The following is a 72,089-nucleotide window of genomic DNA, read 5'->3' as shown; positions in this document are numbered from 1 at the left end:
GTTCTGGTTTCTGTTTTCTTGCGGAAACTGCATCATTAAGTGATGAACGGTAGTTACCTGAGCCGCACACTGCAGGCTGGAAGGGGGAACACACTGATCAGTAGCCGTCTTGAAGATGCTGCAGTTGACATGTCAGTCTGTTGATGATGATTTTCAGCTGTCTGTACAGAGCTCCTTGTGTAGAGTGCTGTGTGATTCGTTTACTCTGATTATTATCCAGTGTCTGTGTTCCAGATGATTCCTATTCCTTACCTGAACCCAGATGACCACAGAGGATAATATATACACATGCGCAATAATATTGCACTTCTGCTGAGTGCAATCACACTACTACTGATCCTTATCACGGAAGTCACGGGCACGGATTTCACGGAAAAATTGGATTGTTACACGATTTTTCCAGATTTTATTGATTATATGTCATAAATTCAGTAATTATACACTGAAGTCACGATGGTTTTATAAGTCGCTATTTATTACGTCAACTCATTACGGTACACTTGATTTATATTGTTATCACTTTAGCGCAATGTAGAGCTCACACTTGATGCATCAGTCACTTTATGAATTTTCAGAGCTGCATTATTTATTTATCAAGCTGTTTTGAGGATATAGAGGTTATTATTTATTATTTATTATTATTATTATTATTATTATACAGTATTTATAAAGCGCCAATAGTTCGCTCAGCGCTGTACATTACAAAGGGGGACAGAACATGTGACAGAACAATAACAATACAATGCAGAACATGAGGGGATTGAGGGCCCTGCTCTTTGGAGCTTACAATCTAGGAGGGAGGGGATAGTGGTACAGGAGGAGATAGCTGTGGGGCATGGAGTGGTAGGAAGAGTGGAGGAGATTGGCAGTTAGCAGGGGGTGGGGTAGGCTTCCCTGAAGAGATGGGTTTTCAGGGTGCGCCTAAAGGAGAGGAGAGTAGGTGATAATCTGATGGGTTGGGGAAGGGTGTTCCAGAGGATGGGTGACACCCTGGAGAAGTCCTGGAGGCGGGCATGGCAGAAGGAGACCAGGGAACTAGAGAGAAGGAGGTCTTGTGAGGAGCGGAGTGTGAGTGCTGGGTGGTACTTGGATATTAGGTCAGTGATGTAGTTCGGGGCAGTATGGTGGACGGCTTTGTACGTCAGTGTTAGGATTTTGAATTTGATCCGTTGCGCAATCGGAAGCCAGTGGAGGGATTGGCAGAGGGGGGTGGCGGAGATGGAGCGGTTGCAAAGGTGAATGAGTCTGGCAGCCGTATTCAGGATGGACTGAAGCGGGGATAGCCAGCGGCGAGGCAGGCCAGTGAGGAGGGAGTTGCAGTAGTCGAGTCGTGATATGATGAGGGAGTGGATGAGCTGTTTAGTGGTTTCTGGGGTTAGGAACGTGCGTATTTTGGCGATGTTGCGGAGGTGGAGTCTGCACGAGTTTGTTAAAGATTGGACTTGGGGCTGGAAGGATAGGTTGGAGTCCAGAATGACACCAAGTACTCTGGCCTGCAGGGCGGGTTTGATATTGGCGTTGTTGGATGTGATGAAGAAGTCAATGGGGGGTGGGGTCCGGGCTGGGGGGAAGCTAGCTGCTATTGTGACCCTGAGGAAGTCAGGTGATTATCGTGACGCAACGCGTCGGTACGCAGTGACAGGACTTCCGGTGCGAGGTGACATCAGTTCCGGCGTTGGGGCCATCTTGGATCACCCAGAACCATGCACATACACCCATGATATGGGTAAAAGCTGGATTATGCTATTTTACATGTGAGTGGGAAATTTTTCTTTGTTACTTGAGTATTAAATTACTGATTTACACTATGGAGGATCTCTGTTTGTTTCTGCTATGATCCTCTGTGAGAGAACGACCAGTTGAGTTGGAGTACTAAAAGAGGATTGCGGATCTGTGGGGATTTCCAGGAGGGTCCACCTGGTGGTGATGAGGATATCCCTGTGAAAGTGTGGCTTAACCTTAAAAAGTGAGCTGGCCCTTGTGGTCACTGTAAGGAGGTGAGGGGGCATTTTGGCTAATTCTGGATTCATGGTTTGGCACTGGATTTACTGCACGTTGGATTGAGTTTACACATCATTTGTGGAGCACTATTTAATATTATAAGTGCAGCGGATAGATTTGGAGTGGACATTTATTTTCACTGAGTGTGTTTTTGTACACTTGCACTGTGTTTTATGCTCACATATATTTTTTGATTCCCTAAATTGAGGGAATCATCTAAAATGTATTTTTTGTAGTGTTTTGTACTTTATTATATTCACTTATTTATTTATTATTATTATTATACACGGTTTAATGAGTGATATTTATAATTGTGATGCACATGTTAGTATTTATTTAGCGCTACACCAATTTATTTATTTATTGTTTAACCAGGTGCTCGCTTATTACCAGTTTCTAAGGCGCAACCTGGTGACGTCGGCTGGACTGAAACATGATATCGCAGAGGAGATCTATTTAATTTAGGTCAAGCGAGCGTGGGGGCCATTCAATGGTATCAATTCCTTCATCCTCCAGGAACTGCCTGCATACTCTCGCCACAAGAGGCTGGGCATTGTCGTGCACCAGCAGGAACCCAGGACTCACTGCACCAGTGTAGTGTCTGACAATGGGTCCAACGATTTCATTCCTATACCTAATGGCAGTCAAGGTGTCATTGTCTATCCTGTAGAGGTATGTGTGTCCCTCCATGGATATGCCTCCCCAGACCATCACTGACCCACCACCAAAACGGTCATGCTGAATAATGCTACAGGCAGCATAATGTTCTCCACGGCTTCTCCAGGCCCTTTCACGTCTGTCACATGTGCTCAGGGTGAACCTGCTCTCATCTGTGAAAAGCACAATGTGCCAGTGGTGGACCTGCCAATTCTGCTGTTCAATGGCAAATGCCAATCAAGCTCTATGGTGCCAGGCAGTGAGCACAGGGCCCACTAGAGGATGTCAGGCCCTCAGGCCACCCTCATGAAGTCTGTTTCTGATTGTTTGGTCAGAGACATTCACACCAGTGGCCTGCTGTAGGCCATTTTGTAGGGCTCTGGCATTCCTCATCCTGTTCCTCCTTGCACAAAGGAGCAGATACCGGTCCTGCTGATGGGTTGAGGGCCTTCTTCGGCCCTGTCCAGCTCTTCTAGAGTAACTGCCTGTCTCCTGGAATCACCTCCATGCTCTTGAGACTGTACTAGGAGACACAGCAAACCTTCTGGCAATGACATGTATTGATGTCAAAAAAATTAAATAAATAAATATTATATACAGTTAGGTCCAGGTGTGGGCTACTCCTTTGTTATTTCTTCATCAATTAAGCAGGTAAAAGGTCTGGAGTTGATTCTAAGTGTGGTATTTGCATTTAGAATCTATTGCTACGAACCTACATCATGCGTTCAAAGGATCTGTCCATGCAAGTGAAACAGGCCATTGTAAGGCTTCAAAAATTTAAAAAAAAAACATCAGAGAGATAGCAGTAACATTAGGAGTGGCCATATCAACAGTCTGGTACATTCTGAAGAAAGAAGAATGCACTGGTGAGCTCAGCAACATGAAAAGGCATGGACGTCCATGGAAGACAACAGTGGTGATGAGTTCAGGATCCTCTCTATGGTAAAGAAAAACCCATTTGGAACATCCAGACAAGTGAAGGACACTCTCCAGGAGGTGGGCGTATCATTGTCAAAGTCTATAATCAAGTGAAGACTTCACAAGAGCAAATACAGAGGGTTCACCACAAGGTGCAAACCATTCATAAACCTGAAGAATAGAAAAGCCAGATTAGACTTTGCCAAAAACATCTAAAAAGCCAGACCAGTTCTGGAAAAGCATTCTTTGGATGGAGAAAACTAAGATGAATCTGTACCAGAATGATGGGAAGAAAAAAGTGTGGAGAAGGCTTGGAACAACTCATGATCCAAAGCACACGTCATCTGTAAAACATGGTGGAGGCAGTGTGATGGCATGGGCATGCGTGGCTTCCAGTGGCACTGGGTCATTGGTGTTTATTGATGATGTGACAGAAGACAGAAGCAGCCAGATGAATTCTGCAGTGTTTACAGATTTACTGCCAGCCCAGATTCAGCCAAATGCAGCAAAGGTGATTGGATGGCGCTTCACAGTACAGATGGACAACGATCCAAAACACACTGCAAAAGCAACCCAGGAGCTTTTGAAGAAAAGAAGTGGAATATTCTGCAATGGCCGAGTCAATCACCTGATTTCAACCCAACTGAGCATGCATTTCACTTGCTGAAGGCAAAACTAAAGGCAGAAAGACCCACAAAGAGCAACTAAAGACAGCTGCAGTTAGAGCCTGGCAAAGCATCAGAAAGGAGGAAACCCAGTCTTTGGTAATGTCCATGGGTTCCAGACTTCTGGCAGTCATTGCCAGTAAAGGATTCTCAACAAAAGGACCAACTACCTTTGGTCCTTTGAAAAAGGGGGGGTGGCTACTCTTAAGAGCTATAATTCCTAAACCCTTCTTCCAATTTGGATGTACATACCCTTAAATTAAACCTGACAGTGTGCACTTTCAGCCCATATCCATTTTATAACTATAGCTTGAATATATTTTGGCAAATACATGAAAAAGATGTGCCTGTGTCCAAATATATATGGATTTGACTGTACTGTATATGTAGTTTAAGGGTGCATTTATAATAAATTAAATACATAAATAAAAAATTAAATGCAGTGCGATTCCTGTCTGAATCACATGCAGTTTCCTGCACCATTCTTATATGAACCCAGGTTAAAGTCACTGTGACAGGAATCACAATTATATAAATGTGTAGTTTAAGGGGTGTATTTATGAAAAATGTAATTAAATTCATGAAAATAAAAAGGGACCCGTCGTTAGTCTTTTAATTAAAAAATAATATATATTCTGTTTGCATAAAAATATAATATGTATAAAAATTTGTAGTTTAACCACCTCAGTTCCAGTAGATTTTAACCCTGTCATGACCAGGATATTTTTTTGCTATTTAGCACTGCGCTCCTTTAACTGGTAATTGTGTGGTCATACAACACTGTACCCAAAGGAAAATTTATATCATTTTTTCACACAAATAGAGCATTCTTTGGTGGTATTTGATCATCACTAGGTTTTTTACTTTTTATTATGTAAACGAAAAAAGGACCACAAATTTGAAAAAGGAACCATATTTTTTACTTTTGGATATAAAACATATCCAATAAAAAAAAATGTAAAAAGTTAAAAATCAAATTTCTTGTGTTACATGCTATTCTGCTACATGTCTCTGGTTAAAAAAAATCCCAATAAGTGTATATTGATTGGTTTGTGTGAAAGTTATAGCGTCTACAAACTATGGAACTAAGGTATATATACTGGAATTTTGTTTTCTTTTTTTATACTACTAATGGTGGTGATCAGTGACTTATAACATGACTGCAATTAAGCAGCGGGCAATCTGACACTAATACTGGGGAGTCCTGACTAAATGACACTGACATCACACTAACTGACACTGACATCACCAGTGACACTAATTCAGTGATAAAATACTATACACTGTGACTGTACTAATGACACTGGCTGGGAAGGGGTTAACATCTCGGGCGATCAAGGGGTTAAATATGTGCCTAACATGTGTTAATTTGTGTAACTTGTGCTGCATTTTACTAAATAGCTCTTTGTTTCTTATCCCTGCTTTGCAAGGATAAGAAACAGAGATTGTTCCCTCTGTGCAGAGCCCTGTGTTAACTGTCAACACAGAGCTCTGGGCTGTGATTGGACACAGCTGATCCACAGGTCCCGGCCATGAATCAATGGCAGGCAGCGATGTACCAGTACATCGCTTTGCCTGTATGGGCAGCCTGTTGCAGGAGGGTGGTCCGCAAGTGGTTAAAGGGTGTATTTACAGTATAAAAATAAAAATTGCAGTACACTTCAACATGTATAAATACAATGATGATCAACAGGCATAAATACATCAGTGGTTCATATAGTGAACTCGGTGTAGAGCTATTCATCCTGAGGTCATCACAGAGGACAAGGGGGTGCTCTTTACCTCTGGAGGAAAAGAAATGTAATCTCCAGATAAGGAAAGGTTTCTTCACAGTGAAAGCTGTGAGAATGTGGAATACACTCCCTCAAGAGTTGGTATACCCCGTCCACCGGCAATCCTCTGTCCAAGTATACCACATCCACTGCCACCCATCTGTCCACGTATACCACTTCCACTGACACCTCTCTGTCCAAGTATACCACGTCCACCGCCACCCCTCTGTCCAAGTATACCCTCTCCACCGCCACCCCTCTGTCCAAATATACCGCGTCCACAGCCACCCCTCTGTCCAAGTATACCATGTCCACCGCCACCCCTCTGTCCAAATATACCGCGTCCACAGCCACCCCTCTGTCCAAGTATAGCACATCCACAGCCACTCCTCTGTCCAATTATACCACGTCCACAGCCACCCCTCTGTCCAAGTACACCACGTCCACAGCCACCCCTCTGTCCAAGTACACCACGTCCACCGCCACCCCTCTGTCCAAGTATACCACATCCACCGCCACCCTTCTGTCCAAGGTTTTTCTCACCTCCTCATAAAAAGAAATCAGATTTGTTTGACAACTTCTGTCTTTCATGAATCCATGCTGTCTGTTGCTTAAAATATTTCTTGCCAGCAAGAACTCATCTATGTGGTCTTTTATTAACTGCTTCCCAACCGCGCTATAGCTGAAAGACGGCTACAGCGCGGTGGTCTAGTTCTGGGAGAACGTCCATGGATGTCCTCCCAGAACACGTCCCCAGAGGCACGCTCCCGGCACTGTCGGTGATGAGGTAAAAGGCCAATCACAGCAGCCTTTTTCCACGTGATCAGCTGTGTCCAATGACTCAGCAGATCACAATGTAAATACAGTTGCCGGTTATCGGCTGCACTTAGTACCGGCATATGTGACAGGGGAGATCTGCACTAATAATCAGGGCACTGATTACTAGTGCTGCCCAGCAGCGCCGCCCATCAGTGCCTAGTAGTTGCGCCCAGCAGTGCTGCCAGTCAAAGCCTTCGTTTGGTGTCATTAGTCAGTGCTGCCAATCAGTGTCGCCTATCAGTGCCGCTTATCAGTGTCCATCATTGCTGCATATCAGTGCATCATCAGTGCCTCCTCATCAATGCCCATCACTGCCACCTCATCAGTACAGCCTATCAGTGCTACCTATCAGTGTTGCCTCATCAGTGCCCATCAGTGCCCATCAGTGCTGCCTCATCAGTGCTGCCTATCAGTGCAGCCTCATCAATGCACATCAGTGAAGGAGAAAAATTACCTGTTTGCAAAATTTTATAATAGAAACAAAGAAAACAGTTTTGTTTTTTTAAAATGTTTTTCTCTTTTTTCATTCATAGTGCAAAAAATAAAACCCCAGTGGTGATTAAATACCAACAAAAAGAAATCTCTATGTGTGTGAAAAAAATTTCATATGGGTATAGTGTTGCATGACCGCGCAATTGTCATTCAAAGTGCGACCGCGCTGAAAGCTGAAAATTGGCCTGGGCAGGAAGGGGGTATAAGTGCCCTGTAGGCAAGGGGTTAAATCTCCAGTATCTTCCCAACTATAGAAGCTAAACTAACAGATCTATAATTACTTGGTAAAGATTTTGATCCCTTTTTAAATATAGGAACCACATTGGCCTTACTCCAATCCATTGGTACTACGATCCAGGGAATATCGGATTGCCTCTCGGGGGATCAGGAAGGAATTTTTCTCCTGCAGGAGCAAATTGGATCATGCTTTGCTGGGTTTTTTGCCTTTCTCTGGATCAATGGTGGGTATAGGAATATAAGTTTTTTTTGTTTTTTTTGGTTGAACTGGATGGACTTTTGTCTTTTTTCAGCCAGACTAACTATGTAACTATGTAACTACAATTCATTCTGTAAAACTGCCTGTACATTTGATGATGGGTGAGAAAGTGAATATTATTAGGCTATGTCTCTAGGCTGAATATTATTCATTCATAAAGGATAGAATGAATCAGGCAATTACCACTTTTTCACAAGTGTAATAAAAGCGCCACACCCTTAATACTTTAAAGCAGCAATTCCACCTCAAAGAAACCAAATAAATTTCTTAGTGCTATAACTTAAATAAAGGAATGCGCTAAAACCACAAACTATTCCTAATTTAGTGTAGAAACATTAGTGCAAAAGATATATATGATCAATAGCTACACAATCATCCATAAGGTAGGTATCCACCACTCAATATAATGGTTCCAGGAGCATTATATCACTCTCTCTTTTTATATCTCTCCACCGAGGTCATGTTTGGGAATGAAAGAAAAAAATCATGGTGCAGCCAGTTTTTTTATAAAAGTATCCAACAATTTAATAAAGATTTACACTCACAAAAAGGGTGTCTTCACCGACACCAGTATAACAGCATAAAACAGCAAATGGTATAACAGTCTCCTGTTCCCCGCACACTCACTACAGCGCTCGTGACTCAATCCTCTCCACAGACGTCAGCATCCAGCAAGCCAAGCCCTACTAGTTTCGTCATAAATGAGACCGCCCCTTGAAGACGTCATTTATGACGAAACTAGTAGGGCTTGGCTTGCTGGATGCTGACGTCTGTGGAGAGGATTGAGTCACGAGCGCTGTAGTGAGTGTGCGGGGAACAGGAGACTGTTATACCATTTGCTGTTTTATGCTGTTATACTGGTGTCGGTGAAGACACCCTTTTTGTGAGTGTAAATCTTTATTAAATTGTTGGATACTTTTATAAAAAAACTGGCTGCACCATGATTTTTTTCTTTCATTCCCAAACATGACCTCAGTGGAGAGATATAAAAAGAGAGAGTGATATAATGCTCCTGGAACCATTATATTGAGTGGTGGATACCTACCTTATGGATGATTGTGTAGCTATTGATCATCACACCTGAGAAGTTGATTTATTGCATCTGCTCCCAGAGCAAAAAGCGTTTTTTGCTGATCTAGAGATTGATCAGCATGGAGCTCTGGTGAGTTACCCAACTTTACTTTGGTGGTGGATTTTGGCACAATTTCTTTGAGAGCACCTGAATTTGAAAAGGATTTGTTTGGACATTTGAAGATATTCAGAATTGGACAATTTTTATATTCATAAATGTAATTATTTAAATTACTTATGCACTAAAAAAAATTTTTGTACATAATTTTGACATTTTTTGATATTAATTGAGAATAGATATATATATATCTTTTGCACTAATGTTTCTACACTAAATTAGGAATAGTTTGTGGTTTTAGCGCATTCCTTTATTTAAATTACCACTTTTTGGCCAATAGATGGCACTGACAATTCTAGTGAATAAGTATTTATGTCCTTTGATCACTAGCTCCAACTAGGGGCCACAATGTGGAATTTTACTGATTCACTCGATGTTTTATGAATTAACCACATGCCACCCTGCCACTGTATAAATACGGCGGCAGGGCGGCACGGGCAGGCAAAACAACGTTTTAAAACGTGTGTTTTGTAAACAGGTAGGGGGCACACGCAAGGCGCTCCGCCGCCCTACCTGTCCCGCCAATCACAGCCGCGGATGTTACCGGCTACATCCTGGCGATCGTTGGCAATAGCTGACAGAGAGCACAGCTGCAGTAGCTGTGCTTTCTGTCAGTTCCCTGACAGCTCCAGGACAAGCTGATCGGGACAGAAGAGTTTCTCTCTCCCGATCAGCCGTGTTCCCTGCAGTACACACCCCCGCCCCCTAGTAAAACACTCCCCCTCACACAGCTAACACTTTCCCTGAAAAATAAACTTAACCCCTTCCTCCCCAGTGTCATTAGTACAGTGTCAGTGTTTTTTTTTTGCACTGATCACTGTATTGGTGTCACTGGGGATATCAGTGACCCCAAGTCAGTACACCCCAATGTCAGAATGTCCGCCGCAGTCCCGCAGTCCCGCCATAATTCGCTGATCGCCGCCATTATTAGTATAAAAAAAAACCTAAAAATCCCATTATCTTTCCCGCCATTTGTAAACGCTATAACTTTCACGTAAACCAATTAATTTACACGTATTGGTTTTTTTTTTAGCAAAGACATGTCGCAGAATGCATTTTGGCAGAAATTTATGACTAAATTTGGTTTTTAAATTTTTTTTTTACTGGACATGTTTTATAGCAAAAAGTCCAAAATATTGTTTTTTGTCCTCAAAATTGTCAGCCTTTTTTTTATAGCGCAAAAAATAAAAATCGCACAGGCAATCAAATACCACCAAATCAAAGCTCAATTTGTGGGGGAAAAAAAGGATGTAAATTTCATTTATGTACCGTATTGCATGACCGCGCAATTGTCCGTTAAACTAGCGCAGCGCTGTCTAGCAAACAAATGGCGTAAATTGCAGTATCTATACCATAGTTTGTAGACGCTATAACTTTCACACAAAGCAATCAATATACACTTATTGGGATTTTTTTTACCAAAAACATGGAGCAGAATACATTTTGTCCTAAATTTATAACCAACTTTGAGTTTACTATAGCTGAAAGTAAAAAATATTGTTTTTCTTCAAAATTTTTGGCCCTTTTTTGTTTATAGCGTGAAAAATAAAAAGTGCACAGGTGATCAAATACCACCGAAAGAAAGCTCTATTTATGCGAAAAAAAGGACGTAAATTTTGTTTGGGTGCAGCATTGCATGATTGCGCAATTATCAGTTGAATTAGTGCAGCGCCGAGTAGCAAAAAGAGGCCTGGTCATTACCTCCCTGGCGGTATGATTATTTCAGATTTTTGGTGCTGAAAGCGGTACATTATTTTACATGGAAATATGTATTTTTTTATTGTAGGCTGTAATATTTAGGAATAACTCACTGAAATCTGTCCGAACAAGAGTCTAGTAAACATCCCGGGTAGGATAAAATTTGAAACACAAAATCATAAATTATAATATAATTAATAATCATAAAAAATAATAATATAATAATAATAATAAATTTAATTCAATAATATAATCAAACCAAAAACACTGAAATTTGAAATATAGCACCAAGTTCGCACATCACTGAGCAAAGTCGCAAAATCGTTTTCAGTGGCTGATGAGGAATTTCCCCCACGAATCATTATCACTCAATTCTGCAAGTGGTTCTGATTTACTATCGCTGTTCTCTAGCCGGTCTAACACCGCTTTTGACCTAAAGGGACGCTTTTTGGACGCCATGGACGTTTCTCAGTTTCCAGGCAGAAAGAACAGACAAAATGCAGACAGGGCGCCGGACAAAGCACTCGTCACAAAATGTATGTGAAATGGTTTGATAAAGGAATGTTTTACTATGTAAAATCGTTTTGACAAAAATGAAATTTTTTTGAAATTTTCCCGACGTCACAGGGACCGGAGCACGTAAGCCGGATGCTGGCATCGGCCGGAGGAGATGGCCGGGGACGCTGCAGGGGACACATCGTGGGAGCGAAGGACAAGGTAAGTGCTGCAGGGACTCCCTATGCAGCGCCGCATGGTAAGCCCGAGTGTAGCTCGGGGTTACCGCTTTTGGTACTGACATTTTACCCCGAGCTACACTCGGGAATACCGCTAGGGAGGTTAAGGGGGGTAAATCCTCAGGAGGTCAAGTGGTTAATAACATTCAATCTGGAGAGAAATAAGCCTTGTAATATCTGACTTTGCTCCCAGTTCACACATAACGAATGTACATGGGGTGTTGAAGGACAAATAGCTCTGCAATTTTTTTTTGTTTTATATAAATACACCTTAGTTTCAATGATGGTTTTGTTTGTGACCACTGATTGACCACAATATATAAGTTCCAGGAACAGCATTATGTACACAGGAAGTGCGACTCTGTTAATAGCTGTAACGGTGGCATGGCCGTAGCACAAACCTTACAGACCTCAGAGTCTCCTCTGCAGACATCATGTATCTTCTGGCTCTCCTGCTGCTCCTATACCGGGATGTATCATCCACAGGTGAGAGCTTTATACTGGGGTTCAGGAGAGGAGGGTGGGGGCAGGGAGGTTACCGCTATTAAAATGGAGTTTGTATTTAGGGACTTTTCATCAGTTCAGGGCGTTTTCATCAGTTCAGTCACTTTTTTTTTTAAAAAAAAGGGATCAGTTCACATCAGTTTTCCATCAGTTTCCATCTGTTTTTCATCAGTTTAAGTCAGTTTTTCATCAGTTTACATCCATTTTTCATCCGTTTACATCCGTTTGCATCTGTTTTTCGTCCATTCTGTTTTGGGGTTTTTTACAGAAGAAAAATAGGATTTTTTCCCTAGAAAAAATGGATCAGTTCACATCAGTTTTTTTGATCAGTTCACATCAGTTTCCATCCATTTTCCATCAGTTTAAGTCAGTTTTTCACCAGTTTACATCCATTTTTACATCCGTTTACATCTGTTTTTCATCCATTCCATTTGGTTTTTTTTTTATGGAAGAAAAATGTTTTTTTTTCCAAGAAAAAACGGATCAGTTCATATAATTTTTTTATCAGTTCGCATCAATTTTCCATCAGTTTCCATCCGTTTTTCATTAGTTTACGTCAGTTTTTCACCATTTTACATCAATTTTTCATCCGTTTACATCCGTTCGCATGTTTTTCGTCCATTCCATTTTTGTTTTTTTTACGGAAGAAAAATGGTTTTTTTTCCCAAGAAAAAACGGATCAGTTCACATCAGTTTTTTTTATCAGTTCACATCAGTTTCCATCCATTTTACATCAATTTACGTCAGTTTTTCACCAGTTTACATCAATTTTTCGTCCGTTTACATCCGTTCACATCTGTTTTTCGTCCATTCCTTTTTTGTTTTCTTTTTCCGGCAAAAAAATTTTTTTTTCCAAGAAAAAATGGATTAGTTCACATCAGTTTCCATCCATTTTTCATCAGTTTACGTCAGTTTTTTATCAGTTTACATCCATTTTTTGTCCGTTTACATCCGTTCGCATCTGTTTTTCGTCCGGTCCGTTTTTTTTTTTTACGGAAGAAAAATAGAGGTTTTTCCATGATACATGACTAAATATCAATGATCCTGGTGATAATACATGACACACGACTAAATATCAATGATCCAGGTGATAGTACAAGACACATGACTAAATATCAGTGAATCTGGTGAAAATACATGACACACGACTAAATATCAATGATCCGGTGATAATACACAAAACATGACTAAATATCAATGATCCTGGTGATAATACACGATACATGACTAAATGTCAGTGATCCAGGTGATAATACATGACACATGACTAAATATCAGTGATCCTGGTGATAATACACGACACATGACTAAATATCAATGATCCAGGTGATAATACATGATACATGACTAAATATCAGTGATCCTGGTGATAATACACGATACATGACTAAATATCAATGATCCAGGTGATAATACATGATACATGACTAAATATCAATGATCCAGGTGATAATACATGATACATGACTAAATATCAGTGATCCAGGTGATAATACATGATACATGACTAAATATCAATGATCCAGGTGATAATACATGATACATGACTAAATATCAATGATCCTGGTGATAATACATGATACATGACTAAATATCAATGATCCTGGTGATAATACATGATACATGACTAAATATCAGTGATCCTGGTGATAATACACGACACACGACTAAATATCAATGATCCTGGTGATAATACATGACACACGACTAAATATCAGTGATCCTGGTGATAATACATGACACACGACTAAATATCAATGATCCTGGTGATAATACACGATACAAGACTAATATCAGAGATTCTAGTGACAATACATGATACTCCTAGACAGGGGCGGACTGACCATTAGAGCACTCGGGCACTGCCCGAGGGCCCGGGGTCAGTAGGGGGCCCCATGAAATGCCCCCGGTACCTTTTTTATAGTCTTGTTTGAGTGTGGGCAAGGACACAGGGGCCCCATGATACCCTATTGCCCGGGGGCCCTTTGAGTTGTCAGTCCGTCCCTGCTCCTAGATTGTAAGCTCCAAGGATCAGGGCCCTCCTATCCCTCTTGTATTGAACTGTATTGTTGCTGTATTGTCTCCTGTTATATTGTAAAGTGCTGAGCAACTGTTATATAAATCCTGTATAATAATAATAATATATAAATCCTGTATAATAATAATAATATATAAATCCTGTATAGTAATAATAATAATAATAATAATAATAATAATATTACATGACTTTGGAGGTCAATAAACCGTTCGCTAAAAAAATCTGATCTCCTGATTTTAGATATTTCTGCTGTGGTGGGGAGAAGAGGCAATTCTACAGTTCTACAATGTGGAGGGGATTCTGGAGACCAAATATCGGGAGTTATATGGAAGATCCATCACATCAGTAATTCTCGGTGTTTATTCTCATATGTCCCACACACCAAAGGAGGATCACAGATATACAACAACTGCAGTACAAGAATGACACTGACCAATATAACACTGACCATCCAGGACACCCAGATATCTGATGGAGGAAATTATACCTGTGAACTGTCATCTCCTAGAGGGACCTTCATCTATACAACTATTTTACAAGTATTAGGTGAGTAGGATCTGATTTCGCCATCACAAGAAATTCAAACCGATCTATCAAAATGTTTTGTCTTCAAAACGCATTGAATTCGTTTTCTTTTTTAGACTCCATTAACACTTGTGCAACTTCAAAATTGTGCGATTTTCACTGCGACTTTACAGTGCGGCTTTCACACGACTTTGGATAAGTGAGACTTTGGCTTTGACCAAGGATAATTGTTTGTGCTGTACAAAGTCGCACACGAGTTGCATGTACCACATTCAGGTGTGAGCTTTGGAAGGTTTACATTGAAGTCTATGGCCCTCAAGTCACATGAAAGTCGGACCAAAGTAGTGCAGGAACTACTTTGAAGTCACTGCGACTTGAGGTCGCACAGATGAATGGTACCCATTGGGAAACATGGAGGGCGACATGTCATGTGACTTTGGACCCCAAAATTGCATGACAAGTTGCATAAGTGCGAATGGAGCCTTATGCAGGCCATAGACGGGTCGAAAACCGGACGTTTTTTAATAAAAAGAAAAGAAAAATTGGTTGTTCGATCCGCCAATGTTACCAACAACGGTAAAAAAAATCGGCCAGCATTTAATTACTTCTGTCCCTGCAGAGAGCTCCGCTATTATATTTGACATGAAAAAGTATTGCGGTTGCAACAATGTATCCATTTGTATCCATGTTGGGTACAGATGTTTTTATTCGGATACAAATAGATACATTGTTCCAACCGCAAGACTTTTTCATGTCAAATATAATAGCAGACTGGAATTCTTCTTCTTATTACTATTTTTCTTCTTCTTTTTCTTCTTTTTCTTTTTTTCTTCTTCTTGCAAGTCACGGCTCATGCGCAGATTTTTTATCAGTAAAACGATCGTCCGATTTGCCCATCATCAAAATGGGCCACGAATTTTCCAACTTTACCGATGAAAAAAATGTGCCAAAACCCCGAAAAATGGCTGATAAATTAACCCACTAACGGTGCAAAAATCGGCTCTTTATTTTTTCAGTCAAAAAATCGGCCGATTATTGACCCATCTATGGCCTGCATTAGGGCTTTTCCTCCTCTCTGTTTTCACCTGGTGATCCTGTCAGTAAGTCTGTTATTTCTCAACTCCATTTACCAGACCAAGCTGTCCAGCAAAAAAAAAGGCAGTTATTTATTTTATTATTTATTTCAGGTACTTGTATAGCGCCGTCAATTTGCGCAGCACTTTACATATATATTGTACATTCACATCAGTCCCTAACCCTCAAGGGGTGTACAATCTAAGGTTCCTAACTCACATTCATACATACACATACTAGGGACAATTTAGACAGGATCCAATTCACCTACCAGCATGTCGTTGGAGTTACCCCCGGTTCACATCTGTGCGGGTGGTGCCACTGCAGATCCACACAAAAATCCGTGCACCCGCACAGAGGAATGTGGGCCCGCGGGCCGGTGCCATTAATTCTAATGGTATGCCGCCCGCACTGGAAATCACAGCCATACTAGGACCGAGGTTCCCATGCAGGCTGCGTTTTCAGAAGAAGTGCAGGGACTTCTTCCCTGCGTGTCACGGGGCATGAGAGTCCATTCAAATGAATGGGCTCTCGTGCCTGTGCAAAACGCGGCCTGCAGAGATGTGAACCTAGCCTTAGAGGTTTGAGACAAACCATTTTCAGGGTATTGATAATGATCAGCTTTTGTTTTGCAAAACTTTTATCCCAAAAGGCAAAAACAAAAAGCCTATTCCTGTAACTGCTTATAAAGTGCTTGCTGGAGTTCAGCTTTCAGGGCCGGGTGACAATTCATGCGTTTCAGTTGCTTTTTTTCTGCATCCAAAATGCACAGAAAGTAGGTGATATGGTTGTCAGTGTCATAGTTCACATCAGTGCTTGCAAGTGCCAGTGCGTTCCGGTTGCAGAAAAAAAAGTACAACAGGCTGCATTTTTTTTTACATGGAACTGTAGTGGAACACATCAAAAACGCACCGGAAGTCACCAAAAACTCACATGTCCCTATTTAAATGGAAGAAAAAGAAGCGGGAAAAATGAACCGGAATGCATCAAAAATGCACTGGAACGCGTCAAAAATGCATCGAAAAAGCACCGGAATGTGCCAAAGATGCTTCAAAAACGCATGTGCAGAAACACATCCGGAACGCATCTGGACTGCATTTCTATAGTGTGAACTGACCCTCAGAGCTGATTCACATGTGCGGTGCGGATTGAAGCTCAGGTTTCACAGCTAATTGTTACAGGATTGTTCACCTGCTCATGTCAGGTTTACATCAGGTTCAGGACAGGATTAGTTTAAGATTTTATCTGTTCACAGATATGCAGTTTAGAAACACTTCCCATAGAAGTCAATAGCCTGTAATCTGCACCTGAACCGGACCGCACTGCTCAGAAATCGGACAGGACTCTTTTTCAATCTGCACTGAATTTGCACCGCCAGGGCACCAGAGATATGTGAACAGGCACCATAGGAAGCAATGATTTTTCACATGTCATGTGGATTGGATGGGATTTAAACCGCATCCAATCTGCATATATGTGAACCTCCACTAATTGACACAGTAGTTGTTCACCGGTCAGGTTTACATCAGGTTCAGAACAGGATTAGCTCTCAGGATTATCCTGTTCACAAATATGCAGTTTAGAAACAGTTCCCATAGAAGTCAATAGCCTGTAATCCGCACCTGAACCGGATCGCACTGCTCAGAAATCGGACAGGACTCTTTTTCAATCTGCACTGAATTCGCACATGCAGTGCACCGGACATATGTGAACAGGAAGCAATGGTGCATAGGAAGCAATGTTTTTCACATGTCATGCGGATTGGATGGGGTTTAAACCGCATCCAATCTGCATATATGTAAACTGGCACTAACTGACACAGTAGTTGTTCAGCTAATTGATACAGGATTGTTCACCTGCTCATGTCAGGTTTACATCAGGTTCAGGACAGGATTAGCTCAGGATGTTATCCTGTTCACACATATAAGGTTAAGGAACGGTTCCCATAGAAGTCAATAGCCTGTAATCCGCCCCTGAACAGGACTGCACTGCTCACAAATCATACAGGACTCTTTTTCAATCTGCACCGAATCCACACCGCCAGTGCACCAGACATACAGTATGTGAACAGGCACCATAGGAAGCAATGTTATTTCACATGTCAAGCGGATCAGATGCATGCAGAAACCACATCCAATCTGCATATATGTGAAACGTCACATAAGATAAGTTCATCTTTTTACAAAAAATAATAAATGTACATTTGTTTGCAGGTAAAAAAATGTATTTATTATTTTTGGTTGCAGGAGGCTGTAAAGAATTGCGTAAGCGATCAGCAGATTGCTGGAACCATGCAGGTCTCCTTCGCATAACTCCCAACTTTTTGAGATGGAAACAAGGGACATCTATTAGCAGACATACTGTATGTAGGCATAGGACATACCCCCCGTCATGCCCCCCTAAAGGAGAATTATACAAAAATATAATGATTGGTTAAACCCACAAGTGCTTGTTTTTAGCACTACTATTCCTTTATATTGGCTTTTGAATTTTACAAATGCATCAATTTAGAAACTGGATGAAAGGTTTAGCACTGGGAAACACTTAATAAATAGATAAATAGTGCATTTAATATACAACTATATAGATCAGAATAAAATGACGGACAAATGAAGAGGACAGAGGGCTTTGTTCCTAATCAGGAATCAGTTCCTTGAAATTGGGAGCTATGTCTTCAGACCTGTAAGTATATCTGCTTGCCCATACGGAATGTACAGGGTGTACAGGGTATACGGGATGTACAGGGTGTACAGAATGTATGGGATGTACAGGGTGTATGGGATGTACGGGATGTACAGGGTGTACAGAATGTATGGGCTGTATAGGGTGTACGGGATATACGGGATGTACGGGATGCATGGGATGTACAGGGTGTACGGAATGTACGGGATGTACAGGATGTACGGAATGTATGGGATGTACAGGGTGTACGTAATGTACAGGATGTACGGAATGTACGGGATGTACGGGATGTGCGGAATGTATGGGATGTACAGAATGTACAGAATGTATGGAATGTACAGGATGTATGGGATGTATGGGATGTACAGGGAGTACGGGCAAGCAGGTATACTGACAGGAAGAATCAGTGAATTACCATAGCTCTCCACAGTGCCGTGACAGTTTAATGATGACTACAAGCTGACAGCTATGAGCCCTTAGGGTGTCTCCACTCAGGATGGAGGAGCAACTGAGACACCCTTGGACAGCAGCACTGTCAGTCTGGGAAGAGGGTAGTGTTAGGGCTCGTTCACATGTGTGTTGATTAAAAAGAACAAAGCAATGCACTCTGTTAGGATAATTCAATTTCGTGCCGGCAGCCTCCGTTCAATCATGCCAGGTACAAAGTACTTTGGGAATAATACAATTCAGACACTGAGGTGTGAAATGCGGAAATCAAAACTCTTTTATTATTGTTTGAGTTTAAATACTGAGATAACACCGAATACTTTGGGCGGTATCCATAAAGCACCAATCAGAATACATTATACTGTAGATGTTACAATAACTCACCATATGGTGCGTAGTAGAAATATAGCAAACAAGATCATAAGTTCTACAAACCTTCATGGCCGAGGACCAGGGGCTGACTGACAACTCATGGGGCCCCCGGGCAATAGGGGATCATGGGGCCCCTGTGTCCTTGCCCAAACTCAAAAAAGCCTATGTAAAAGGTACCAGGGGCATCTCATGGGACCCCCTACTGTCCCGGGCCCTCGGGCAGTGCCTGAGTTTCCAAATGGTCAGTCCACCCCTGCCGAGGACACTTATATAGATAACAATATTCTGGTCCCCAGAGAACATTCTGTTTATGAAAATAAAAGTTGGTTAGTAAGCACAAAGCAAAAGTTAGTTAACTGACAAAAGATTTCCCAGCAACACCTACCAGCCAGCCTGCGAAACAACCAACTTGGCTCTAACAGTTTGCGTTAATAACAGAGGTTTTCTTTGCACACATTTGCAAATACATGCGTAAGCCACAGTCCCGCGTCAAGGGTCCTTTGTATACTGTGGACCTAACTAAAATTTCCAAAGCCTCCATAGTAGGAGCACATGTATAAATTGATAGGTTAAGGGCAGGTGTGCCTGGAGGAGCCGTTCCTCCTTAACCAATTCAATACCGGGCAATTTTACACCTTCCTGCCCAGGCCAGTTTCCAGGTTTCAGCACTCTCACACTTTGAATGACAATTGCGCGGTCATACAACACTGTACCCAAACTAAAATTTTATCATTTTCTTCACACAACTAGAGCTTTCTTTTGGTGGTATTTAATCATTGCTGGGGTTTTTATTTTTTGCTAAATTAACAAAAAAGACAGAAAATTTTGAAAAAAAAACACGTTTTTCTTTGTTTCTGTTATAAAAGTTTGCAAATAAATAATTTTTCTTCATGAATTTAGGCCAAGATGTATTCTGCTACATGTCTTTGGTGAAAATAACCCAAATTAGGACGTATTTTTTAGTTTGTAGGAAAGTTATAGAGTTCACAAACTATGGTATAGATCTGAATATTGATCAATCCTGAAGTACTGACAGCCAATCTAATTTCTTGAGGTCCAAGAATGTCAGAATAGTACAGATATCCCCCAAATGACCCCTTTTTGCAGAGTAGACAGTCCGACGTACTTCATAAGAGGCATGGCGAGTTTTTTGAAGTCGTATTTTTTTTTCATAATTTTTCGGAAAATGAAAAGATAAAAAAAATTATTTTCACTATTTGTTTTTTACATACTGTCACCAGTGCAGTACAGCGTCATCATATAACTGGCATGGCGGTGATCAGGGACACTGACTGGTGACAGTATGAAAAAAAAATATATATATTTTTTTTTTTTTTTAATTTTTTATTAATTTTTTTTTCTTTTTTTTAAGATTTCTTTTTCATATTTCACTATGTTCAAAGTAGTACAATGTTACCATAATAACATTGTACTACTTTGGGGAAGTGATCAGTATTTTTTTTTTTACACAAAGTATTACTTTGCTATAAGCAAGCATTTACCTGAATGAAATCGATTCATTCAGGGTTTTTGTTTTTTTTGTGCTTAGCTGTGATTTGGCCACAGCTAATCACATGTCATGTGCATGTGATTAGCTGTGACCATTCACAGCTAGGCAGTAGTATACAATGAATGAAGCCATCCATTGTATACAACTGTCATGTGACCTGCTGTGATTGGTCACAGCAGGTCACATGGTATCGGCAACGGGGACCGGTACTCAGATCTGTCATCGGCCGTGTCCGAGGTACATGGCCGGTGACAGATCGCGCCACTGCGCGGCTCTGCAAGCGCGCAAACTGCGCATGTACGGGAGGACACCATATGGCGGCCTCCCGGAAAGGTAATGCACTTTTGCGGACGCCATTTGGGTGTCAAATGGTTATAGGTACATTCCAGTTTACCGAGAACATTCTGTTCATGAAATTAAAAGTTGTTTAGTAAGCACAAAGCCAAGGTTAGTTAACTGCTTCCCGTCCGCCCTATAGCAGAAGTATAGGCAGTGATTTTGCATCTTCAGGTAGGGGGTGCGTGCGTGCCCTGCCCGTGCCAACATTCGTGACTGCGGCTGTCAATCACCGGCTGCCGGTGATTGTCGAGCATCTCTGACGAGGAGGAGAACTGTTTGTAAACAAAACAGTTCTCTCTCCTGTCAGCTCCTGCACACTGCTTTTGCCTAGCAGAGCCATGCAAAGCAGTTGGCTTACAGTGAAGCACAAACTCAGCCAGTATGTAAAACAGCACACAGTTAACCCTTTGATCGCCCCACATGTTAACCCCTTCCTGCCCAGTGCCTTTTTATTAGCACTGATCACTGTATTGGTGTCACTGGAGAAGTCAGTTCCCCCCCAGTCTCAGAATGTCCGCCGCAGTGCCGTTAAAAGTCACCATTACTAGTAAAAATAAAAATTAAAAATCCAAGTATATATACCGCCATTTGTAGATGCTATAAATTTCATGTAAACCAATTAATTTACACATTTTGGGATTTTTTAGTAGCAAAGACATGGAGCAGAATATACGTTGGCCTAAATTTATGACGAAATTTGATTTTTTAATTTTTTTTTACTGGACATGTTTAATAGCAAAAAGTCAATAATACAGTTTTTTTCTCAAAATTGTCGCCTTTTTTTATAGCGCAAAAAATAAAAACCGCACAGGTGATCAAATACCACTGAAAGAAAGCTCTATTTGTGGGAGAACAAGGACTTAAATGTAATTTGAGTGCAGCGTTGCATGACGGCGCAATTGTCAGTTAAAGTAACGCAGTGCCGTAACTTTGAAATACCGCGAAAGGGCTGCAAGGGCTGGGACAGTGATAATAATGGAGGATTTTAACTACCCAGAAATTGACTGGAGTAATACTGCAGGAACAGTTAAAGGGCAAACATTTTTAAACCTACTACAGGACAATTTTATGGTATAGTTCATAGAAGCCCCTACTAGGAATGATGCTCTGCTGGACCTGGTAATATCAAACCATTATTATGAATATCCATAAAAAGAACATCTGGGTAGCAGTGATCATAACATGATTTCATTTATTGTTAGCTGTAAACAGAGAGCACATACAGGAAAAATAAAACCGCTCAATTTCAAGAGAGCTAATTTTTCTAGGCTGAGAGCTGCTCTCCAAGACTTAGATTGGGAGGGAATATTGGAATCGATAAACACAACACAGAAATGGGAGTTCTTCATACAGTAAAGACTGTATGTGATCACACTACAAAATATATTCCCATGGGCAACAAGTTTAAAAGGCTGAAAATCAAACCTATGTGGCTTACGGCCAAAGTTAAAAAATCTATAGATAATAAGAAAAGAACTTTTATTAAATATAAAAATGTAGGAACGCGATCATCGTTTAAACATTACAAAGAATAAGCAGAATATGCAAAAAGGAAATAAAGGCCGCAAAAATTGAAAATGAATGACAGATTGTAAAAGATAGCAGGACTAACCGCAAAAAATTCCTAGACTCTCTAGCACCCCTAACCACACGCATCTTCAAACCTAGGCCGCTTCAACCCTGGCAGAATGACAGCACTAAACGCCTCAAACATCGCAGTCGCGCACTGGAGAGACTGTGGCGCAAAACCAGGTCCCCTCACGCATTCTCCCTCTACAAATCTCCCTTCCTCACTTACACCTCCTCCCTCCACGCCGCCAAGCAGGCCTACTTTGTTAACCTAATTAACACCCTCTCCTCCTGCCCTCGTTGACTCTTCTCCACCTTCAACTCCCTGCTCTCTCCCCCCCCTCCTCCACTCAGTACCTCACTCACCGCCCACGAGATTGCCACCCATTTCCGTAACAAGATTGACACTATCCGTAAGGACATTGTCAACTCGCAATCTACCTCCCCACCTAGCCTCCCCACCCCCGTCACCCCTTCTTCTCCCCCCTCCTCTGCTCTCACAACCTCACTGCCCTCCACCTCTCCCAAGGCCCCGCCCACCGTAACCCCCCCTGCACTGCACTCCCTCAGCCCTGTCACTACTGAGGAAGTCGTCAAGGTCCTCTCAGAAGCCCGCCTCACTACCTGCCCCCTGGACCCTATCCCCTCTCAACTCCTCCGGTCACCCCCCTCTTCCCTCATCCGCTCCCTCACCCACATCTTCAATCTCTCCCTCTCTACTGGCGCATTCCCCTCCCCCCTAAACACGCACATATCACCCCCATCCTCAAAAAGCCCTCCCTGGATCCCGCTGACCCCAACAACCTCAGACCCATCTCCCTGCTGCCACTCACCTCCAAGCTCCTTGTGCGCATAGTCTACGATCGCCTAAGCGCCCACCTTATTGACAATAACCTCCTTGACCCATTACAGTCCGGCTTCCGTCCCCTACACTCCACCGAAACTGCCCTCCTCAAAATCACTAACGACCTACTAAACGCCAAAGCCAAGGGCGACTACTCTGTCCTCCTTCTCCTGGACCTCTCTGCGGCCTTCGACACAGTCGACCACCCCCTCCTCCTTAATAAACTACTCTTCCTTGGCATCAGAGATACCACTCTCTCCCAGTTCTCATCCTACCTATCCCAACGCTCCTTCAGTGTCACCTACAATGGCGCCACCTCCCCCTCCCTCCCCCTCTCTGTTGGGGTCCCTCAAGGCTCTGTCCTTGGACCCCTTCTCTTCTCCATCTACACCTCCTCCCTGGGCACACTCATACACTCCCATGGCTTCAATTATCACCTCTATGCTGACGATACCCAAATTTACCTCTCCACCCCTCTCCTCACCCCCACTATCTCCGCCCGCATCACTCACCTCCTAAACGACATCTCAGACTGGATGTCGCTCCATTTCCTCAAGCTTAACCTCTCCAAAACAGAGCTTCTCATCTTTCCCCCTGCCCACACCCCCCCCATCCTATCCATCACCACCACAAACACCGCTATCATTCCCGCCCCGCAAGCCAAAGTCCTTGGCGTCATTCTTGACTCGAACCTCTCCTTCCTGCCTCATGTCAAATCACTTACAAACACCTGCAGGCTCCATCTCCGCAATATTGCCAAGATACGTGCCTTCCTCAACCCAGACACCACCAAACTTCTTGTACACTCCCTCATCATCTCACGCCTTGACTATTGCAACTCTCTTCTCACTGGCCTACCCAAGTGCAGGCTCTCCCCGCTCCTGACCATCCTGAACTCAGCGGCTAGACTCATCCACCTCGCCACCCGCTCCACCTCTGCCACCCCCCTCTGCCTCTCCCTCCACTGGCTCCCGATTGCCCAACGCATCAAATTTAAACTTCTAATCTTGACCTACAAAGCCGTTCATAACACTGCCCCTGACTACCTCACCAACCTGATCCCCAAGTACCACCCTACCCGTACCCTTCGCTCCTCACAGGACCTCCTTCTATCCTGCTCCCTGGTCTCCTCCTCCCATGCACGACTGCAGGACTTCTCCAAGTCCTCCCGTATCCTCTGGAACTCACTGCCCCAATCCATCCGACTGTCGCCTTCCCTCCCCACATTCAGGCGCTCCCTCAAAACCCATCTCTTTAGGGAAGCCTACCCCACCCTCACCTAACGGCCATTCTCCCTCATTCCTCCCACCACTTCATCCCCCTCAGCCACTTCCTATTGTTCCACTACCCCCTCCCTCCTAGATTGTAAGCTTGAAAGAGTAGGGCCCTCTTACCCCTCGTACGCTGTCTGTTTTTGTGGTGCCATGTATTGTCCCCCCATTGTACAGCGCTGAGCAAACCCTTTGGCGCTATATAAACTCGATGTAATAATAATAATAATAATAATAAATTCTTCAAATGTATTAATAGTAAAAAGGTTTGGTCCGAGCATGTAGGCCCTTTACAAAATAATCTAGAGTGGGTGACTGCGGACAAAGAGAAGGCAAATTTATGTAATCCCTTCTTCAGCTCTATGTATACAAAGGAGCATGGGGGAGCTCATGTCCATAATGGGCGTGGTATTGACACAGCTCCAGATGATCCACATTGGCTCCAATTGATATGATCCAAAAATATTTAGACAGAATAAAGGTGAATAAAGCACCTGGACCGGATGGCATACACCCACGGGTCCTTAAAGAATTGAGCTCTGTCATTTCAAAGCCATTGTTTCTCATTTTTAGGGACTCTTTAATAACTGGCATAGTACCACTGGATTGGTGTAAGGCCAATGTGGTGCCAATATTTAAAAAGGGGTAAAAATCTTTACCAAGTAATTATAGACATGTTAGTGTAACTTCTATAGTTGGGAAGATACTGGAGAGTTTAATAAAACACCACATAGATGAGTTCTTGCTGAAAAAAAATATTTTAAGCAACAGACAGCATAGATTTATGATAGACAGAAGTTGTCAAACAAATCAGATTTATTTTTATGAGGAGGTGAGCAAAACCTTGGACATAGGGGTGGTGGTGAACGTGGTATACTTGGACAGAGGGGTGGTGGTGAACGTGGTATACTTGGACATAGGGGTGGTGGTGAACATGGTATACTTGGACAGAGGGGTGGTGGTGAACGTGGTATACTTGGACAGAGGGGTGGTGGTGAACGTGGTATACTTGGACAGAGGGGTGGTGGTGGACGTGGTATACTTGGACAGAGGGGTGGTGGTGAATGTGGTATACTTGGACAGAGGGGTGGTGGTGGACGTGGTATACTTGGACAGAGGGGTGGCGGTGGACGTGGTATATTTGGACAGAGGGGTGGCGGTGGACGTGGTATACTTGGACAGAGGGGTGGTGGTGGACGTGGTATACTTGGACAGAGGGGTGGTGGTGGACGTGGTATACTTGGACAGAGGGCTGGCGGTAGACATATTATACTTGGACAGAGGGGTGGCGGTGGACGTGGTATACTTGGACAGAGGGGTGGTGGTGGACGTGGTATACTTGGACAGAGGAGTGGCGGTAGACATTGTATACTTGGAAAGAGGGGTGGCGGTGGACGTGGTATACTTGGACAGAGGGGTGGCGGTGGACGTTGTATACTTGGACAGAGGGGTGGGGGTGGACGTGGTATACTTGGACAGAGGGGTGGCGGTGGATGTGCTATACTTGGATTTTGCTAAAGTGTTTGGCACAGTTCCCCACACACGGCTAATGTGTAAGGTAAAGTCTACAGGCTTGGAAAATTTTGTATGTAAATGAATAGAAAATTGACTAAAAGATGGTATTCAAAGAGTAGTGGTTAATGATTCATACTCTGAATGGTCTAGGGGTGTCAGTGGTGTACCCCAAGGTTCAGTGTTGTCAGTGGTGTACCCCAAGGTTCAGTGTTGTCAGTGGTGTACCCCAAGGTTCAGTGTTGTCAGTGGTGTACCCCAAGGTTCAGTGTTGTCAGTGGTGTACCCCAATGTTCAGTGTTGGGACCCTTACTTTTTAATATATTTATAAACAATATAGGGTCTGGAATTATAGATCCCATTTCAGTCTTTGCAGATGACACCAAGCTGTGCCGTGGAATAATGTCCTTACAGGATGTCTCCAACTAACAAGCCGACCTCAATGCTCTGTGTAATTGGGCAACTACGTGGCAAATGAGGTGTAATGTTGAAAAATGTAAAGTTCTGCACTTGGGGGCTAAGAATATGCATGCATCATACATACTAGGGGGGGTACAACTGGGGGAATCAATGGTGGAGGATCTGGGGGTTCAGGTTGATCAAAAGCTTAATATTGGCATGCAATGCCAAGCTGCGGGTTCTAAAGCGTGCAAAATCCTCTCTTGTATAAAAAGAGGTATAGACTCCAGAGAGAGAGATATCATTTCCCCCGGTACAAATCATTAGTAATACCTCATCTGGAATATGCAGTTCAGTTTTGGGCAAAAATTCACAAAAAGAACATTGGGGAAGTGGAGAAAGTACAGAGAAGGGCAACCAAACTGATAAGAGGCATGGAGGAGCTCAGCTATGAGGAAAGATTAGAGGAACTGAATTTATTCTCTCTTGAGAAGAGGAGATTAAGGGGGGATATGATCAATATGTATAATACATAAGGGGGGATATGATCACCATGTATAATACATAAGGGGGATATGATCTCCATGTATAATACATAAGGGGGGATATGATCACCATGTATAATACATAAGGGGGGATGTGATCTCCATGTATAATACATAAGGGGGGATATGATCACCATGTATAATACATAAGGGGGGATATGATCTCCATGTATAATACATAAGGGGGGATATGATGTCCATGTATAATACTTAAGGGGGGATATGATCTCCATGTATAATACATAAGGGGGGATATGATCACCATGTATAATACATAAGGGGGGATATGATCACCATGTATAATACATAAGGGGGGATATGATCACCATGTATAATACATAAGGGGGGATATGATCTCCATATATAATACATAAGAGGGGGAAATGATCTCCATGTATAAATACATCAGTGGTTCATATAGTGAACTCGGTGTAGAGCTATTCATCCTGAGGTCATCACAGAGGACAAGGGGGCACTCTTTACGTCTGGAGGAAAAGAGATTTAATCGTCAAACACGGAAAGGTTTCTTCACAGTGAGAGCTGTAAAAATGTGGAATAGACTCCCTCAAGAGTTGGTTCTGGCCAGCTCAGTGGGTTGCTTTAGAAAAGGCCTGGATTCTTTCCTAGTGTCATGGAAATTTTGTATTGTTGGTCGAACTTTAAATGTGTCATATATTCGTGTTATTCATATGTCTCTCGTGTGGCTTAATTAAAGCTCTGAAGGCTGCAATTGGGCCATGCGCATGTACAATGTATGTATTACAGTACTCAGCTTGGTAATGGATGAGATGGCAGATCTGCGCTTATAGACCGGCGTGTATACCACCACGGCATTCGATGCGAATGTCGCTGGCAGTAGACCGTGGGCCTGTATCCACATATCAGCAGCATAGTACCACGTGGGCTTCATAACGCAAGGCGCCAAGCGGTACGAACTCCGCGTGTAGGCTTATGCATATCTTACAACCCATTACCAATCTGAACTGTATCCGGATGGATGTGTTTTAATAAAGATCGTATCGGGCCCATCCAGGTACAGACTGATATTTTTAGGGAGTGCTTGTGCAGAGAATGGACATACCAATAGAAGCTAGTAGGACAGGAAATATGACCTCAGATGGCTCATGGGGGGGAAGTTTTTTGTCCTAAACTCTTGATTTGTGGGTGAAAGACAAGGGTTTGTCTCTGCGGAGAGCAGCAGAGGGGTGGGTTTGGTTGGCTGGATTTGGTCAAGTTTAAAAATCTTCCAACCAAAAATTAAACGGGTATATGTTTTAGAGGGTAAAAGTTGTTGCATAGTGTTAGGTAAGTATTTGCGGGTTGTAGGTACTGTGGTGATTGCTCTACCCCCTCCACGTGAAGTAATTATTACAGTGCTGAAAGGCTTAGGTTAATTGTTAACTGCTGTAAGATCTCTGTGTGTATGTAGTCTGTGCAGTGTTTTGTGGTACTACTGCTCCCAGCGAGCATGCAGCAGGGGGTCCTTTCTGTTACATGTGCATGTTAGTGTGATATGTTGGTGTTTTATGTCCGTTCTGTGATTGTGCCCAAATTGTGTTGTATGTGTACTTCATATTGTTGTGTAATTGTCCAGTGTATGTTCTGTCCAAAAGTCCGTTTTATGTAAGAGGTTAGAGGCAATTTTGAGGCTAGAGTCTGCCATGTGCTCCTCTGTGGGGGGGCCATTCTAGTGTTACCATGTGCTTCCCTGTGGGGGGTAATTCTAGTATCTGCCATGTGCTCCTCTGTGGGGGGTCATCTTCTTGACTAACCACATGGACTCCTTTTGTTTGGTGGCCATTTTGTTGGCTACCATGTGCTTTCCCTGTTGGTGGCCATTTTGTTGACCACCATATGTGCAGTAATCTCTATGCAATGTGTATGCAGTTTCCTATATGCATTTGACCCATATTGTGTTTTTAATCCAAATTTTTTACAGTTTCATTTGTTTGCTTTTAGCTTTAAATTTGCGTATTGCCAGCCAATTTAAAGTGTGTTAAGCGAGTTTTCCCTTCACGTGTTCCACATTTAGTGAGCGTGGTGAAGTCTGGGTTTTTGCACATAGATTTCTTGTATAGTGATTATGTTTTTCTTGTGTTTTTCCTGTTAAAAGTAGTTCCTTATTGTAAAGCGGGTTTGTTTTAAGCTGCTGTGTCACGTGTTTCGCGTCCAGCAGACTTTTTGTGTAAACGGTTTTAGGTGGTTGCAGTAAAGATTGCGTGTGTAACGTGGATCGTTTAGCGGTGCTGGTATGAGTGATTTTTGTGTCAGCAACAAGGTTACTTTTGGCGCAGTTTTTCGGTTTACCTCTGTGTAATTGTTTTACTGTGAAACGTCCCGTGTTTTTCATAAGGATCCACTTTGTCCTTTTTAACAGTTTTTCAGGTTGAAAAAGGGTTTTTCTGTGTGTATTAGGAAAGTTTTTTTCTTTACACAAATTTCCTAAAGGTCAGTTAGCAGGTTTCTGGCCAACCAGTGACCCCTAAGTAACATCCAAGAACCCCTCTTTTTGTTTTGACTTGTGTTAGCTACTGTGTGCAGGGAGAGAAAAGCCACTTTCATCATTGTGCGGTGTGGCCTGCCAAACACAGTGGGTGATGAGAACCACATAAATTGCGCTGTGCGAGTGGGCGGTCCAGGGAAGTATAACACTTAGCCTGGTTACCACAAACACTTCGGGTGGTCAGGATCACATAAATTGCGCTGTGGGAGTGGGAGGTGTGCTCTCAGTCTGACCGCCACTTGATGCGCTTCGGGTGATCGATAAGTATCACATAAATTACGCTGTGCTGGGAAAGTGGTGGAATCAGGCCTCTCGGTAGGATCCCACCGAGTGCTCCAGGGGTAAACAGGTACCCGTACGCGGGATATATACCAGTGACTAGTCACGATGGGCAGTAGTCAGTCCATGAAGAGAGAGGGGGAACCAGCCCTCTTCAGGGTAAGGACAGCTGCACAACTGATGAAGGTGAGTTTGGGGGGGAAGTCTACAGAACCCCTCAAAAGGTGGAATAAATGGTCGAAGGGTACCAGATGGGAAATTCCCCGGGAAGGTACATTTGACGCATGGAGGTGGGAAAAATTCATCTCTGAATTTGAACCACGGATGCAGGCGTCAGAACTAGAGATCGCACAGCTATGGCTTCACAGGTCAATCCGATTAGGGAAGCAGGGCATACAGAAACTGGTGTCTGTCCGGAAGAACCAGGTGATGTATACCTGGCCTCCAGAGGGAATAAAACAGGAGGATCCAGTGTCAGAGGTGGAGGAAGCTCTTTCAGGGCTGACTCTACTAAGGCAGGCAGGATCAGGGTCTGCTGGGGTTCCCCAACAACCAACAGTGGCTGAGATAAGTATAACTGCACCTGTCTCTTCTGTTAGTGACATCACTCTTGATGTACCTTCCGTGTCTTCTGTATCTATGCCTCAGCCTCTACCTCTCCCTTCTTCCTGCTTCACCCCAGCTCCTTCTGTTTCCAACTATGAAGCCTACTCAACAACCGATTTGCAGACTATCTGTGAATCAAGGGGAATAGACACCCGGTTAAGAAACAGGGCGGATTGCATCAAAGCGCTACGAACCACTGATCAGACCCCTGCCCCCCAGCTATACCCTGATCTGAGGGACCTCAAACCTGAAGGTGCAGTAAGCGAGGTGGTTAATCTAAGCCCACCGATGAAGCTGGGTCAGCCCTTGCACTCTTCCCGGACCGAGGCCTATCCAGTCAGAGTGCAGCAATTTGAAGGTCCTCCCAATGCACAGGGGGAACGGACTTTAGGGGAACGGGTAGTTTGGCATGTCCCCTTCACCCCGGCAGAGATCCGCACTATTCTGGCTGAGCTCCCGGACTATCGAGTCAATCCGAGAGGATTTGCTCGAATGTTTGGACAAAACCAGTTCAGCTATGGTATGAGCGGGTCAGATTGTGCGCAGATCCTGCGGGCTAAGGTGGGCATGGAAGTGGCCAGTACAGTGATTGCAGGGTGCTCTATAACCACGCATGAGGAGATGACTTCAGGGGGCAAAGAGTTCTGTACACAGCTAAAGGCAAAGCTTCCAGAAATGTATGGTGCTACCTCTACTACGGACATGATGAAGCTCACCCAGGGTCCTAATGAGGAAAGCGCCTGCTTCTGGCGCCGTCTCAAGCAGACGGCACTGGATGCGGATCTGGAAGTTGGACCTGATGCTCCAACTGAAGGGGTAAAGGTGACCGCGACGCACATTCTGTTGCGGGCCAAATTTTTGGAAGGCATCAATATTAAAATTCGGGAAAGGCTGGTTCTGGCCCGACCCGAATATAATGAGATGTCTATCCCTGCTATCCTTTCCACTCTTGCGGCAATAGAGAGGGAAATGGATAGAAGAAAACAAGACAAGGCCAAAGTTCTTATGTCCCAGACCCCACACGAAAAGCCAAGGGATCTGGGTCACAGGAAGGATAGGCCCCCACCCAGGTGCTTCCAGTGCCACCAAACGGGGCACATGAGGAGGAGCTGTCCCCAATTACCTAAAGGTCGGTGGCAGTTCATTCCTGATGAGTCCTCCGCCCCTATGACCACCATGGTAAGTAACTCCTATGAATCCTCATAGGAAGTTGGCAAATCGGTGTCGGCCCAGATCCATCTTTTTCTCGTGGAATTAAAATATCCCCTCCCTTGCCTCATCGACACCGGTGCAGCCAGAACAGTCTTGCGAAAACAGGACATCCAAGGCAAGGTACCCCTCTCAGGGACAAGCACACCGACGGTAGGTCTCACAGGTCAAACGGTGTCTCTACAGTCCACCAAACCACTCCATTGCAGGTTAGGTCTGCACACTGAGGCTGTCAGGTCAGTGCTGGTCTCAGATGACGTCCCCATCAATCTTTTGGGAGCGGACATCTTGTGAGACATTCAAGCTGTCATTGAGTTCACCCCATCGGGTGTTGTGGTGAGTAGTGCCCTGTCGGAAGAAAGACTGTGCACATTGTTGGCGCTACCTTATCTCACCGAGGCTACATATTGTCTGGAGTTGGACGTATTGGCTGAAGTTGACCCCAAAGTTTGGGCAGCAGATAAATATGATGTGGGTCTCTTGCCGGTACCTCCAACTACAGTCAACATCAGACCAGGAAGCGTATTACCACAACTACCACAATATCCTTTAAGTGTAGCTCAAATGGACAGCCTAAAAACCCAGATCGACCATTATCTACAGATAAAGGTCCTCACCCCAACCCAGTCGCCATGTAACACACCATTATTCCCAGTAGCCAAAAAGACAGCACCGGGTCAACCGACCACCTACCGGCTGGTACATGACCTGAGAGCGGTAAACAAAATCATCATCAGTGATGCCCCTTTGGTGCCCAATCCACACACCCTGCTGGCAACCGTACCACCCAATGCAAAATTTTTTACCGTCATTGATCTGTCAAACGCGTTTTTCTCGGTACCCCTGGATCCCCAGTGTCAGTACCTTTTTGCCTTCTCCTTCCAGGGCCGACAACTTACCTGGACCCGTCTCCCCCAGGGGGCGGTAACCAGTCCCTCGGAATACAGCTGCAAGCTGAAAATCGTGTTAGATCAGTGGACCCCAATGAATCCAGAGGTGGTGTTGTTACAGTATGTTGATGACTTGCTCCTCTGCTGTCCCACTAAAAAGGATTGTTATCAACATACTGTTTCATTACTCAACCATCTGGCGTCAACGGGCAACAAGGCCAGCAAGGAGAAATTACAACTCTGCCAGGAAAAAGTCATCTTCTTGGGGCATTGTATTTCTCAGGGCACCAGGCACCTAACAACCCAAAGAGTGCAGACATTGCAAGACCTAAAGAGACCCAAAAACCACCGTCAGCTGAGAGCCGCCCTCGGCCTTATCAACTACTGCAGAGATTGGGTCCCCAATATCTCGGGCAAACTTGGTCCCCTGTATGAGCTGACATCCAAAACACCATTTCAAATGTCAGATGACGACTGGTCAACTCTTCAAGATTTGACTCAGGAACTCTCAATAGCACCAGCCCTAGGTCTACCCAACTATGACCTACCTTTCTACCTTTTCTGTCACGAAAGTCAGGGCCATGCAACCGGAGTACTAACCCAACTTCACGGAACCAAATACCGCCCCATCATGTACCTATCGACCGCTCTGGACCCAGTCATCAAAGGGTCCCCGGGTTGTGTGAGGGCAGTGGCTGCTTGTGCTGTCCTTGTCCAAAAAGTGGGTGACATCGTTTTGGATTCACCCCTCACACTCTACACTCCGCACTCGGTGCAAGAGATCCTAAACCAGGTCCAAACTAAACATCTCTCTGCAGCAAGATTGACCAAATACGAGGTAGCCCTCCTAACTCCTACTAACCTCTCTATCAAACGATGCACTATTCTTAACCCAGCTTCTCTTCTTCCTGTGTTGGAAGACGAGAAAGGGGGGGAGGACAACAACGACAGTGCTGAATTTTGCAACCCGACTAACAATAGTAACACCTCTTCTACTAACATGTCTTCTTTATCCACTACTAACCTCTCTTCCAAAGGACACAACTGCATTTCTTTGATGGAACTGGAGTCAGCGGCGATCAGCCCAGTGAAGGAAACGCCAATACCGGAAGCGAAAAATCTTTTTGTCGATGGGTCCAGGTACTACACCCAAGACGGTAAGCCACACACTGGTTACGCGGTCACGACGGAAAGTGACGTTGTGGAAAAGGGCTCTCTGAACGCACATATGTCAGCTCAGGAAGCTGAGCTGTGGGCACTGGCCAGGGCATGTGAGTTACATGAAGGTCAGAGGATTAATGTTTATACGGATTCGAGGTACGCGTTTGGTATTGCACATGACTTTGGTCCCATCTGGAAAGCGAGGGGATTTCTCACAAGTTCAGGTAAACCGGTGAAGCATGCAGAACTGATTGACAGGTTGTTCATTGCTTTCGGCCTGCCACGGGAGATTGCTGTTCTTAAGGTGAAAGCTCATACCACTGAGACTAGTGTGGAGGCATGTGGAAACGCTTTGGCAGATCGGTCCGCAAAGGCCGGTGCACTGGTTCAGGAAAGGGGGGTTCTGATGCTGGCCATCCCTTCAGAGGTTTCGTTAGACGAGTTTAAAAAACTGCAATCACAGGCGGGTTTGCAGGAGAAGGCTAAATGGACAGCAGCAGGAGCCTCCCAAGGGTCGAATGACATTTGGTGCCTGAACAAAAGATGGTGTTTGCCAAAGTCCCTTTTCCCCATGATGGCCCACTTGGCTCACTACCCTGGGCACCAATCTAAGACGGCTATGTGTGCGTTGGTAGACGAGCATTGGATTGCACCTGGGTTCAGTACTGCTGCAGCTACCTTTGCAGCTTCTTGCCTAGTCTGTGCCCTACACAACCCTGGCAGAACGGTAGTAATACCCCAAAGGCACTCACCAAAACCTGAACGCCCCTTCCAACGCATCCAGATCGATTACATCTCGTTACCAAAGAGTGGGCCGTACGAATACGCCTTGGTCTGTGTAGATATGTTTTCAGGCTGGCCTGAAGCGTGGCCCGTCACATGTGCCAACGCTAGTACCACGGCGAAGAAAATCCTGTCTGAGGTTGTGTGCCGCTGGGGTCTACCTGAAACCATCGAGTCCGATAGGGGGTCACACTTCACTGGACAGATCTTTGCAGAGGTATGTAAAGCCCTTCACATCAACCAAGGGCTACACACCCCGTATCACCCCGAGAGTAGCGGTAAGGTTGAACGTCTCAACGGAATCCTTAAAAACAGGATCTCCAAAATCATGGCCGATACCAAAAAACCTTGGCCTGAGTGTCTCCCCATTGCCCTCTATTCCATCCGGAATGCCCCTCGGCAACCACATGGGCTGTCACCCTACGAGGTGTTGTTTGGGGGACCTCCCAAAACAGGGTTGTACTTTCCTCAACAGTTGTCGTCTTTGCATTCACAGCTTACAGGTTATGTGCAATCTCTGCAACAGGAGCTGCAGAAGATACACCATCGGGTTCGCGAATCGCTCCCCGATCCAAATGCAATAACTGGTGTTCTTTCTATTGAGCCAGGTGATTGGGTCGTCCTAAAGAAACATCAAAGAACCGGACTCGAGCCACGGTTCACCGGACCATACCAAGTCCAGCTGACGACACCTACCTCACTCAAACTCGAGGGACGAGACAACTGGGTGCACGCAAGCCACTGCAAGAAGCTTTTCAGCTACACCAGAGAATGAGGGGTGTCATTTTCCTTTTTCTTTTTGTTTGTATGTCTTACATGTGTGTGAACGGAGGAAAAGACGGCAGATACCCCAACCTTTTATTTAAAATGCACCTGCGTTTAGCCAGAACCGCCAACAAAACCAACTGTTGGGTATGCTCTAAGCCCCCACCCAGTCATCACATGTCCGCAATGGCCGCTGTTCATGCCCTATATGACATCCGCGTCGGCATGAAAAAGCAAGGGACCCCTGGTCAGCCCCCACGTAGACATTTGTCGGTAGAACTTAATGACACATTTTTAGCAGGTAACATCAGTTTCAGCACCAATATTAGCTCTAGCTCCTGTAGGGCCCTCACCAGTCCATTATGGGTAACTGGGCAGCTAGGCAGCCCTCAGGTGTGCTTTAACATCAGCTTTGGCACAGGTAACAAGTTTGTTGGGACTACCACCTGCGAGGGAGGTATAACTGTCAATCTGACTAACCAGACTTCCCTTCTGAGTAACCACACTGACCGACCAGACCACGTGTGTTGGAAGGACGGATGTGATGTGCAGACTGAGGGAGCAATCCCCCAGTCTGTGCAACTGTTGCTCAGTGCCAGAGGCCGAACGAGGAACTCCTCCTGTTCTGCTCTGACAGGTCCATACTATTTTCTGTGTGGTTCGGCAGCCTATAGAACATTTCCCCAGAACGCGAAAGGTTCGTGTGCCCTCATAAAGCTAGTCCCCGCATCCTATGTAGTGATGGATCATGAAGAGTTGATGGTCCACAAGAAGGTAAGGATGGCAGGGAGAGTTCGCAGGGAGCTGTTCTCTGAGGGCGACCAAGCATGGGCTTGGTTCCCCTCATGGACAGGATGGGGAATAGAACTTATGAAGCGCCTGAACAATTTTTCTGTCATCGTGGATAGTATGTTTAACGAGACCGTAGAGGCTGTCAGAGAAATTGCCCAAGAACAACGGCAGATGGGAATTTTAGTGCTTCAGGAGAAGATGGCCCTTGATTATCTTTTAGCCGCCAAAGGGGGGTTCTGTGAGTTCATCGGAGAGGATTGTTGTACTTGGATAGAAGACACCGATGACAAGGTCCAGGCCCATATGGACAAAGTTAGTGAACTACAGGGAAAAGCTAGAGCTATAGCTAGTGAGGGTTGGAATCCGTTCAAGGGTTTGGGAGGATTGGGAGATTTCCTGTTCTCCATCGGATCTTGGTTGAAGGAAGTGGGAGTGTATGTCCTGATGCTTCTCTTTTTCATCTGCCTTTTATATGCCGCGGTGAGATGTTCCTGTTGCCTCATCGACCGTGTAAGCCAAGCTCGGGCAGACGACCACATCTCCATGCCCGCTCCTGGGATCCCACTCCAACCACTGATCGGAGGAAGACCTCACCAACCATCCACCTTCTCTACAGATTACGTCCTGGCTTCCCTCTAATTTATCTCTCTGAAGACCACATTCTCCAAGACCTTCAAGCAAGCTTCAAGCCTCATCATGGTTTGTGTCTGCAATTTGGAAAACCGTCTGGGTCGAGACCAGCCTTGTGTGGCCCCGTCTGCAGGGGCAATTTGAGAATCTATTGCTGGATCTCCCCAGACCACCGTGGGATCACAAGCCTTATTCATACCACAAGTCTGTTTGTGGTTTTTGCAAGAGCCTTCCTGTAGTGAAGGTTCCAACGCTCTTGAGGATCATTGCTTCAATCAAGCCTGTTTGCGTCGAGTCTGCGTCGGGTCTTGTTGTTTCAGGTACCCCGTGGAGCTTTATTCTCAGGGACAACTACAGGAACTCTTTGAAGTTTGAGACTACACCCATCAAGCTGAAGAAGATCAAGAAGGGACACGAGGAGAATATGATAAAACAGGAGGGAATGTCATGGAAATTTTGTATTGTTGGTCGAACTTTAAATGTGTCATATATTCGTGTTATTCATATGTCTCTCGTGTGGCTTAATTAAAGCTCTGAAGGCTGCAATTGGGCCATGCGCATGTACAATGTATGTATTACAGTACTCAGCTTGGTAATGGATGAGATGGCAGATCTGCGCTTATAGACCGGCGTGTATACCACCACGGCATTCGATGCGAATGTCGCTGGCAGTAGACCGTGGGCCTGTATCCACATATCAGCAGCATAGTACCACATGGGCTTCATAACGCAAGGCGCCAAGCGGTACGAACTCCGCGTGTAGGCTTATGCATATCTTACAACTCATTACCAATCTGAACTGTATCCGGATGGATGTGTTTTAATAAAGATCGTATCGGGCCCATCCAGGTACAGACTGATATTTTTAGGGAGTGCTTGTGCAGAGAATGGACATACCAATAGAAGCTAGTAGGACAGGAAATATGACCTCAGATGGCTCATGGGGGGGAAGGGGAGGAAGTCTGCTGACCTCAGAAGACTCATGGGGGAGGACCAGTGATAGATAATAGGAAAGGCTATGCTCCAATTGGAATGTACATCCTGTGTATAGGCACTCCCCATTGCATTGTTCGGTGGGAGGGGATTGACATTATTCATGTGGGGGGCATGTGTGTATTTTTAATAAAACAGAGAGCTGGGTCTGAAACCAGCCCTTATGTGAATTGCAACCATCATCCTGAGAGTGTCGTTTGATCATTCTAGGGTAACGGAGCTCCAATTCTCCCACATTTCAACAGAAGCTAAAAGTAGTTGGATGGGCAGGAATCGTGTAGTTTGGCTGCAGTCGTGGTAAGCAAGATTCGCACAGCTTTATGGGGGATTTCTGCGCATCCAACTGCGAGTACTCACGGTAAGGAGAAATTCGTTAAAGCGAATTTCCAAGACACTAGATACACAGAATATGACACCAATGATCTTTTTTAGCTATCTGTAAGGGGAAAATTCCTCCCAATGACCCCATGTGTAAGGAGCATTCCTCCCACTGACCATCAAACTAATGTATCATGAGCTGTAGATAGTGGGGTTGATTTACCTAAAATGAAGAGTGCAAAATCCGGTGCAGTTGTGCATAGTAGACAGTCAGCTTCAAACTTCAGCTTGTTCAATTAAGCTTTGATTAAAAAAAAGAGAGGGGTCTGGCCAGGGACCGGAGCACCAGTCTACACAGGAAACGTGACCTCCAAACAAAGTTTCTTTTTTTTAGTTTAATCAACTGTAACAAACAACTAATAGACACAATAATTCTGAAATTAAGTGTGAGCTGGTGTGACAGGGAGATCGGAGCTGTGAGATCCGAATTTGGGGGTGTCTGTGTGCCTCAGACCCTGAGGCAGCCAGGCACCCCCATTAACCCCCAATCACCGGTACCACCGATTCGTTTTACTAGATGGCAAAATTATTCTATCACCCGTCGTGGACCATTTGAAAAATCATGATGGAATAATTCTGTCACCCGTCTGGAAGGGGTTAATGTTCATTCACAGTGGTTTGTGTTTGATTTTTATTTATAAGGTTAAATAAGCTAATTCATTACATTAATATGAACATGAGCTTTAAATATTTAAATATTGTGAATTTAAAACAGTAGGTAATATATGGAAACTCAAGATAATGGTCGAATTAATCATGTGATTTCTGGGGATGATCTGTCCATAACTTCCAATAATTATTACTATGGCTTACACTTTGCCCTAATAGGACATATGTTAATGTAATGCAGCACTACCCCCTTAGGAGTTGCAAAGAGATTTCAGCTCCCCCTATAGTTCTTGTCAGGGCTCCAGGGTATGACCAGAGGTATGTGAACTGACGCAGGGAAACGCAGGCTTCAGATATGTTATAAACAATATAATTTATTAACACTAACAATACATAAACGCAGTGCAATACTAAAACATAACACAGTGCAAACAAACCAAACCACCCACAGATAACAATACATACAATGCAAGCGTCGTCAGGCAGGCCAGGTCAATAACAATCGGGCAGGTAGGAACAGGAGGAGCAGGCAGAGAGTAGTCAGGTCACGAGCCGGGTACAGCAACTAACGGGCAGGTAGGTACAGGGGGTCAGGCAGAGAATGGTCGGGGTCACAAGCCAGGGATCAAACAGGAGAAGTCAGCAGAGGTCCGGATCAGGCAGGGTCAGCAACGAATCAGTCAGACAGGAACAGGAACAGGGATGCAGGTAACAAGATACAGGGGCCCATAGAAAAACACATACCAAGGCCCAGACTGCAGGTCTGGCCATCCCTTAAATACACCTGCATAATCAGCTTCAGGTGTTTGGCTGACTACAGGGTTGAGTCTCTGATTGCTGAGAGCACCCGCTGGCCAGCCCTGGTACTGCAGCCCACAAGGCAGGTGAGTCCCACCATTACTGGCAAGTCCATTCCTGACAGTACCCCTCCCTCAAGGAGCGGCCTCAGGATGCTCCAAACAGTCCTAGCTGGGCAAAATGTTCCACCGCCCGGGTCTGGTAAATGGCGGGATATCAAAGACTGGCACATCGGGCTGGACTCCGGGCAGCGGCACATCGGGCTGGACTCCGGGCAGCGGCACATCGGGCTGGACTCCGGGCAGCGGCACATCGGGCTGGACTCCGGGCAGCGGCACAGGGCCCCCAGGAGGAGCGGCAGGCACAGGGCCCCCAGGAGGAGCGGCAGGCACAGGGCCCCCAGGAGGAGCGGCAGGCACAGGGCCCCCAGGAGGAGCGGTTGGCGCCGGGGCCCCAGGCGGGGCGGCAGGCACCGGGTCATCAGGCACGACAGCGGGCATCGGGTCACCAGGCATCAGGTCATTTGGCTTGCCAGTGGGCACCGCGTCATCTGGAAAGGCAGTGGGCACCGAGTCACCAGGCACGACAGTGGGCTCCGAGTCAACTGGCATGACCGCGGGCACTGGGTAAGACATTGGATCGTCTGGCTGGACAGCGGGCATCAGGTCACCAGGTATCAGGTCATTTGGCTCGACAGCGGGCACCGCGTCATCTGGCAAGGCAGTGGGCACCGAGTCACCAGGCACGGCAGTGGGCTCTGAGTCAATTGGCACGACAGCGGGCACCAGGTCATCAGGTACCGGATCGTCTGGCTCGACAGCGGGCATCGGGTCACCAGGCATGACCGCGGGCACTGGGTCATCAGGCATTGGATCGTCTGGCTCGACAGCGGGCATCGGGTCACCAGGCATGACAGCAGGCACTGGGTCATCAGGCATTGGATTGTCTGGCTCGACAGCGGGCATCGGGTCACCAGGTATGACAGCGGGCACTGGGTCACCAGGCATCAGGTCATTTGGCTCGCCAGCGGGCACTGCGTCATCTGGCAAGGCAGTGGGCACCGAGTCACCAGGCACGACAGTGGGCTCCGAGTCACCAGGCATGACCGCGGGCACTAAGTCAGACATTGGATCGTCTGCCTCGACAGCGGGCATCGGGTCACCAGGCATCAGGTCATTTTGTTCGACAGCGGGCACCGCGTCATCTGGCAAGGCAGTGGGCACCGAGTCACCAGGCACAACAGTGGGCTCTGAGTCAATTGGCACGACAGGGGGCACCGGGTCATCAGGTACCGGATCGTCTGGATCGACAGCAGGCACCCGGTCATCTGGCGCTGGATCGTCTGGCTCGACAGCGGGCATCGGGTCACCAGGCATGACAGCGGGCACTGGGTCATCAGGCATTGGATCGTCTGGCTCGACAGCGGGCATCGGGTCACCAGGCATGACAGCGGGCACTGGGTCATCAGGCATTGGATCGTCTGGCTCGACAGCGGGCATCGGGTCATCAGGTACCGGATCGTCTGGATCGACAGCGGGCACCGGGTCATCAGGCGTTGGATTGTCTGGCTCGACAGCGGGCATCGGGTCACCAGGCATGACAGCAGGCACTGGGTCATCAGGTTCTGGATCGACAGCGGGCACCAGGTCATCTGGCGCTGGATCGTCTGGCTCGACAGCGGGCATCGGGTCACCAGGCATGACAGCAGGCACTGGGTCATCAGGCATTGGATCGTCTGGCTCGACAGCGGGCATCGGGTCACCAGGTATGACAGCGGGCACTGGGTCATCAGGCGCTGGGTCGTCTGGCTCGACAACGGGCATCGGGTCACCAGGCATGACAGCGGGCACTGGGTCATCAGGCATTGGATCGTCTGGCTCGACAGCGGGCATCGGGTCACCAGGCATGACAGCGGGCACCGGGTCATCAGGTACTGGATCGTCTGGCTCGACAGCGGGCATCGGGTCACCAGGTATGACAGTGGGCACCGGGTCATCAGGTACCGGATCGTCTGGCTCCACAGCGGGCATCGGGTCACCAGGTATGACAGCGGGCACTGGGTCACCAGGCATGACAGCGGGCACTGGGTCATCAGGCATTGGATCGTCTGGCTCGACAGCGGGCATCGGGTCACCAGGTATGACAGCGGGCACTGGGTCATCAGGCATTGGATCGTCTGGCTCGGCAGCGGGCATCGGGTCACCAGGCATGACAGCGGGCACTGGGTCATCAGGCATTGGATTGTCCGGCTCGACAGCGGGCATCGGGTCACCAGGTATGACAGCGGGCACTGGGTCACCAGGCATCAGGTCATTTGGCTCGACAGCGGGCACTGCGTCATCTGGCAAGGCAGTGGGCACCGAGTCACCAGGCACGGCAGTGGGCTCTGAGTCAATTGGCACGACAGCGGGCACCAGGTCATCAGGTACCGGATCGTCTGGCTCGACAGCGGGCATCGGGTCACCAGGCATGACAGCAGGCACTGGGTCATCAGGCATTGGATTGTCTGGCTCGACAGCGGGCATCGGGTCACCAGGTATGACAGCGGGCACTGGGTCACCAGGCATCAGGTCATTTGGCTCGCCAGCGGGCACTGCGTCATCTGGCAAGGCAGTGGGCACCGAGTCACCAGGCACGACAGTGGGCTCCGAGTCACCAGGCATGACCACGGGCACTGGGTCAGACATTGGATCGTCTGCCTCGACAGCGGGCATCGGGTCACCAGGCATCAGGTCATTTTGTTCGACAGCGGGCACCGCGTCATCTGGCAAGGCAGTGGGCACTGAGTCACCAGGCACAACAGTGGGCTCTGAGTCAATTGGCACGACAGGGGGCACCGGGTCATCAGGTACCGGATCGTCTGGCTCGACAGCAGGCACCCGGTCATCTGGCGCTGGATCGTCTGGCTCGACAGTGGGCATCGGGTCACCAGGCATGACAGCGGGCACTGGGTCATCAGGCATTGGATCGTCTGGCTCGACAGCGGGCATCGGGTCATCAGGTACCGGATCGTCTGGATCGACAGCGGGCACCGGGTCATCTGGCATTGGATTGTCTGGCTCGACAGCGGGCATCGGGTCACCAGGCATGACAGCAGGCACTGGGTCATCAGGTTCTGGATCGACAGCGGGCACCGGGTCATCTGGCATTGGATTGTCTGGCTCGACAGCGGGCATCGGGTCACCAGGCATGACAGCAGGCACTGGGTCATCAGGCATTGGATCGTCTGGCTCGACAGTGGGCATCGGGTCACCAGGTATGACAGCGGGCACTGGGTCATCAGGCGCTGGATCGTCTGGCTCGACAGCGGGCATCGGGTCACCAGGCATGACAGCGGGCACTGGGTCATCAGGCATTGGATCGTCTGGCTCGACAGCGGGCATCGGGTCACCAGGTATGACAGCGGGCACTGGGTCATCAGGCATTGGATCGTCTGGCTCGACAGCGGGCATCGGGTCACCAGGCATGACAGCGGGCACCGGGTCATCAGGTACTGGATCGTCTGGCTCGACAGCGGGCATCGGGTCACCAGGTATGACAGCAGGCACCGGGTCATCAGGTACTGGATCGTCTGGCTCCACAGCGGGCATCGGGTCACCAGGTATGACAGCGGGCACTGGGTCACCAGGCATGACAGCGGGCACTGGGTCATCAGGCATTGGATCGTCTGGCTCGACAGCGGGCATCGGGTCACCAGGTATGACAGCGGGCACTGGGTCATCAGGCATTGGATCGTCTGGCTCGACAGCGGGCATCGGGTCACCAGGCATGACAGCGGGCACCCGGTCATCAGGCATTGGATTGTCTGGCTCAACAGCGGGCATCGGGTCACCAGGTATGACAGCGGGCACTGGGTCACCAGGCATCAGGTCATTTGGCTCGCCAGCGGGCACTGCGTCATCTGGCAAGGCAGTGGGCACCGAGTCACCAGGCACGACAGTGGGCTCCGAGTCACCAGGCATGACCGCGGGCACTGGGTCAGACATTGGATCGTCTGCCTCGACAGCGGGCATCGGGTCACCAGGCATCAGGTCATTTTGTTCGACAGCGGGCACCGCGTCATCTGGCAAGGCAGTGGGCACCGAGTCACCAGGCACAACAGTGGGCTCTGAGTCAATTGGCACGACAGCGGGCACCGGGTCATCAGGTATCGGATCGTCTGGCTCGACAGCAGGCACCGGGTCATCTGGCGCTGGATCGTCTGGCTCGACAGCGGGCATCGGGTCACCAGGCATGACAGCGGGCACTGGGTCATCAGGCATTGGATCGTCTGGCTCGACAGCGGGCATCGGGTCACCACGTATGACAGCGGGCACTGGGTCATCAGGCGTGATAGGATCATCAGGCTGGATCAGTTCATCAGGCTGGGTAAAGACATCAGGCTGGGTAGAGACATCAGGTTGAAGTGCGGGTGCCGAGGCACCAGGATGAACCACGGAAGGCAGGTTCTCAGACGGCAGGCTCACCGGTTTGGATACTGGCAGGATGGTACTGGTTGGAAAGAATTTTCGCTTTTTTCTGGTTTTAACTACTGGAGCACTGCAAGTAAACGCAGGTCTGCAAACGAATGGAGCAGCTGAGGACAGAGAAGAGCTGGAAGATGGAACAGAGGAGGGAGCAGTTGCTACAGAGGACTTCTTTACAGGGTTAAAGAAAAGATAGGTGCAGCGAGTGGGAGCAGAGGACTGGTATGTGGTAGTTAGAGTATACTGGGCAGTCACTGGGGGTGCTGTCGGGGATGCAGGAAGAAGGCCTTGAGTGGAGGAATGATGTTGTAAGCTGACTGAGGCTGGGTGCAACAAGTCTGACCATGTCTGCAGTATGGGTTGAACAAAGCTCAGCTTACACAAAGCCTGTCTGGTCAAAGACTGCACTGCGTTTATACAATCTCTTAGTACCTGTGGTGAACATGCAGAATAACGCTCCAGAAAGTAATCCACATCATCCTCTAATAACCATACCAGGGACTCTACCTGGTCGGCACTAAATGGCGGCAAAAATTCATCCCTGCATTCGGGGGTACCAGATGAAACCAACTCAGCACAAACCTGAATCAATGGCTGCACCTCAGAGAATTTTGTGCCCTGATCTACTAGGCAATGAGCGATCCGTATACATTCTAGTAGTTGATCCCTGGGATACTCCTTCAGAGTCTGATAAGCATATTCTCTGTCATCAAACACTAGCAGATATAAATACACAACCTCATCCAGATCCATCCTTCCCAGCAACAATAAGCCAAGATGGCTTCCCTGTGCAGCCACTTCTGGTCAGGATTGGCCTTGGTGTAATGTCAGGGCTCCAGGGTATGACCAGAAACTGACGCAGGGAAACGCAGGCTTCAGATATGTTATAAACAATATAATTTATTAACACTAACAATACATAAACGCAGTGCAATACTAAAACATAACACAGTGCAAACGAACCAAACCACCCACAGATAACAATACATACAATGCAAGCGTCGTCAGGCAGGCCGGGTCAATAACAATCGGGCAGGTAGGAACAGGAGGAGCAGGCAGAGAGTAGTCAGGTCACGAGCCGGGTACAGCAACTAACGGGCAGGTAGGTACAGGGGGTCAGGCGGAGAATGGTCGGGGTCACAAGCCAGGGATCAAACAGGAGAAGTCAGCAGAGGTCCGGATCAGGCAGGGTCAGCAACGAATCAGTCAGACAGGAACAGGAACAGGAACAGGAACAGGGATGCAGGTAACAAGATACAGGGGCCCATAGAAAAACACATACCAAGGCCCAGACTGCAGGTCTGGCCATCCCTTAAATACACCTGCATAATCAGCTTCAGGTGTTTGGCTGACTACAGGGTTGAGTCTCTAATTGCTGAGAGCACCCACTGGCCAGCCCTGGTACTGCAGCCCACAAGGCAGGTGAGTCCCACCATTACTGGTAAGTCCATTCCTGACAGTTCTGCACAGCCAGGCGACATGCATTTCCACTGGACTTGCATCCAGAGTCAAAGATCAGTCCTTGAGTATTGGTTTTGTTATTTTTATCTATGGGATTTGAATGGGGATAGGGTTAGGGGTGTACAGGATGCCCAAGGGAACAGATGAAGTGAGAACAACTTTCTGGAACTATTTACAAGCCTTCACTGCAACAGTCTCCAATGGAGAGCTAGCCAGCATCTCCTAATGTACCACCCCAGACCCTAGATGAACTCCTCTTTCTTCACCCAGCAATCTGGAGGTATCTCTGAACAGGCTATCTGGTATCTGGTTCCAGGTAGGTGGCAAATCTGGTTTCCCACCAGAGTGCTTCTTTTCCTATCTGCCAAGGGCATGCGTGGTACTCACTCACATCCTTTCCTGTGCTGCTGATGGGTTAGTGGCTGCTACCAGGCCTTTTAGCTGGGCCACTCCTTCCCTGCTGTACAGGTGGCCCCCACTCCGGGGGCCAGTGAAACTCTGAGCTTTCTTCCTTCCCAGCTCTGCTGCCTATGGGTGAGCTCCTCTCTTCATCTGGGCCCCCTTCCATCCTCCTGCCTTCAGCCTCACATCTTCCTCTCTGTCCTCCACCTGAACTCTCCTGCAGCTGAGCAGACTCACTTACTTTTAAGGGTTGTCCTATCCCCTTGCTAAGTCTCCTGTTGGGGATTGGCCAGGATCCCTCAAGAGTACAAGCCAGCCACTCTTTGGATCCACCCACTGCCTCTAGGCCTTCCTCCAAAGCTCTAGAGAAGGGGGAAATTCCAGAGGGGCTAGCCTGTAGAGCCTTTCTGCCCTGACCACAATTTGACCTCCTGACTACTCAGCCCCCCTCTCTAACAATCAGGACCCCTAGCTAACTAGGAGGGCGCTACAGTAATGAATCAGCTTATTTAACCTTATATATTAAAATCATGCATAAACCACTGTGAGTGAACATTAAGAACAAGAAAGCATGCAAAATGTTTAGTTTTCAGAATTGTGTCTATTGGTTGGTTGTTACATTAAAAATGATTTAACCACATGCCGCCCAGCCACTGTAGAAATACGGTGGCAGGGCGGCACGGCTTGGCAAAACCACGTTTTAAATTGTGTGTTTTTAAAACAGGTAGGGGGCGCGCGCGAGGCGCTCCGCCACCCTACCTGTCCCGCCGATCATGGCCCCGGATGTCAGTTGCTGGGTCACAGCCGGTCGTTACCGGCTATGTCCCGGCAATTAGCGGCAATCAGTGACAGAGAGCACAGCTGCAGTGCTGTGCTTTCTGTCAGTTCCCTGACAGCTCCTGACACGCTGATCGGGGCAGAAGAGTTTATCTGTCCCGATCAACAGTGTTCCCTGCAGTACACACCCCCGCCCCCTAGTAAAACACTCCCCTCACACAGTTAACCCTTTCACTGAATAATAAAGTTAACCCCTTCCTCCCCAGTGCCATTAGTACAGTGTCAGTGGGGTTTTTTTTGCACTGATCACTGTATTGGTGTTACTGGGGATGTCAGTGACCCCAAGTCAGTTCCCCCCCAGTGTCAGAATGTCCGCCGCAGTCCCGCCATAAGTCGCTGATCGCCGCCATAAGTCACTGATCGCCGCCATAAGTCGCTGATCGCCGCCATTATTAGTATAAAAAAAATTTAAAATCCCAGTATCTTTCCCGCCATTTTTAAACGCTATAACTTTCACGTAAACCAATTAATTTACACGTATTGGGTTTTTTGTAGCAAAGACATGTCGCAGAATGCATTTTGGCAGAAATTAATGACTAAATTAGATTTTTAAATTTTTTTTTACTGAACATGTTTTATAGCAAAAAGTCCAAAATGTTGTTTTTTTTTCCTCAAAATTGTCAGCCTTTTTTTTTAGCGCAAAAAATAAAAACCGCACAGGTGATCAAATACCACCAAAAGAAATCTCAATTTGTGGGGAAAAAAAGAATGTAAATTTCATTTATGTACCGTATTGCATGACCGCACAATTATCCGTTATACTAGCGCAGCGCTGTATAGCAAAAAAAATGGCGTAAATTGCAGTATCTATACCATAGTTTGTAGACGCTATAACTTCCACACAAAGCAATCAATATACACTTATTGGGATTTTTTTTACCAAAAACATGGAGCAGAATACATTTTGGCCTAAATGTATAACTAACTTTGAGTTTACTATATATTTTTTATAGCTGAAAGTAGAAAATATAGTTTTTCTTCCAAATTTTTGGTCTTTTTTTGTTTATAGCGTGAAAAATAAAAAGCGCACAGGTGATCAAATACCACCGAAAGAAAGCTCTATCTGTGTGAAAAAAAGGACGTAAATTTAGTTTGGAAGCAGCATTGCATGACCGCGCAATTATCAGTTGAATTAGTGCAGCGCCGAGTAGCAAAAAGAGGCCTGGTCATTAAGGGGGGTAAATCCTCAGGAGGGCAAGTGGTTAAAAAACAAAGCAAACCAAAAAAAAAACTGAGATCCCTGAGATTGGAAAATTATTTCAAGGGTTCCTCTGTGTTCAAAAGTTCGAGAAAGGCTGTTCTAGAGGGATCCAACAGATATGGAACATGTATACTTACATTGGTCCAAGCTGGACCAGCGTAGCTGTGTAACAATATCCATACCTGGAAATTTTCTTGTTATATAATATGCTAAAAATCACTTTCTGCTCCTAATTTGCATATTTCACTGAAGATTTACATGTGATAAACCAGAAATAGCAACTATTAATATTTGGTTTAGTAAGGAGTTCTTATTTATTATTCCAGCTCAGCCCTCTGTGTCTCTGGATATAAACAGCGATGGATCTCTGGAGTGCAGAGCTGTTGGTGGATTCCCGGCTGCAGAGATCTCCTGGATCCCACATTCCGATGATATCAACACAACACAAATTAAAGATTTGACTGATACCTGGACAGTGATCAGCATATACAACTATAATAGTGATTTTGCTGAATGCTTTGTGTCTCATCCCACATTTGTGAATGACTGGAGTCAGCTAATATTATTACCAGGTAAAACCAGCGAGTGTATGTAAAGTATGTCAGATTCCCCTAACAAACATAGACATCCAGTCTTCTTATTCTATATTCAAAGGCCAAAGTTTTGGAGGATCCTACTGTATGGACCTCAAAGTTCTTTCGCTTTGTAGCACAAGCAGACACAGCTCTACGTGAGAGAGGCAACTCTGCTCTGAATTCAGAAGTGCAAAAGCGTTGCCACCCCATCACAGGAAGCTGCATTAGCTGTATTTCATAGGCAAGATCAGTAGGTATCTGTGTGACATTGCAGGGGGACTAGGAGAAAACTGTAAATGTAGATGTCCTTATCATTTTAATTAAGTACATATTGATTTCACTGGGCGGCCATAGTTCTACTTTAACCATTAGCAGCCCGGCCTATAGCCGTTTGGCGGCCGCAAAAATGCTCTAGCTTTCCGAGTGCACGCCATTTGGCGTCCTCCCGTGCATGCGCAGTTCACGCGGTTGCAGAGCGGCGCGATTTGTCACCGGCCGTGTACCTCAGACACGGCCAATGACAGATCTGAGTACCGGCCCCCATTGCCGGTACCATGTGACCTGCTGTGAACAATCACAGCAGGTCACATGACAGTTGTATACAATGGATGGCTTCATTCATGCCATCCATTGTATACTAGTGCCTAGCTGTGAATGGTCACAGCAGGTCACATGCACATGTCATGTGATTAGCTGTGGCCAAATCACAGCTAAGCACAAAAAAAAAAAAAAAAAAAACCCGAATGAATCGATTTCATTCAGGTAAATGCTTGCTTATAGCAAAGTAATTCTTTGCTATAAGCAAATTGTGTAAAAAAAAAAAAATACTGATCACTTCCCCAAAGTAGTGCAATATTACTATGGCAACATTGTACTACTTTGGTCATAGTAAAATATGAAAAAAAAATCTTAAAAAAAATGTATTAAAAAATTAAAAATAATTAAAAAAAAAAAAATATATATATATATAATTTTTTTTCATACTGTCACCAGTCAGTGTCCCTGTTCACCGCCAAGCCAGTTATATGATGTATACAACATGTGAAGTACGTCGGACTGTAAATTCTGCAAAAAGGGGTCATTTGGGGGATATCTGTACTGTCCTGACATTCTTAGACCTCAATAAATTAGATTGGCCGTCAGCACTTCAGGATTGATCAATTTTCAGATCTATACCATAGTTTGTGAACTCTATAACTTTCCTACAAACTAAATAATACATCCTAATTTGGGTTATTTTCACCAAAGACATGTAGCAGAATACATCTCGGCCTAAATTTATGAAGAACAATTATTTATTTGTAAACTTTTAAAACAGAAAGAAAGAAAAACGTGGGTTTTTTTCAAAATTTTTGGTCTTTTTTTTTTTAATTTAGCAAAAAAGAAAACCCCCAGCGGTGATTAAATACCACCAAAAGAAAGCTCTAGTTGTGTGAAGAAAATTATAAAATTTTAGTTTGGGTACAATGTTGTATGACCGCGCAATTGTCATTCAAAGTGTGAGAGCGCTGAAACGTGAAAAATGGCCTGGGCAGGAAGGTGTAAAATTGCCCGGTATTGAAATGGTTAATTACCCCATAGGTAGGACATTCAGGTATAAGTCAGCTATGCTAAAATGTCTTTTGCCTTGTAGTAATTCCTAGTGATGAGTAATAGGAAATTTTACTCTTATTTGGTGGAGTGGACTCTGTCCTTTGCTGTGCTGGCACCAATCTCTGATATGTATCAGCATTAAAATGTATCTAAACCTCAACACTGAACTTCTCTGGTTTACAAAATGGTTTACATTTTGCTTTGTTAAATAGACCATTGAAAGCGTTTTGTTATATCTGTTCAATAAGTGAAAAAACTGTTCTCTCTGCCTGTGCTACACTGTTATCAGTTTATTATTCTGAGGACTACGGGACCACACCCATAACGAGCTCACCCTGTTGCCCCTAAACCTTCCAGAGCTATCCCCCAGAGGAGTGACCCATACAGTGCCTTGAAAACAACGTAAATGTATTTTATAGGGACTTGATGTGATAGACCAACACAAAGTGGCACATAATTGTGAAGTGGAAGGAAAATGAGAAATGGTTTTCCAAATTTTTTACAAACAAATCTCTGAAAAGTGTGGCGGCATTTGTATTCAGCCCCCTGGAGTCAGTACTTTGTAGGAACTCCTTTCACTGCAATTCCAGCTGCAAGTCTTTTTGGGGATGTCTCTACCAGCTTTGCACATCTAGAGAGGGACATTTCTGCTCATTCTTCTTCTTTGCAGAATACCTCAAGCTCTGTCAGATTGGATGGAGAACGTCTGTGGACAGCAATTTTCAAGTCTTGCTACAGATTCTCCATTGGATTTAGGTCTGGACTTTGACTGGGTCATTCTAACACATGAATATGATTTGTTCTAAACCATTCCATTGTAGCTCAGGCTGGATTTTTTGGATCGTTGAACCTCCGTCCCAGTCTCAAGCCTTTTGCAGACTCTAACAGGTTTTCTTCTAAGATTGCCCTGAATTTCGGTCCATCCATCTTCCTATCAACTCTGACCAGCTTCCCTGTCCTTGCTGAAGAAAAGCATCCCCACAACATGATGCTGCCACCACCATGTTTCACGGTGGGGAGGGCGTGTTCAAGGTGATGTGCAGTGTTAATTTTCTGCCACACATAGCGTTTTGCTTTTAGGCCAAAAAGTTACATTTTGTTCTCATCTGACCAGATCACCTTCTTCCACATGTTTGCTGTGTCCCCCACATGGCTTCTTTCAAACTGCAAACCAGACTTCTTATGGCTTTCTTTCAACAATGGCTTTCTTCTTGCCACTCTTCCATAAAGCCCAGATTTGTGGAGTGCACGACTAATAGTTGTCCTGTGGACAGATTCTCCCACCTGAGCTGTGGATCTCTGCAGCTCCTCCAGAGTTACCATGGGCCTCTTGGCTGCTTCTCTGATTAATGCTCTCCTTGCCCGGCCTGTCAGTTTAGGTGGACGGCCATGTCTTGGTAGGTTGGCAGTTATGCCATGCTCTTTCCATTTTCGGCTGATGGATTGAACAGTGCTCCGTGAGATGTTCAAAACTAGGGTTATTTTTTTATAACCTAGCCCTGCTGTACACTTCTCCACAACGTTATACCTGACCTGTCTGGTGTGTTCTTTGGCCTTCATGATGCTGTTTGTTTGCTAAAGTTTGCTAGAAAACCTCTGAGGGCTTCACAGAACAGCTGTATTTATACTGAGATTAAATTACACACAGGTGGACTCTATTTAGTAGGTGACTTCTGAAGGCAATTAGATTTTAGTTAGGGGTATCAGAATAAAAGGGGGCTGAATACAAATGCATGCCACACTTTTCAGATATTTATTTGTAAAAAATGTTGAAAACCATTTATCATTTTTTCTTCCACTTCACAATTATGTGCCACTTTGTGTTGGTCTATCACATAAAATCCCAATAAATACATTTAAGCTTTTGGTTGTAACATGACAAAAATGTGCAAAAAATGTCAAGAGATATGAATACTTTTTCAAGGCACTGTAAGCCCCTCACTGGAGACCTTCAGCTTGGCTTTGTTGTGGACCTTTTGAATTATGTCTCAAAAATATGACTTTATCAAGACATAATATTATATGACAAACAGCTCAGCATAGCCGGATGCTAAGAGTTAATTTTGTCTTGGTTGAACCCTCAAGGATTCTAGTTAAAGAAATGGAGAGAATGGGGGAAGTAAGACTTTTCCAAGACAATAAGACTGTTTGGACTGTCAACAAGGACTATTTGTATATTGAGGTTGAGAAGAATGCATATACAGAAAGTCAAACAAATAGCCAGATAGGACTTCGACTTTCAAACATTTTAACAATAATGAGACGGGAACTCAACTGGTTGAAAGCTTAACCAAAACTTGCAGAGTGTGATGAACTAACAGACCTCTGAAACTATTACAATATACTATTGTCCACCAAGGGTGAAAGCATTAACAGTTGTTTACCATGATTCCAATACAAGAGCCAGGCAAACAGAGAGTTTTTCCCTACACATAGAAAATGTTGATTCTAAAACAAAGAGGTGAAATTCAGGACATTTAAGCCTAAAAATTGACTGTATATAATTACAAAGATATATTACAAAAACATATTATAAATGAGATGTTATAGATTTTACACACCACTAAATATTCAGCAATGGGAACTATATATCACTAACTTGAGTATTGAGATGATGGAAAGTAAGATGTATTATAAACTAGCATCAGTTACATGTCTTATCAGGAAACAAACAAGATGGTATTTCAAGAAGGAATAACTGAATATACACCTATATTCCATGGTCCCTATTTAGAATATTATAGGTATGATCACTTATATCTGGAAAAAGACGTATATTTGATCCCTGAAATTACCTTAAGATTCCACCCGAGGTATGAGTCATCTCAAATACTCAAATTGTTCTATGATACATGACCGCCACCTGGCGGGCAGGTGAGAAATAGCTTATGTACACACATTTCTCAACTAGCCAATCAAGAAGCCTGGTGGGAAGGTATCTTAGAACAATGGATTAGTGGATATAAAAGCCCTTGTACCTTTAACAAGAAAAACCTCATGAAATGGAAAAAACCTCATCAGAAGACCTCATCAAGAAAAGACCTCATCAAAAGAAGACCCTGACATCTGAAGAAGATCTCTGCTGAATAACTACTCTTCCATCCTTTCAAACTTCCTAAAACTTTAACTAAATTTCTAAACCTCTAACCTTATAACTTCCTACATTCTCCCATACTGAATATCTATCACTTGCCCTATAATATCAGTCTAAAGGCGTTCCACTGCCAGCTAAATCCACGGGAGAGTTGCCTAGTCTGAATGCCGGGTGCGGTGAGATTGTTTATTTGATTTTGTATTACCTATTTTCTCTGTTGTGTGGAATCATAAAATTACCTTAGTGTATCACAACAAATTTGGGTAGTTAGATATATGTAGAGAGATCCTGTTTTACTGTTAAAAATTGTTTGTTGCCATATTATAATTTTTTTTTTCATATTTCATAATTTATTGAATATTAATAACCAGAGTATCATATATCAAGGGCTTGCTTCTTGCAATCCTATGGCCACGGCTTGTGAGAATATAACCTTTGAGATATTCGAAATTATTAATTATTAATAAATTTATTAAATAATCAGATCATTTAAAATTGTGATATTGATGAAATTAGTTAGAAACCTTATTATTGTGTCTTACATTGGTAGGATATATTTTTGATTGTGTGTACCAATATTCATTTATCACCAGTCTTTTGCGTTTTGTGTTAATATATATATAATTTTTGTACATAAATAAATTTTTATATTTATCTATTATAAGGCAAATTTTGTGTGTATGGTACGAAATCATATTGGCTAAAAGAATTCAAGGTTTAATAATAAGTGGTGATCAAATTATCAAGGTGTCCAAATTATTGGTTTACTAAATATTTGCCGTATTTTAACGGCTGGAGGCGCTGTAATATTTCACCTAAGGGAAAGGGACACGCCCTTTATAAATAAAATATATCCTTACATAAACCACCACAGGATAAATTTGGAGGCGCTGCTGAGATCCATAGAAATCGTACCATAATACAAAACGCACTGGTGATTGTATATTTGTACACTTTATCAAACATATATTTTGTATCAAAATGGCATCCAGTAATCACGGATCCACCTCTTCCAAGCATAACGAGGAAAATATGGCGGCTCAAGGCATTGAGCAGGAAGCCATGAAGCCAGCTCGGAAAGCTGCCGGTGCTTGGCAGAAGTATGTTGAATGTGAAGTAATAGATTATCTCCGCAAGAGATTAGGTCTAGGGGATAGCAATAATGAATTTGTGGATGAAGAGAAAAAGCAGGCCATGAGCACCTTTGAGGACATGTTCAACCAAAAGGGTCAGGTTGTTGAGTTTTTAATGGCATTTGCTAGAGTAGAAAGTGATAGAAGCCGTGACAGACTTCTCCTAGAAGCTTGGCCCATGTTATGGTTCATGACCGCTGGAGCTGCCCAGCGAACCATGACTTTAAGGGAAGAGTTGTCAGAGGCCCGCCTCTTGTTAGAAAGCAAAAATCAGGACATTGAGTCTTTGAAAGGGAAGCTTGGTCATGCCGGTATTTGTTTAGACGAATCCGAGAAATGTTATGATAGATTGGTTAGAGACTTTCGAAGTGCTCAGGACCTGTATGAAAGAAACTTTCAGGAATTAAAACAACTTCAAGAGAAGTATCAGGACTTAAAAGATGAGGTGGAGTACTTCAGATCAGAGAGGTTATCTCCTGTCAAAATTAAAGTTCACCCAGGGGATAAGCATGACCAGTCAGAACTTACCTTGATAAAATCTGAGCAGAAAACTCTGGAGGAGCAGATTATGAGGTTGACGGCCCAAATAAATTCTGGGGTCCAAAGACGGACCAACCCAGTCAAGCCAGAGGCTGATGAGCGGAGATACCCGCATCACAGCGAAGTATCTGATAGTGAGTCAGGGTCAGAATATAGGTCACCTCCTAAGCTTTCAAGATACACTCCAGAGCGCTCAGAAGGAAAGTATGAGGTTTCATATAGGCAGGAAGGGAAATCCCAGGGGTCATTCAGGAGATATGACACCCCAAAGGTCATTAAGTTCCTGAAGGACACTGTTCCTATGTTTTCTAAGAAAGGGTCCCTTGAAATCACCGAACACATGAAAACATATGAACAGACGTTAGAGATTCTGGGCATTAGAGATGACCACACCAAAATAGAATTGCTGCCATGGGTGTTTGAAGAGAAATACCGGCAATTCTTTGAGACCTTGAGGGCCTATTCCAATCAGTCCTGGAGAGAGGTTAAACATAAGTGCCACATGGAATTTGGGCCTTATAAAACTGTAACCTCTGCCAAGGCTGCGGCCTACAATTTAAAGTGTGGTCCTCACCAAAGCCCTGCAGAATTTCTGGCTGTCCTCAGAAATGCCTATTTCCTGGCTGAAAAGGATCCCAATCCTAACCAGCCAGAATTCAAGACACTATTCTATGAAGCATTACCTGCTTACATAAAATTGGGACTTGCAAAGGATTACAGAAAGGGATGCTCTCTTGATTGGTTGGTGAGAGAGAGTGACTATTTATTCTCGATCCAACAGTCCAGTGAGGGCGGGATAAAAAGAGAACCTAAAAATAGCCCCAAGATAGTAGCAGCCACTACCGTTTCCCCTCCAAATCCAAATTTGCAGGCAGAGAAGAAATCATATGCGGAAGTAGTCCGTGGGGGTAAAACCAATGGTTCCCCTAGATTTGTACCTCAAACCCAGCAAGTGAAGGAGGTCCATAACTTTGCACCCCAAAACCAGTGGGTGAGAAAGGATAGACAAAAGCCAGGAAACTACGGTAGTGGAAGTGAGAAGAATAAAAAGTATGGTAAGGGCCAGTATAGTGATGAGAATCAAAGGAGTCAATGGTATCCTCGGAGGTTCTATTATCCTCGCCAAAACCAACATGGGAATTTTTATGGGAACCCCAATTTCAACAGGAACCATAATTACAATAAGAATCCCAATTTTAATAAAAACTCCGACTTCCAAAGATTTCCTCCACGCCAAGAACACCCTCAAGCTCAAAGGGGGGATACAGTACCCCAGGCTCCCTTTAATAACAGGGAGACCCCAAAACCTCAGAGAGAACAATGGCGTCGGGACCAGAGCAGTAGTTCTGACTCTGAGTCTCATTACCAGTCTCGTCCAAAATACAAGCGCAAGTATAGGAAAAGGGAGAATCAACAGAATGACTCCTCTGAGCGTATTGGACAAATAGAGGCACAGGTCAGCAAAATGGCTGAACAAATGGACAGGCTTGTCACTCAATTTCCATCCAATCCTTTTTTAGGAGCAGCTCCTGTGACCAACCAAGGGTCACAGAATTAACAGGCAACCAAGCCTTAAACCAACAGGGGAGGACACTGAGTCAAATGACAGGAGATGTGTGCCCCGTCCCTGACACGCCTACTAATGGAGAAGCTAGTTCTCAGGCAAAGGGGGACCAGTTGTTGGGTATTAACGATTCTCCTGTTTTTCAGTGTCCATCTATTGCCCCTAATATAGTCGCGGCATCAGAAGTCGTCGGGATTGACAAGCCAGACGGAGCACCAACTTCTAGTTGTGCTTCTGTCTTGAGACAGTCCAAGAATCCCACCAGGGAGGATAAGGGTGATGTGTCCACCACATGCGGTGACACAAGAGCTAGTCATATGTCATTGAAGGGCCCACAGATCTTCAACCACACCAATTTCATGTGTGAGCTGACTGAATCTGATGGGAGATATTATGCCACAGTACAGGTGCAGGATGCCAGTGATCTTTTTATTGTCGGCCTAATAGACACTGGATCCCAAGCAACCATCATGTCACAAGAACATTTTGATAAAGTGGCGAATGTCATGCCCACCAAGCCGAGACTTAAAAGCTTTGACAGCTCATTAATTGGTGTAGGTGGAGACCCTTTACAAGTCATGGGTACCGCCTGGCTTAAACTGAAACTGGGTAATAAGGAACTGAGACACCCCATCATCATTGCTAGCATATCCCAGCACCACATGATAATTGGGATGGACTTCCTAAAAAGGCTGAACACCATAGTTGACTGTGTGAACCAAGTACTGTGGTCACAGGTAAATACCCCGATTAAATATGGGAAACTTAAAACTCCCCATTCCCGACAACACTGCCACCTGGTGGAAGAAAGGCCTGGATCATTAGAAATCCATTTCAGGAACAGCCAACTTCCTGATGTAACGGTTATCAAACCTGATGACCATAACCCTATCAGAAGAGATGAGGAACACATTTTTAGAATTCCCCAAGAGAAAATAAAAGATATTTCCCTCCAAGATGACATCCTTACGATATCTTTTCATCAGGAGGATAAACCAAGAAAAGGGGGAGATCATACCCAATTCTTGACAGGTATTGAAAGGGTTAACAGCGACTTGTTTATCCCCATCCGGATAAATGGTCTTAATAGGTCAAAATATGCCAAACTAGATTTGAGACAGGAACACAGCTTTGTAAGCCATGGGCTGATAAAACAACTGACCGAAATGGAAATGATCCGTTTCTCCACACCTCAGCGTCATTGGATTTCAGACTCCCTTGATGACTCTGATGATCACAATTCAATGGCTAGGTGTCTCTTAAACGTCACTGTAGGAAACAAAACAGCCACCCATGTGTTCCTAGTCTTGGATAATCCCCAAACTAAAATTTATTTTGGCAACGATGTATTACATCGCTTTGCAATGCAAGTCGACCTAATTAATGACTGTTTATGGAGTCGACTAAAGAGGGACCCCGAAAAATACCAAAATCTGGACTTAGCTTTAAAATCCCAGCAACAGATGCCTTATGCTGTTGAAGTCCAGGTAGCCCAAAAGATTACAATTCCTAAGGGCATAAATAATTTCATACTCCCCATCCAAGTTAAAAAGGGACATAGACTGAAGGGGTCAGATGCATTAGTATGCCTCTCCCATAAAATGCAGGGGGAGGGACTGAACATTACACACACGCCCCTAGTCAACACACATCAATCCCCGATGTACATTTACATACATAATCTGTCCAATCAGGACATCGTCTTACCCAAAGAGACCCTTATTGGTCTAGCGGTAGAGACTGAATATTATACCTTTGGGGTTACTAACCAGGTGATTGGACTCATCCCTGATGAATATTTGTCGGAGGAACAATTAATTGAACAAACATTCCATTCATTACCAGAGGGTATTTTCACCATAGAGTCCATTTATCCATTCGATTCTAAAGATGGCACCTGTCGAATCGAAGAGACATCAATTGTCTTTGATCAGCCAATCAAAGAACAAGAGTACCCCAAAGAACCTGGATGGCAGGAGAACACACACACACATCACATACCCAATGACCTCACCACGAAACTTGAAGAGGCATATGAGATAGGTCAGCCGGAAAGCTTTCCTGGATTCAAGGAGTTAGTGGAAGAGATGGTGGCCCTCGCCGATGCATGTGCCAGTGATCTCGACCGACGATTGCTCCGAGAGCTTCTCCTTGAATTCCAAGAGATCTTTGCCAAGGATTCTTACGATTGTGGGACTACTGACCTACACATCGCTAGGATCCAAACAGATCCAGATGCCCCACCAGTATTCGTAAGACAGTATAGGTTACCATTAGCTTCCTATGAATCTCTAGCTGAGATTATTAGGAAGTTACATGAAAGGGGTATAATTAGGCCCATCCACAGCTCCTATAACCACCCGATCCTGGGTATCTTAAAACCCAATGGACAATGGCGTCTGTGCGCTGACCTCCGTCAGCTAAACAAACGTGTGTACATGTCAGGATGGCCTGTCCCATACATAGACCAATGTCTCGCCCAGCTCCAAGGATCCCAAGTTTTCACAGCCTTGGATTGTGCACAGGGGTATTGGACCATAAAGGTGAGTGAGGAAGACCAATACAAACTGGCTTTCAGTTTTGGGAATCGACAATATTGTTGGGTGAGAATGCCTTTCGGATTCATAAATTCCGGAAATGAATTTGCTGTGTTCATGCACAAGGCCATGCCAGACGCCTTCGAAAGGGGGACGTTGGCATATGTGGACGATATCCTGATCAAAAGTACTGACATGGCCAAACACATTACAGAACTTCGGCATGTCCTGGGCCAATTGAAAGCAGCAGGAGTTAAACTGTCCTTACAGAAAGCCCAGTGGTGTCGCACGAAGGTAAACTTCCTAGGCCATGAAGTTACTGCTGAAGGTTTGAACCCACAAAAGAAGAAAGTTGAGGCGGTTCTGAACTGTAAAGTCCCTACTAACCTTAAAGAATTGAGATCATTCCTAGGTATGGTAAACTACTCGCGTAAATTTATTGATAACTACGCCGAGATAAGCAAGCCGTTGCTTCACCTACTGAAGAAGGATGTCGGATGGTCGTGGGGTAAGAAACAGGAGGACGCCATGAAGGAATTAAAGGAACGTCTCACACAAGCCCCGTGTCTCGGATATCCCGAAGGGGGTAAAAATTTCTATCTAGAGACAGGGTTTACGCAGGTAAGTATGAGTTCTGTTCTTTACCAGAAACGTGATGATGTCAGTAAGGTGATTGCCTATGCCAGTAAAACTTTGTCCCCGGTTGAAGTAAAGTTCAGTGACTGTGAAAAAACTCTATTGTCCACCGTGTGGGCATTACAGAATTTCCGCAGTTACATTCAGGGAGAGAGGATCATTGTTGAAACGGCACACCAGCCTTTACAGTATTTAAAGAGTGAACGTATCAAGGGAGGAAATGTGTCTAATAGCCGCATCACTGCTTGGACTTTGTCTTTGCAAGGGTGGCCTCTTGAAATTCGGTACAAACAGAACAAGGAAAGTCCAGTAGCCCAGGGCCTAGCCGAGCTCCATGATTGTTCCGCAACTACGCCTGCTATGGAGGCCCCGGACACTGACTTTCTGGAAGAACAACTGTTCTCCCCCTACAAGGTTTACGATGAAGAATACTGTAAACAGCTGCCGTGTGTATATGTGGATGGTTGTGCTTTTCATCACAAGGATGGGGAACAGCTCCAACTAGTGGCAGGTATTGGAATCGTTTGGACCCAAGGTGTCACCCCAATTTCTGTGGGATACAAACTTGGACCAAAAAGCAGTCAGGTTGCTGAACTTACTGCAATCCTTAGAGCAGTTGAGATGGCTATAGAGTTCAACATCAGAGAGTGTGCCATCATAACCGATTCCAATTATGTCAGGAATAGTTTTGTGGAGTATTTCCCTAGGTGGAAGCGAAACAACATGAACAAGAGTAATCACAAACCCGTGAAACATGGTAAGCTCTTTTGTCACATCGATGAACTGGTAAGGTCCAATGATCTCACCCTGCACTTCAAGAAGACCAAAGGCCACTCCAAGGTTCTAGGTGCCGAGAAAGAAGGGAACGATCTGGCCGATTCTCTAGCCAAGGAAGGGGCAATCACCGGTGAACTGTCAGACATTGACCAATTTTTAGGTACCGTACAGGTTGAAGCTGTCACCAGGCAACAGGCCAGAACAGCTGGTGATCCAAATGCATTACAGTGGAGTCACGATTCTCCTAGTGAGGATTTAATTACTGCCCAAAAAGAAGACCCAATAATTGGCTTGTTTTATAGTCATATAGAAGATCCCAACCAAAATCCCATAAATAAGGAAGTATGTAGTGGGAAGGAGGATTTACGTATCTTAATGAAATCCAAATCCCAATTCTCTTTATACCAGGGATTGTTGATACGAACCTCAAAGGGTGGCGTACAACAATGGGTCGTCCCACTTAAATTTAGAGGTTTGATGCTACAGCATGCCCATGATGCTCCCACGTCCGGTCATCGTGGAGAGAAGATCACGTATGAGATCCTGCGGGATTATGCCTACTGGCCTCATATGTTACGTGATGTGAAGGAGTACTGCCAAGGTTGCCTAATATGTCCCCAATTTCAACCTACCAAGCCAACTCACAGAGCACCTCTCCAGAAGAGGGGGATATGTATGCCTTGGTCAGACCTTCAGATGGATTTTATTGGGCCCGTAACAAAATCTTCACGAGGAAATCGGTATATGTTAACAGTTACATGTTTATTCACCAAGTATGTCGAATGTATACCAGCACCAAATAATAGCTCCGAGACATGTGCTGCATTGCTAATAAATCATGTATTTTCTCGTTTTGGTCTCCCACAGAGGATAGAGTCTGATAGAGGATCGCACTTCACTAGCGAAGTGATGGCCAAATTGTGGAAAATTTTGGGGGTTAAAAGGAAATTGCATATCGCCTATCGGCCAGCCTCTAGTGGTGGTGTAGAACGATACAATCAGACCATCGTTAACGTCCTTAAGAAATTTGTTAAGGAAACAGGCAAAGATTGGGATGTCAAACTCCCGCTGGTCCTGATGGCGTTGAGGGCTACTCCGAATACAGTTACAAAAATGTCATCTTTTGAACTGATGACAGGTAGACGGATGGTACTGCCCCAGCACTTATTGTATCGCACTACAGATCAAAATTTGATCAATGCTACCACCACACACCAGTACATAGAGGATTTACGTAAACATCTGCAATATGCTTTTGCCTTTGCCCAGCGGAATTTGGAAAGAGCTGCAACTAGTGCTAAGACATACTATGATCTCAAAACCTCCAAGAAGGAATATGAGATTGGTGACAAGGTCTATCTATACAACTTTGCAAGAGACCAGATCAAGGAACGGAAATTCCTTCCATCTTGGAAAGGTCCGTTCTCTATCATTGATAAAATCTCTCCGGTCGCATATAAATTGCAGGTTACCCGGTATGGTGAAATCAGTGATAGATGGGTGCACATCAATCAATTACGTGCTTGCCATCCAAAGTCTCAATTGCAGTTGTTGGAAGACTAACCCACCAGTTCCTATCTGGAGATATTGAGATCATTCTTAAATTTCCTTTGAACATATCATTCATCTTTTGCCTTACAGGATCCAGTAATATAATTTTATGTATATCCAATACTTAAACTGTTCATTTTAATAATTTAGAAAGGAAGGCCCAGACTGTGATCAGACCGGAGATCGGAGGTGTCAATGACCAGACCCTAGAAGGAAGCTATAATGTCCTGTGGGAAAGACCAGATGCCAGAGATCGATCCGGAGACGATAACCTGATGTCCCAGGCCACCAAGGGCCAGTCCAGAGGAAAAGACCCGCCTAGGAGACCGTCTAAGAGACCTGTCGTGCGGAGGACCCATGGACCCCAAGGTGGATGTGCCAGGCCAGGCCGGCCTCATCACAAGACCAGGATCGTCATCAGAAGTGTCCATCTAAAGACGCCGAGTCAAGTTGAGGACCAACCAGCATCACCGCTGCCATTTTATTATAAAAAAAAAAAAAAAAAAAAATTATTTTTTTGTATTTCATTCACTTCACCGGAGAAGACGAACGATCACTCTAACCAAAAGTCCCACTCATGTTTTTCGATACAGACACCCCTCTACACGTGCCTGTACCCCAAAAAAAAGGGGGATTTGTTGTGGACCTTTTGAATTATGTCTCAAAAATATGACTTTATCAAGACATAATATTATATGACAAACAGCTCAGCATAGCCGGATGCTAAGAGTTAATTTTGTCTTGGTTGAACCCTCAAGGATTCTAGTTAAAGAAATGGAGAGAATGGGGAAGTAAGACTTTTCCAAGACAATAAGACTGTTTGGACTGTCAACAAGGATTATTTGTATATTGAGGTTGAGAAGAATGCATATACAGAAAGTCAAACAAATAGCCAGATAGGACTTCGACTTTCAAACATTTTAACAATAATGAGACGGGAACTCAACTGGTTGAAAGCTTAACCAAAACTTGCAGAGTGTGATGAACTAACAGACCTCTGAAACTATTACAATATACTATTGTTCACCAAGGGTGAAAGCATTAACAGTTGTTTACCATGATTCCAATACAAGAGCCAGGCAAACAGAGAGTTTTTCCCTACACATAGAAAATGTTGATTCTAAAACAAAGAGGTGAAATTCAGGACATTTAAGCCTAAAAATTGACTGTATATAATTACAAAGATATATTACAAAAACATATTATAAATGAGATGTTATAGATTTTACACACCACTAAATATTCAGCAATGGGAACTATATATCACTAACTTGAGTATTGAGATGATGGAAAGTAAGATGTATTATAAACTAGCATCAGTTACATGTCTTATCAGGAAACAAACAGGATGGTATTTCAAGAAGGAATAACTGAATATACACCTATATTCCATGGTCCCTATTTAGAATATTATAGGTATGATCACTTATATCTGGAAAAAGACGTATATTTGATCCCTGAAATTACCTTAAGATTCCACCCGAGGTATGAGTCATCTCAAATACTCAAATTGTTCTATGATACATGACCGCCACCTGGCGGGCAGGTGAGAAATAGCTTATGTACACACATTTCTCAACTAGCCAATCAAGAAGCCTGGTGGGAAGGTATCTTAGAACAATGGATTAGTGGATATAAAAGCCCTTGTACCTTTAACAAGAAAAACCTCATGAAATGGAAAAAACCTCATCAGAAGACCTCATCAAGAAAAGACCTCATCAAAAGAAGACCCTGACATCTGAAGAAGATCTCTGCTGAATAACTACTCTTCCATCCTTTCAAACTTCCTAAAACTTTAACTAAATTTCTAAACCTCTAACCTTATAACTTCCTACATTCTCCCATACTGAATATCTATCACTTGCCCTATAATATCAGTCTAAAGGCGTTCCACTGCCAGCTAAATCCACGGGAGAGTTGCCTAGTCTGAATGCCGGGTGCGGTGAGATTGTTTATTTGATTTTGTATTACCTATTTTCTCTGTTGTGTGGAATCATAAAATTACCTTAGTGTATCACAACAAATTTGGGTAGTTAGATATATGTAGAGAGATCCTGTTTTACTGTTAAAAATTGTTTGTTGCCATATTATAATTTTTTTTTTCATATTTCATAATTTATTGAATATTAATAACCAGAGTATCATATATCAAGGGCTTGCTTCTTGCAATCCTATGGCCACGGCTTGTGAGAATATAACCTTTGAGATATTCGAAATTATTAATTATTAATAAATTTATTAAATAATCAGATCATTTAAAATTGTGATATTGATGAAATTAGTTAGAAACCTTATTATTGTGTCTTACATTGGTAGGATATATTTTTGATTGTGTGTACCAATATTCATTTATCACCAGTCTTTTGCGTTTTGTGTTAATATATATATAATTTTTGTACATAAATAAATTTTTATATTTATCTATTATAAGGCAAATTTTGTGTGTATGGTACGAAATCATATTGGCTAAAAGAATTCAAGGTTTAATAATAAGTGGTGATCAAATTATCAAGGTGTCCAAATTATTGGTTTACTAAATATTTGCCGTATTTTAACGGCTGGAGGCGCTGTAATATTTCACCTAAGGGAAAGGGACACGCCCTTTATAAGTAAAATATATCCTTACATAAACCACCACAGCTTGTCACTTACCCCTTCCTGCCTTTAGATATCATAAGGCACAGCTTAGAGACCCCTCTCTGCCTGATGCTTTATTAGTCCCGTCCCTCATTTTCTCTTGGGGCCTTCCCTGGTTTACTCTATTGCCCCTGAGCAGAATCACCTTGGGACCCTTCAGTGGGCATTGTTGGTCAGGTACCTCATTAAAGGCCTTGCCATTAGCTGTTCTGGGGTATGTTTGCAGAGTGCTGGGGAATAAGAGGAATTGGGGGAATTTTACTACCACACTACAAGCTATACACCAAGAAGCAACACCTATCTAATTTGCCATGCCTCTGGCAAATTAGATGGTAGGCGGTGCGCTATGCACTACATGCATATTATGGTGCCTCTTATTGAAATATGTTCATATTGTCTGTATATTATACTTTGAATGTCTGCTTCCTGAAAGATGTAAGCTTTAGGGTGTTATATATGGGATGCCTTATTATGTGGTGTGGCTACAAATGGAGATATGATTTTTTGAAGGTGTTATTATAAGTGAGTGTGGTCAGTAGGATGTCCTTGGATTTCATTTTGAAACTCTGGTCACCTTACCATAGAATGCCATTCACTCTTGGGACTGGGTGTCAACCTTCACAATAGGGAACTCACTCTGCAATGGAAAGGGACATCCTGCAGGGCTCTCTGTACACTTCAATGTGGACTATATGTGCTCCTTTAAATTATCAAATCACTGAGACAACTAATCCAGACAAGATTATAAACATGATTATAAATGATGACAGTAACCATGCCATTTCCTTTGCCTTTAGGTCATCATCAGTATATTTCATATCATTGTTTCTGGAGGATTGTTGCTCTCACCATCTTCAGTTGTCTTGTCATAGGACTATTTTTGTGCTGCAGATACAAGTCCAAGGTAATACCTATGTAGGAAGAGAAAAAAAACCCAAAGAGGAACTTTGACATACAGTATATGATGCAGTCTGTCATTAACTCTTACATATTTTTTAAGTCCTTATTTGTAATATAGTTTTATCTGTTGATCCTGCCAGAAGATCTGTTATTTTTCCACTTTCTGTAACAGGCCAAGCGGTCCAACAAAAGTATCAGGGGTTGGATCAAACCATTTAACATTGGCAGGGGGTGCCAGTATTACTTCATTTCTGGGTACAGAGTTGTTTTTTCCTGGCTACTGTAATACCATTAACATAAAAAATGCAACTGCCATCATTTTATTCTACAGCAGTGGTATTCAACCTTATTGAGATCAGAGCCCAGTAAATTCTTTCAAAACCTATTCGGCTAACGCAGGGTTTTTTCTCAGAAAAAAAATGTGCAGGAACTCTCCCCCACCCCCTGGTCATGCCCCTAACCAAGTATAATTTGCAAGGGGCTATACAAGTCATTTGTTAATAAAAAACAATGCAGTAAAATGTGCAAAAAAGTAGAAATATCCAGCACTTACCAAAGCAAGCTCAGAGGCACTTCCAGACGATTTCAGCATTCTTGTCATATGTATCTTCTCTGCTTCTCTCCTTGCTTCTCATGCCAGTAGCAAAGTGATGACCACAAAGTAGATATGAGTCAACATATTTAAAGGGGTTAAAACACCGTAGAGGACCATCAACTCTGACAAACAATAATCCTGGAATGGTTTTTTTTATAAGGGAAGCTCTGTTGGGAGTAACAATTAAATTCATTTGTGAGAATCCTCTCACACTCGTGATGAAATTGGGACACTTTCGATGGCATTTATAAGAGGGCGTAGATCATCAGGCAAATTTTTCTCATGCAAATACTCTCTGAAAGCATGGGTTATTTTCCTGTAATTCAACTGGAATCTAGTGGACATATTTCTAATTTCCTTCTCTCAAAGTAAGCTTTTGCTCAACATTGTCAGGCCAATGGGAGGAGATATGGGGGAGCGGACGCCACTCAAAACCAGCCCCGGGAGTCCAGTGTGTTTTATGTGTGGAGTGGCCTCAGCACTGTACTAGCTGTGCCCTTTGATGCATTTACCCCACCCATTAGGGCTTGGTCACAGATGCCTGTGACCAAACCCTGGTGGGTGGCGTAAAATTCATCAGAGGGCACGGCTATCGTGAAGCTGAGGCCACTCCACACATACAACACGCCGGACTCCCAAGGATGGTCTTGAGCGGGGTCCGCTCCCCCATATCTCCTCCCAGACACTGGAACGGACTAAGGACGCTACTCTCTTCATTCCAGTGCTGGTGGGGTGATCCTTTCTGCTTATCTGGCTTTGGAGCGCTGCCATTAAGCTCTGAATATTGTCAAGCCAATGTTTGGAGGCAAGCACCCTGGTGCACTTTTAATAAACCTAGAGCTTTTTATATACCTGTTGCAGGGTTCGCAAAAGGAAGGGTGCACACGTAAGGGCTGCAGGTATGTAGAAGTTAGGCAAGCATGCAGACTGTAGGCTGTGGACCTCTGATTACAAGGATCCTAAAGGGGGGAGCAAATAAATTGCAACATTTCACATTTGGACCTCAGATTATCCCCAAAGTATGCTGGAATTGTATCGTGTTTTGCACTACTGCACCATGCTGAAAAGGGAGTTGAGGGCTCATGCACACCAGCCCTCTGAACCATACAGCAAAGACAAAAAAGGGCATACTGGGGTGCACACAAGTCACAGGTGCAGCTAGCTGCCAACATCCTGTAGAAACCAATGCCAGGCTGAAATACACAGGAGCTGTACATATGTGATTATGTGTATCAATATATGCATACAGCCACTGTGTATTTCAGCTTGCCGTTGATATTTACTGGCAGCTAGATGTACACAAGGCCTGCAACTTACGGGGAGCAAAACATGCCCTAGACACGAGTCTGAACCCACCTGAGCTATCCTGCCCCAGGAATCTGTCACTGCAGATTGCCAATCATAGGTGGAAAGGGCTATCCTTGTTCTGAAGTCGCACATATAGACAGCCCTTGTAAACATGTGGCTGTGGGGAATGCCTCTGCCACCTATGATTGGCTGTTAGCTTTGACAGCTTCCCAGCAAGATAGATTAGGCAAGTTTGCACATATTTGAACACATATGAGCTCATCCCTACTGTACAGCTCTAAGATCCCATGTGCATGAGCCTTGTGAGTTTGTTACTGCATTAAAATCGATAATAGACCCACTACAGCAAGAATAGATCCTGCCGGCATCAATAGACAGCCCCCCCCCATATCCAGCAAAGCGACAGCCCCCATATCCAGCAAAGAGACAGCCCCCTCATATCCAGCAAAGAGACAGCCCCCCCCAAGATATCCAGCAAAGAGACAGCCCCCATATCCAGCAAAGAGACAGCCTCCTCATATCCAGCAGAGAGACAGCCCCCCCCCAAGATATCCAGCAAAGAGACAGCCCCAAATATCCAGCAAAGAGACAGCACCATATATTCAGCAATGATATATCCCCAAATCAAAAATTCAGCAAAGAGACATGCTAAAATATTCAATGAGACATTTCCATATATTCAGCAAAGCGATATCCCCACATATTCAGCAAAGACATTCCCAAATATCCAGCAGAGACATTCCCAAATATCCAGCAAAAAGACAGCCCAGTCCAGCAAAGAAACAGCCCAATTCAGTAAAGAGACAGTTCAGTCCCGCAAAGAGACAGTTCAGTCCAGCAAAGACACAGGCCAGTCCAGCAAAGAGACAGGCCAGTCCAGCAAAGAGACAGTCCGGTCAAGTCAAGGACAATTCAATCCAGCAAAGAGACAGCCCAATTCAGTAAAGAGACATTTTAGTCCATTAAAGAGACAGTTCAGTTCAGCAAAGAAAGTCCCATCCAGCAAAGAGACAGTTCAGTTTAATAAAGAGACAGTTAAGTCCAGCAAAGACAGTCCCATTTAGCAAAGAGACAGTTCAGTCCAGCAAAGACAGCCCCATCCAGCAAAGCAACAGTTTAGTCCAGCAAAGACAGTCCCATCCATCAATAGACAGCCCAGCACATCAAAGATACCGCCCAGCCAGTGCATCAAAGAGACAGCCCGCCCAGCGCATCAAAGAGACCAACCTGCCCAGCGCATCAAAGAGACAGCCCAGCCAGCGCATCAGAGACAGCCCAGCTAGCACATCAGAGACAGCCCAGCCAGTGCATCAAAGAGACCAGAGAGTATGGGAATACAAAAGATGCATTGAAATAGTGGAATGTTCTGGATGGGGCTGGGTGTCATTGTGGGGGGATGGTAGTTCTGGAGGGTGACCCTGTAGGGAATGAGGTTTCTGGAGGAGTTGGGGGCAACTGTAGGATATGAGGTCTCTGAAGGGGGCTGGAGGTCTCTGAAGGGCACTGCAGTGGGGGCTGGGGGAGCACAGTGGGAGATTGTCAGGCATTGAGGGGACTGAGAGCTCTTGGGGTATTGTGAGAGTTTGGGGGACATTGTGCCACAATATGGGAAGTTGAGTAGCACTATAGCAGCTGGGAGACACAGAGGGAGGCTAGAGGATCTGCATGTGGCCGAGAGCCCAGGAGGAGAGAGGCCAAGTCCCAGTACTGTGTCTCAGCCCGTTGGTTGAAAACACTGTTCTACAGGGTCTCTGCTTTCAGAAAATACTTGTAGGCAAGTAAAGTTTTATGCTGCCACAGTCGGGAGGGTTAGAGTTAACTATGTTCCCAGTTCTACCTTGGTGGGGGGGGGGGCAGAGTTCACAAGAAAGAGCAGTTGCTGCTTTTACCAGTGCTGTATTTACGTTTTGTGCTGCCCTAGGCAACACAAAAAATCAGAGCCCCCCTTTACCAGAGAGGAGAGAGATTCACCATCAAAGCTCTTCAGAATCCCAGCTCTCTTCCGGGAGTCTCATGGCCGCTCCCTGGCTCCCCTCACACCACTCTTCTGCCTGCCGCCCAGCCCCGGTGCCCCTCGGAGACTCACCACACATGAACCAGCACAGGACAATCAGTGTCCCTTCTTTCTAGGGTTGGCTTTAATACTGATTGGACCCTGGGCAAGCATTTTCTTTGGTCTCCCTCCCGAGGCATAAAATAAATAGCAGCTAGACTCAAAATCAGTTTACTGCAGCAGATCAGGCAGTGACCATGACTGGTTACCAGAAGTTAAAGCATATCATTACCGCTCACTGGCTGGTTGCTAGAGGTTACAGTACACATTACGGCTCACTGATTATTTGTTAGAGGTTACAGCACATCATTTCTGCTTGCTGATTGGTTGCAGACAATCTACTTTTTCTTACTGAGCCAACCTATACCTCCCTTCTGAATCTTCTCAAAGTGTTGGATGCTTTCCAGATGATCGCCAACTATAAAATAAATTACCCTAAATATCACGTTACCTCCTGACATTGTTACCCAATGCAAATGCAACTTTCCCTTCCAATGGTCGTCACACTCCCTTAAATACCTGGGGATACAGCTACCATCTGTTCTCTCTGACCTCTGCCCTCTTAACTTTGCAAAACTGGCAACCGCCATCCACTCTGATTTACATTCCTGGGACAAAGTACACTTTACCTGGTTCGGCGGTTTAGCTATATTTCAAAGGAACATACTACCTCGCCTATTATACCATTTTCATACCATTCCGATCTTATTGCCCTGTAATTTTTTGCCACCCTTGAAAGAAAATACAATCCTTTCTTTGGCATAATGAAAGCCCAAGAGTGAAACATAACACGCTTATGCTGGCCAAATTTGCCAGGGTCATTAGCCTCCCTGACATTCCAAAATATTATTGGGCCTGACATCTGACACATGCAATAGACTGGTGGGCACAAGCATCTATGAAAGACTGGGTAACACTAGAGGAGTCCTTCATGCCCATCCACTGCAAGTTTGGCCCTGGCTTGGCAACCCTTGTATCCCACATCCTACTGACTATCACCTGACATTAAAACCAACCTTACTCCTCTTCCTACGCCCTGCTTCTTACAGGCTCAGTGAATGTTGCCCTTACTGCCTGCGAGTGAATTTTTTACTCAACACACTTTCTGCTCACTCCAAACTCTTCTAGAAATTAATAAACTAGGCCATTTTCCCAGGTGGACTTACTTAAAGGTCTTCCATTTCCTGACTGATGTTCATAAGCATGAACACTTTACCAACGAACGACAGATTGCAAAAGATAGCAGGAAAAACCCCCAAAAATTCTTCAAATATATTAATAGTAAAAAAGGTTTGGTCCGAGCATGAAGGCCCTTTACAAGATAATCTAGAGTGGGTGACTGGGGACAAAGAGACAGCAAATGTATTAAATATCTTCTTCAGCTCTCTATATACAAAGGAGCATGGGGGAGCTCTTGTCCATAATTGGCATGGTATTGACACAGCTCCAGATGATCCACATTGGCTCACAATTGATATGATCTAGAAATATTTAGACAGAATAAAGGTGAATATAGCACCTGGACCGGATGGCATACACCCACGGGGCCTTAAAGAATTGAGCTCTGTCATTTCAAAGCCATTGTTTCTAATTTTTAGGGACTCTTTAATGACTGGCATAGTACTACTGGATTGGCGTAAGACCAATGTGGTGTCTATATTTAAAAAGGGGTCAAAATCTTTACCAAGTAATTATAGACCTGTTAGTTTAACGTCTATAGTTGGGAAGATACTGGAGAGTTTAATAAAAGACCACATAGTTCTTGCTGGAAAAAAATATTTTAAGCAACAGACAGCATGGATTCATGAAAGACAGAAGTTATCAAAGAAATCTGATTTATTTTTATGAGGAGGTAAGCAAAAGCTTGGACAGAGGGGTGGCGGTGGACGTGGTATACTTGGAAAGAGGGGTGGGGGTGGACGTGGTATACTTGGAAAGAGGGGTGGCGGTGGACATGGTATACTTGGACAGAGGGGTGGCGGTGGACGTGGTATACTTGGACAGAGGGGTGGCGGTGGATGTGGCATACTTGGACAGAGGGGTGGCGGTGGACGTGGTATACTTGGACAGAGGGGTGGCGGTGGACGTGGTATACTTGGATTTTGCAAAAGCGTTTGACACAGTTCCCCACACACGGACTCTGAATGGTCTACGGTTGTCAGTGGTGTACCCCAAGGATCAGTGTTGGGACCCTTACTTTTTAATATATTTATAAACAATATCGGGTCTGGGATTACAAACACCATTTCAGTATTTGCAGATGACACCAAGCTGTGCCGTGGAATAATGTCCTTACAGGATGTCTCAAACTTACAAGCCGACCTCAATGCTCTGTGTAATTGGGCAACTATGTGTTTAATGTTGATAAATTTAAGGTTCTGCACTTGGGGGCTAAGAATATGCATGCATCATACATACTAGGGGGGTACAACTGGGGGAATCAATGGTGGAGAAGGATCTGGGAGTTCTGGTAGATCACAAGCTTAATATTGGCATGCAATGCCAAGCTGCGGGTTCTAAAGCGAGCAAAATCCTCTCTTATATTAAAAGAGGTATAGACTCCAGAGAGAGAGATATCATTTTCCCCGGTACAAATCATTAGTAAGACCTCATCTGGAATATGCAGTTCAGTTTTGGGCACCAATTCACAAAAAGCACATTGGGGAACTGGAGAAAGTACAGAGAAGGGCAACCAATCTGATAAGAGGCATGGAGGAGATCAGCTATGAGGAAAGATTAGAGGAACTGAATTTATTCTCTC

General features: G+C 44.7%; 1 protein-coding gene across 1 annotated transcript; it reads left to right on the top strand.

Annotated features, from left to right (window-relative positions):
* Positions 1-11,875: 11,875 nt before the first annotated feature.
* Positions 11,876-65,391, top strand: LOC149450482 (cell surface glycoprotein CD200 receptor 1-B-like). The gene is made up of 5 exons (XM_089691928.1): positions 11,876-11,927; positions 14,224-14,529; positions 48,162-48,407; positions 50,092-50,099; positions 65,281-65,391. Exons 1-5 carry the CDS (start codon positions 11,876-11,878, stop codon positions 65,389-65,391), a joined length of 723 nt encoding a protein of 240 aa, XP_089548054.1.
* Positions 65,392-72,089: the final 6,698 nt, after the last annotated feature.

This window comes from Staurois parvus, unplaced genomic scaffold, assembly GCF_062004578.1.
Source record: "Staurois parvus isolate SC_StPar_1 unplaced genomic scaffold, SC_StPar_1.0 ptg000574l, whole genome shotgun sequence".
NCBI lineage: Eukaryota > Metazoa > Chordata > Amphibia > Anura > Ranidae > Staurois > Staurois parvus.
This window is presented reverse-complemented; position numbering and strand designations above follow the sequence as displayed.

What these genes read in the sequence shown, in the direction of transcription:
- LOC149450482 (XM_089691928.1), top strand. Translation starts at nt 11,876, where the DNA reads ATGTATCTTCTGGCTCTCCTGCTGCTCCTATACCGGGATGTATCATCC. An exon ending in CCGGGATGTATCATCCACAG is followed by an intron (nt 11,928 to 14,223) that starts GTGAGAGCTTTA and finishes TCCTGATTTTAG; the next exon opens with ATATTTCTGCTGTGGTGGGG. An exon ending in AACTATTTTACAAGTATTAG is followed by an intron (nt 14,530 to 48,161) that starts GTGAGTAGGATC and finishes TTATTATTCCAG; the next exon opens with CTCAGCCCTCTGTGTCTCTG.